At 38.9% G+C, this 58,267-nt stretch overlaps 2 protein-coding genes across 2 annotated transcripts; both read right to left on the reverse strand.

The window, feature by feature from the left end:
* Positions 1-18,205: 18,205 nt before the first annotated feature.
* LOC139725828 (uncharacterized) lies at positions 18,206-23,622 on the reverse strand. The gene is made up of 2 exons (XM_071636905.1): positions 23,022-23,622; positions 18,206-21,868 (listed from the first exon to the last, which is right to left on the reverse strand). Exons 1-2 carry the CDS (start codon positions 23,566-23,568, stop codon positions 21,498-21,500), a joined length of 918 nt encoding a protein of 305 aa, XP_071493006.1. The 5' UTR covers positions 23,569-23,622; the 3' UTR covers positions 18,206-21,497.
* Positions 23,623-32,624: 9,002 nt separating this feature from the next.
* On the reverse strand, positions 32,625-36,606 carry LOC139725829 (uncharacterized). The gene is made up of 2 exons (XM_071636906.1): positions 35,953-36,606; positions 32,625-34,802 (listed from the first exon to the last, which is right to left on the reverse strand). Exons 1-2 carry the CDS (start codon positions 36,497-36,499, stop codon positions 34,432-34,434), a joined length of 918 nt encoding a protein of 305 aa, XP_071493007.1. The 5' UTR covers positions 36,500-36,606; the 3' UTR covers positions 32,625-34,431.
* Between the last annotated feature and the right edge of the window lie 21,661 nt (positions 36,607-58,267).

Consider the following 58,267-nt stretch of genomic DNA (forward strand, 5'->3'; position numbering starts at 1 on the left):
AGGTGGGTTTCGCCTTTTATTAGGACCTCTTTGCTCTTGGATATCTCAGCTTATTCAAAACCGATTTTCATCAAATGATTTTTTTTTATTACTTTTAGAATTGTATTCTCATTGATATTTCATAAAAGATTATATTATCATTTCAAGTGGTTTCTATTATCTCGGAAAAAGTTAAAATCTGAATCCTTATCTCAACCAAAACTATACCATCCCTTTAATGTACTGCAGTTTGAGGTGTCGAAGTGCATGAATGTCGGACAAAAATCAAGTAACAAGTTGATAATAACCCAGCTGATTAAGATCAAAGTTCCTCGTTTGAAAGCTCCCTGAAATGGATCTATTTAAGATTCACACCGACACTCAACGTAAATCAATGTACCATCAGAGCTGAGAATGATTTTATTCATGCTTTATGCAGTTTGCCTTATTCCTGATTCGCAGTCACTTATAGAATTTAGTTTGACAAAAAAAGGAAATAATTATACTTCGCGCAATGTTCGATAGTAATTATACTAAGGCATTTGATACATGTTTACTGCATGTATGTGACGGTAATTTATTACATTTCTTCTCTCCTCATAACTGTAATATCAAAAAGTAAGATCAGGGGCTTTTTCCCATACACCCTTTGGATGGGCGCAAATTGAAAAAGGGCCATATGACTGATGGAAACGCGCACCATCGTACTTTGAACAATCAGAAATCTATATCATTATTACTATATGCTGTGTGTTATTCATGGAATTTGCAATAGCAATACAAAATCAACGTTAAGATAATAATTATGTCAGTTAAATGTTCACGTAGATATAAGTCCTGTGAGATTTCACTTCATGTTTGATATTGGAGTTGGAGTTTGGATGTAATGATCTAAGAGCCTCTTGAAGGACTGTGCGGTGAGATTGAAGTTCCTACGCTTAGGGCAGACCGTTGCTGAACGGGGCACTCCAAGATCCAAACTGTTTTCTCCTCTGACCTCTTTGGTTTGAACAGTTCGGTCTACGTGCTTACTTACACCCGTCCATTCATTCCATTTTCTATTTTTCAAAATAAGGATATTTACACCCTTATGGCGGTAACAACATGAAATGTTGAACTTTGAACGTTGATCAGTAAAATGTCATTTCATCATTTTTTTTCCCTGATAAAAAGTGTTTCTTTTACGAGTTTGCCAGCTCTGAGCTTGAGCACATGACACAAACTGACGTTAATGTAGATTTGTAACCGGAAAGAACAAATAATTATAGAGACGTTACGCATTGCCGTTTAGCTCATATACGTATTGAAAATTAATTAGGAACGTGGTAGCTTCATGTAAGAGGATAATTTCCAGTTGCTTATCATAATCACTTCCTTCAAAGTTCTATGAAAACTTACCATGATTGGAAGCGTTGCCGGACGGCTTCAACGCAAGCTTGTTATGAAGCTACGAGAGAGAAGAAAACGCTGATTCAGTATATTGACCGAATTCCTCTAAAAGACTGCGATTCTGTCGAGTATGTTTTTTTTTCCCCCGATGTACACCAACCAGTCTCCCTCTCTATTCTGTCTCTGATGTACTCCTGATGATCCTCGCCTATGATCGAAAGGTTTGATATAACGCGGAGTCACTCCACAGCTCTGACACGAGCTTAACTATTCATATCTATAGTTTTCTCCCCAAATTTGTTCATACTTGCGAGAGATCTCGTATATACGCAAACGAATTCCCACAGGTGCAGTTTGACATGGGAAGCGAAACATATTCGACGGGGTGGGTTTAAAGATGCACAAAACCGGCAATACTCGGTAGAAAACTGGAAGATTCCTCGTCCCATTCGATCACATGAAAAGCGTGGACGTTGGTCTGAAGCCGTTTACAACTCGGTTTCTTAGCAACATACACCCAAATGACGCTATCAGTTCTCTCCCACACTACTCAGTACAAAAGAACGAGGCAAGGTGCTCACAATGAACACTGCACATCCTCTTTAGGTCTAGTGAGCACTGCGCATGGGCGTGAAATGGAAATTTCCGTGGCCGTTGTCAGCCTGCATGACTACTAGTATACTCTTGAAATTTATCACACAAAATATATCATTGATGTTTACTATTTGATTTCTTTCCTCTCCCCACCCCCCCCCCCCCCTTCCTGATGTCATTCAATAGTGAAATAAAGCATTGCAGTTTATGATGTTACACGACTAAAAATACACCAACTCACAATAGCATGACAGATTTTATAGAATAACACCTCAGAACCTATCCTAATGATGGTCATTATTAGTGGAAAATTTTCCAGAATTGAGTGTATATAGGAGGTAAGAGAGTGTGCTGAATTGTATGTATGTAAGAAACCTGCCTTGGTTTTGAGGCCTATAGCAACTAGTTATGGCAAGGTGCCTAATCTTTGTAAACAAATGAAATTTTGCGCTTATTTCAACTTTTACCCTTGTGCCATTGTCACATTGAAAATGCATTTCCACGCTGTTTCACGTATATTACCCATCGATCATTCAACTAGGTAATCATGTTTATGTGTAGGGATAACGAGACAAAGAGTGAGAGTGAGTGAGCGAGAGAGAAGAGAGAGAGAGGGGGAGGGATGGAGAGGGAGAGAGGGAGAGTGCGAAGACAGGTGTTAATGTTTTGCGAGCCGCGCCATCGATGACCGAGACGAGTTTACTTTTTTTGCATGTCAATTAATGCCTAGGTGTATAAAGAAAAGACAGGGAATAGCTCCAGTTCCTGGAGTGTGTTGTATAGGTGTTTCGTTCAAATCTCTTTAGTTGTACCAAATATTCAAAAAGCCTCGAAAAGGATTGCCGTAGCCGGGTAGGAAATTCAACTGTAGAGTTGGATCCTTTCGTGGCAGATGCCATTTTGATTTCATCGAGAACACACTGAAACCTACCTGCCACCAGGGAGGTGTTACAGAAATGGAGTAGCAACTTTTCGTAATTCATGCGAACACATGTTTGGGTTCAAGGCGTTACAATGGGATGTCTAGCATTCCACTTCGCTTTGAAGTCATGCTCGGCACCGCTCTAGTTGCAAGACGAAGTTTGGAGACGAAGAATGCATTTCACCTTTTGTTGAATTATAAGCTTTATTTCACCGCAAAATTTTGAATCAAACACTCGAATTGATTTAGAATAGTTTAGGAAAGAATTCATTATTATAAACATGTATTTCTAGTTTCTTCATAATTCGCGAATCGAAATGAAATGAAAATTAGGCCCTTTTAAAAACTTAATATTTTTCTATAATGCGCACATTTCCGCATGTTAATTTTATATCTTTTTAACAAGGGATATTTTGATCTTTGAAATAAAGTACTCCGTGTTCCAGCGTTTTTTTAAACTACTTGCTGTTAAAATTGTGAGTTTTACACTGCATTTTGATTCGCTGCTCCAATTCTAGGTACACAAATTCATTGTTGCCATCACATTGAAAGAGAGAGCGAATTGCAGTAGGAGCAAGTATTTCTAGATGTGAGAGCGCTAGTCCCGATTATTGATGCTCTCTTTTGTCAAAGCCTTAGCCCCACCGTTGGTACGGGACTATCCTTAGCCCAGTTTCTGTTTACACTCGTTTTTGCCAAAGTGGGCTAGCCCCACCGATAGTACGGTACTATCTGGCCCTGCAAAATAGCAGGGGTTAGCACCGCAATTGCGGTGCCAAGCAAGTGAGTGTAAACAGAACGAAAAAATAATCCTGGGCTAAGCGACGGAGACGAAGTCCGACCCTCACTGACCAATCAGAAACGAGGTAATCAAGTGCTGCCGGTGCGTGCGTGTACGTGTACAGTACACAGCGTAATTATGAATATTCATGTGGTTTGGAAAGTCCGGGGCTAAGAAATACGAGTGTAAAAAGGTCAGTTTTCTCCTTCGCCCCGGACAAGAGATAGTACGGGACTGATTGGCGAGTGTAAAAAGCTGAAAAAAATTGGTACGGGACTAACGATAGTCGTGGGTCAGAGAAAGTCCGGGGTTAAGAAACACAAGTGTAAAAAGCCCTTTACTTGTTAGTAGAATGTTATAACCGCGGTAAACCGTCGTGCGTGCAGGCTGGTCAACTCAGGATCAGCACTACACGGTGATGTGAATGTAATTGTGTTGTGTTTGATAACGATAGTGATGGCGATAGTGATATTGATAGTGATGGTAATTTGATAGTGAAGTCGTTATAATTATTCGGGATACTGTGATAAGTTGATATCAAAGGTCAAACCGGACCAAGCCAGGGTCCCATTCACACAGGTGTGGAACATAGGTGATGTTATAATTTAATTTATCTCACTCAGAATTTTGGCTTTGTACTTTATGTTGGTCACAACCCCTTGATTTCAGTTTTGTAAATACTTCACAAATTGTTTTAATAAAGTGTACATAAATGAGAATGGCACGAGTGTGATCGAGTTATTACTTACGTCCGCCCGTGTTAAAGAAGGAATTTATAGTGGTGGAGCTTAGTGGGTGCAGAAACGAAAATTCAGTAATATCAAACATTTTTATGCATATTTCAATCAAACAATTTTTGAATGTGAGATTTGAAAACCTATCCACTTCAGAAGAAGTCATCATAGACACACGAGGACCCGTTTTGGATGTCGAAGTCCTTTAAAGGGGATGGCCGGCTAGTAACTGATCAGTGGGGATCAGTAAGAATGCTGGGGGATGATTGTTCTAATCCTTGTGGGATTCATTTAAGAGTACATTATTACATTATAGATCTATTGTTGTGTGAAAATAATTTGCTTCAGAATGGTCTCATATTCAAGTAATGTGCAGTTTAATGTTTCCATGTTAGCATGCCTGTACAGTGACGGGGCATTAATTACTGCACATTATTTGAATATGAGATCGTTCTGAAGCGAATAATTTTCACACAACAATATATATATATAATGTACTCTCAAATAAATCCCTCAAGAATTTGAACAATCATCCCCAAGCATTCTCGCTGATTCCCACTGATCAGTTACTAGTCATCCCCTTTAAAAGCCACCAAGCTAGTCATCATAAACACTTTAATCGTTCATGGATGCAATCGAAAGAAAATGAATGAATAAAACTTACTGTGGGTATATTCACTATTCATTTATGCACAAAGTCTTTTTTCCCCTTTCAGACTCAATTGTGTGGGCATATCGCATTTTTAATAAATATCATATTGAGATGTCATAAGCAACGGTAATCATATGATGCATGTTATACATTTTAAAGACCATTTTTTTCAAGTTATGTCACACTATTTCTCTATATAAATGATGAGTATGATTAAAAGTTCTTGCACTACATTTTACCCGCGAGTGAAAATGTCAGAGCGCTCAGCACGCTATAAAACTCGTAAAAGCCAGCGCATGCACAATGTTGTCGACCAATGAATGCCGTATCGTAGATATCCATTCTTTGGAATGGACTGTGTCCAACCATTTCCTTTTACCTAGCTTTCATGTACTTAGTATCCAATATCCTGTTACTAAAAATAGATTGACGGCTCTATGTGTTATGAGTCTACATGGATGTGTACACAGGAGCGTGGAAGTTACGCTTGAATGTCAAAGACATAATGTATCCCCCACGATGTTCACATGCCTTCCTGTGTGTGCAAAGATCCTGCGAGGGATCTTTGGTACTAGGTGTTACAAAAAACATTTCCCACTTTTAACTATACGTCAGATAACACTGTCATTGATATGAGTAATAGCTGAATAGTGTACAATTTCGTTGGAGGTGATTTGAATATGAGAGCATATGAATCAGTTTCATGAAATTCATGATTATTTTTAAAATCAAGTTCCAGATTTTTGTCAAATTTGGACCCTCTGTACAAAATTGAAATGCACACAGGAACCAGTGATGTGTATGTGAGTGTGTGCTTACAATAACCCTGAAGAATAGACATGGATACCACGAATATCACCTTTTCAGAGCTCTGCAGAGTAGGGCCTACGCTTCTGTTCTCTTGCTCCAAGGCACACGAATGCTTTTATTCACAATGGATTGCACTTGGCACTGCTACTCTGAATCATGGTTAAGGGTAAATGCATGCATATGAAAAAACTAAGCAAATATTTATGTGCTTGCATACACTACATTTCAGGATGAATAAAGACTAGTTGTGATAGTGGCATTTTTCATGAATGTGTAATAGAGTATTCCAATCCTGGCCATTGTTCAGGACCATGTATTGTCTGGTGTCAACCTTATGCACACTCCCACACACACCATTTTATTGACCCTTGTGCAAATTGAAAGTTTTGTACAGAGGGTTGGAAATAGAGAAAAATCTGAAACCTAACTTAAAAGTAAATCTTGAATTTAATGAAACTGATTAATGCTTTCATCTTTAAATTACTCCCAACAAAATCGTGCCCTATTCAGTTATTGCTCATATCAATGCCAGTGTCATCTGATATGTGGGAAATGTTTCTTGTTGCACCTAGTACAAGTACAACTGTATAATATCCATTCTCTGTCGGTGTTGTGCATCTTTTGTTTCCCATGAATGCTCATCACCGGTGGAAATTAGGTTAATGGGTGGGACTGATAAAAACTACTGATGGAAAAAAATATGTAGACATATAAATAGCAATGATGATAACAATAATAAGAATGTCTAACAAAAATGATTGTTTATTGCACCATAAACCATATCGGCCTACAGTTTTTGAGTTTCTATGTTTTTTTTTGTATTCTTTCTGACGAAGGCTATTTATCAGTTCTACTGCAACGTCATTAGTATAATAGTCATTGTCATGTATGCTATATTGAGATTGATTATGTATTTTTACGCAGATGTTTCAAGTAAAGTAAGTTTGTAGGTTTAAGTGTAATCTTCACCTTGTTTAAGTTGACTGTTGGAATGGAGAATTAAATCGAACAAAAAGACAAGTTTTGTAAGATATATAGTGTTGTCGAAATTCAGAAGTTTATAAACTTGTGAATAGTTTGACATGTTTTCATGAAACAGTTCTACAAGGAGTAATCACAATATAACGATATACAAATTATATGAGGTGATAATGTCTTGACCTCATAAATCACCCGCCACACGCAAGCCTTCTTTGCACAAAATTTCCGGTGTATTATAGTGCACATATTCTATAAGAAAGATAACTTTGGATAGATTTTTGCGACATCTTTGTGCATTAATCAAGGAGAAAGTTGTGAATAGCTGACGTCATCAAAATTTAAAGATTTCCAAACTTTTATATCTCAAGTCCAATTTCGCTGTAGCATCTACCGTTTTGTTGGACTTATTTTATTTTGCACGATACTCAACTTGATCATGAAATCGAAATGGCATGTAATAATTGATAACATTCACTGAATGGCTTCTCTCCACCGTGTATAGAATCCGAAGTTGCCAATTGAGAATAAAGTCTGTAAGTCAAGTTGTACACGTACATGCTAACACAGCGGATCACATACTCACACAAACACACACACATACTCACACACACATAACTGTAACAAAAAGAGAAATGCAATTGTAACTTAAGTGGTTTGCCCAAAAGAAAATATGAAACGATGTTACATTATACACGTTGTTCTTTTATTTGGAACATACAGAGAAGTAAAGACAATGTTTTGAATAGTGTATAGAAACAATTCTTACTAAGTTTGAAAGTACAAGAAAGGTTAATGGGATTTTTTTCCTTTTATCCTAATCTTCAAAACATAAACTCAAAAGTAGTAAAGTGATAAAAGCAAAGAGTAGTAAAGATGCCAACATCTGTGCAGAAACATGCAAAAAAAAAACCACATGTACATTAATATATCAAACCAAGTACATGAATATATATAGAACCAATTATATCAAACCAAACATCTTTGTGTTAACAAGCACCAATATTTCAACGATTATCATACTTATTCATCATAACTATTTATAAGGGATTTTTTAGGGGTATGGCTAAGGATGTTATGATATGATTATCCATGATACATAAATCTGCAACACTGGGTGCAAGTGACCGTGGTATGGGTTAAGGCGGTCCGTAGACTTTAGTTATTCAGATAACTTTGCCAAACGCCTGGCAGCCCTGCCAGGTGCATCCAGCGTGTAAATATTTTTGTTTTATTGCAATGATTAATCATGTTCAGCTCTGTATTTGATTTTATATTGTATGTCCTCTTCCAGATAGAGTAATGATAATAATAATAATAATAATAATGATAATAATAATAATAATAATGATAATGATAATAATAATCATTATCATAATGATAAAAAAGAATGATAATAATAATATTGGTACACTCCATAAAATCAAAATAACAGAGAAGAGACTTGAATGAAAAACATATGAGTCACGGATTTGTACTATAGTATATGTCAACAGACAACATAAAAAAACTCGCTATTTCCATCAAAACACATAAGGAATGTACATAGCATATACAAACACATGAAATATCATTTTACACATTTAATCGGTACATGCAGATACATGGCTTTTTTTTTTACAGATTAGTGATATTTACATATTTCAAAGATACAAGATAAATGATGAGCTAGTCGTTATATTATCATACATCAAAATAATCTGTATCTTTATACATTAAATCATAACACCCCCAAAAAACAAACTAATAATAATAATAATAATACAAGTGTATATAAAACGGCAATCTTTACCAATGATGTGATACAAACTTCTTTCGAACTTAACTCATACTCGGAATCAATGCATACACCTCTCTGTACCAATTTCCTGCTTTTAGGATCTCTCTTTTTTGTAAGTCTGCCTCATGACGACTTCATCATGGAACACATTCCAGAATATCATCATTGTGGGTTTTTCCCCCTCAAATATCTTTCTAGACACCGTAAGATGATAACTGATAAAATATGCATAGGAATAAGATGCAATTACTTAATTTAGATTTAAGATTTAATGCACTTATTTATTTATCTAGATAATTATATTCATCAAGCATTCATTGGTGCAGGATTTGCTCTTCTTTTTTTGTGTGTGTATAGGGAGACTATTTATGTATTCATTTATATATTCGTTCATGTGATTTTGGTTATGAGAGAACCATCATTCTTCTTAATACGGAATACATGACTAACTCTGACGAGAGTGAAACCCTGGTTACAAAGTCCTTCTGACATTCGAGTTTTTTGGCTGAAGAAATATCGGGAGTGTGTGTGTAGTTTGAGAGTAAGCTAGGAAGTGCAACCGCCTCGGAGGCGGCCACCCATGTCTATGTTGGCGTGCCGTCCGATGTTGTAGTATTGCAAAGTTTTCTGTTCCTCGTTCAGGGATCTTCCGGAGAAGGTCAAGACTTGCTGGGAAGGCACAATGTTAGTTTTGGCTTGAATTTTCGTCTTCAGCTCACGGATAGTATCGTCACGGCAGGTGTCAATGGTGATCTTCTTTCCGTCGGGCTTCTGCACAAATACCTGAAATGTCCGTCGTGCCGCGGCTTGCGCCAGGGCCTTCTCTCGTGCGACGTCATCAACAAGTCTCCCTGAAGAGCGCCGCTGTGTGGTCGGCAGACGTCCGTTAGCTGTGCCCTGGGAGCTGCAGCTGCTTCCTTGGAAACAAAATAATGAGATAACATAGTTATGAGTATTGTGAGCTGCATGGACCACATAGCTTTGATCTAAAACAATAGTTTACCCATGGAGACTGACGGACCCCTCTCCCATTAAGCCCCTTTAACACTTTCACGGATTGCTACACGGATGACCACGGATCGTCATCCGTGGTGTTCCAGCATGCAAAATATCGATTTTCCTCTCAATGCCGGTGTGAATACGATCCCAACTGGGTGTCTACACGGACAAGTACGGTGCCTACACGGACAGACAAGGAATGAACGCGGACCACTGCGGACAAGATACGGAGCTTACACGGATATGAAGGAAGATCATGGATGCAACTGGGTCCCTTCGCGGTCCTTACACGGATATCCCCAAAATGTTGACAGATGACTATTTTGCTTTTGCTTTTGATACTTTATCATTCTCGGGCGGCATGCCTCCAGAGCTAAGTATAACAAGTACACCAGAAAATCTGCAGCAGCCTACACTCTTTTCTACTTGTCGACACATAAAGGCAAATTTCTTTGTTTCAAACTCTCATTTCCTGGAAAATCATGACATAAACAAAGCAAAACAAAGCAAAACTAATCAAAACACAAAAACAGCAAGGAGGTGTATGTGGGTCATTTAAGCTTCTCAGACGACCACTATACGAACAGTATGAGGGGTTGATGGCTGTACTGATGGGGAAAGATGTGAGCAAATTTCATTGACTTTATGAGCTTGTATTGGCAAAATACACGAATTTTTCATACCGGATGGAGCCAACGCTAATACGGACGTCCCGATGTCTATACGGATTGTCCCGGAATAAGTACGGAGGCAACACGGAGTAGCCGGTGCCTACAAGGAAGGAATACGGAGGCAACACGGAGTAGACGGTGCCAACAAGGAAGAGTTCGTATTGATTTTCATCCGTGATGTCCGGGATGAAAAATTAAGCAAGCTTAATTTTTTTTTCCGCGGACATGACAGATGATCAAGGATGATGCCGGATGACTTCACGGAGTCAACACGGTCATGCCGGAAACAGTACGGATGATTCCGGATCGACGATCCGTGGTCATCCGTGATGCGATCCGGGAAAGTGTGAAAGGGGCTTTAGTCAGTTATCGTTAGTATTATCGGTTTCCATTACTTTGTATTTGCCAAGTTGTTGCCATAAACTATTCATAAAATGTTGCTTCGACTGGTTTGACAGCAGGCAATGTTACCAGGCCGTTGCATATCAATATATCTAAAATGTAATATCCAAATAGATTTCTTTATATCGTTTTCCTACTGTGACACTACAAATTGCTGTAGCATTCTTCATCGCGGATGACGGTACCGAACTTGAACGTGATAACGTGTGAACAAATTGTCTGATTTTCGTCAAACTTGACTGATGTGTTCTACTGATATTTCTGTATTCACTCGATCCACATAACATGTTTATGATTCATTCACCTTTAATGACTGAATGAACGTTTTCTCAGTGCACTCAAGGGACATTAACAAAAATGATCAGACTGAAGTGAAAACTGTACTAAACTGCCAAGAGTTCAGTTCACAATATATTTAGAATCTGTAAGATAAATCAATTATTATTTTGTATATAGTGGTAAGTATCAGCGGAACGCGAAGATTCCTATTTAGAATGACGGCTGCGAAGTTGTTAAAGAAGAATAAATTTCAAATATATTACTATGTGGATTGAGTGAGTGCAGGAGAACAAAGAAGGACACATCGATGAAGTTTGACGAAAATAAGAAAATCTGTTAAAAATAAAGAGTTTTTAAAATTTCGGTGATGCCATTGCTGGATGAGAAGAATGCAACATATTAATTGTCACGTCACGCATGGACAATGATATCAAGAAATTGATAATAGAGAGAATTCAACATCCTTATTTTTCTAGCATAATAAGAAAACAACACTTGACTGACCCCTCTGAAAACATGTGAACTAGAATTATAGCATAAATATTATTTCAGTATCAAGAGGAGGAAATGAGCATTTTTCATGATAAATATATATATATTTTTTTGGCGGAATCTTGTTTAGGTTTTCTTTATAATATCGTCGTCAATGAGTGAAGTCACAACTTTTTATAGTCTTCTCATCCAGCGATGGAGGTCCCGAAATTTTAATATTTCATAATTTTGAACAGATTGCTCGATTTTCCTCAAATTTCACCGATGTCTTCTCCTACTATATTGCTGTATATCCTCAATTCACACACATCATTTTGGTCTCTCTGTTCTCCTCTAACTTCACAAAACGAATTATCAGGATATGTCGATTATTTCAGCGGTATAGGCCTGTCTATGGGAGGTATCAACGTAAAGTGGAGAGCCACTATACACATATGAAAATGATGATAATGAAGTTACTATCGCGTGTTTCTATAACTAAAAACCACGAAGGAATACAAATACAGTACATAACGGGCACTACTCTACCTGCTGAACCGTCCTCCCCACTGTCACTGTGACTGAACTCGGCTGTAATGCTGTTAATTCGGTAGGCCACAGGCAGGCTGTCTAACCCTCCGCTGGGAAGGTTGTGGAACTTCTGGCACTTGCAGCACGTAATGTGACCGGAAATATTCTGTCTCGCTAGGCAACTCTTGCAGAAGCAGTGACCGCACGGCAAGTAGCGAACATCCCTCAACGGCCCAATGCAGATGGCGCAGGCAAACATCTCCCTGGCCTCAAACCCATGAGGAGGGATGTCCACTTTCTGACCGCTTGGGCCGAATGTCCGGTGAATCTCGTCCAGCAAGAAGTTTAGGGTATAACAGCGGGGTATGCTGTCGACGCCTCCCGCAGGAAGCCTCGTACTTTTCTGGCACTCACAACACTTGACGATTCCCCTGTCGTAACTTGCTTGGACACTTCCAGTGATGCATTCTTTGCAGTAGGTGTGGCCGCAAGGAAGAATTCGAGCGTCCTTCAGTCTGTCTTGACAAACGCTGCATTTCAGCTTGTTATCAAATGGGATTACGATTCCGTTCGACATCTTTGCGTTTTTCCAGCACGATATAATCGACCAACCAATGTAGCAATTTAGTCAAGTTCGAAAATGCGTTATTTCGGCGATGTGATGACTGTGCTATCTTCTCAGATACTGACGAGATGACGATGGGTAGCGCGCTTATATCTGATCTGCGATGTCTCCTGTTTGCTGATACGAGACACGATGGGGGAATTCCCGGTTAAAGTTGTTCTACGGCCACATGCTGCCCTGCGCGGTACTACACTACTGAATTGCCTCTCATCAGACGTTCATAATTACGAGCCTTCGATGTGTGTGTGTGTGTGTGTGTGTGTGTGTGTGTGTGTATGTGTGGGATGAATTAGTGTTTATATACGTGTGTGTTTTGTGTGTTGGCCTGCGCCTGTCTTTGTATCTATAATGTAAAATTTGTCAATTGATATGTCTTTTGTGATATAGCGTGTGTATAAAATGGATAAGAGTTATCGTAAAACGCATAAGGAACATGGATTTGTTAATATGCGCTATGGAAGCTCAACTATCATCATTATTATCATTATCATTATCATGATTATTGTTATTGTTGTTATTATCATCATCTTAATTATCATCCTCATCATCATGTCATCATTAGATAGGCCACAGAAGAAAAATCTGACCGTTTGTGCAAATCTTGGCATTTTCACTGTTTAAATTGATTGTCCCTTAATGCTAGGCCTATATGCTATGCCTGCAGATTAATTGCTGATAAAAATTGAACCAGTAGGCCTTCTTCGAATTCAGATTCAGTACGCGCCCTTGGGCTTTATGTTACAGTAAAAGCCCTTAAAATGCATTGATTGTTCAATTCAAGATACATTTGGGACAAGACAACAAGACTTAAACTTTTTCACATTCATGAAAGCCCATCCTGCATTAACAAACAAACCCCAAAACCAACCCGTAATCATGAAAACTTTGTCACAAACTGGATGAGATTAAAATGAGTCTAAGATAGAGACGACACAAACATTATAAGACAAAGCGGATAACCACTTTAACATGACGTCATATAATTACGCTCGCTCAGTCTGCAGACACACGACTCTCACTCGGATTGCGCAAACTCCCCACCAGGTCCCAACAACATTGGGAAATCGCTTCTGCGAGCTGCTCGAGGTGCTGCAATCAGGAATAGTCTCTGTTCAGACCGTACCCTACTAACATCTCCAGTGAGTCAAAAAATTCACGTTTCTGTTACGGTATGAACAATCATTTAAAATGGACATTTCGAGCCATTGGTATCAGAGCGTTGAGTTACAAGTCTCAGTTAGTAAGAATGAAGGTGATATTTTGATGCAGAGCACTCGTACATGTATTTTGATTTCATGTTCTTTTATTTCATCACTAAATAATTTAACTCCAAACGAAATTGTCATGAAGTTGTGCTGAATGACACTTTAATTGATGTGCAAAGATTTTTTTTTTCACCCGAGAATGCATATTCTAAAATCTAGGAAAGGTTGTGTTAGACTACGTTTAACAGGAGAATAATCTTATCTAAAAAAAAAAAAGAAACAAAAAACCCAAACAAACATATTTGATGGTATTTGCGTAAGCAATAACATTTTTCGAGAAGCAGCTTCAAGTTTAGCCTATATATGTATGTGGAGTTGTTTCGAACCTTGGTACAAAAAAAAAAAAGATTGATGTTGTTATTTTGATTTTGCAAGTACCAATATCATAGACGTGGAAATGGCCAAAACAAGGGGGAGTGTGACGAAGCATATTAAAGGAATATAGGGTCTATAATGAATATGACTAATAACATATTCATTGCACATTATTGTGCTTGGACATAGAGCTGTAGATCGGCCCAGGCAGACCATCCAAAGTAGAAGAGAAGCCAAACTGCTGATGAGTGTCTTTCTCGAAAATGAGAAATGCTGAAATTGCTGAGAAGCTTCATTTTGGGAGACAATGTATATAATAACAAATTGTTCCTGGTAGACAATGTACAGAATAAGAAAGTGTCTCAAAGTGCTGATATGACCCTTCTTTGTACGTTACATAAGGTATCCTGAATTCGATGAGAGGGATCACACTTGTTTTAATGGTCAGCTGTAGGCACCTGGAATCGAGACAAGGGAATACCAGTTGTAAAGAAAAGGTATAACTGGTGGAAGTCTGACACTGGTCAAAACAAGATGAGGAGTGACAGTTTTATCTGCCCCATGAGTACTAGCTTTAAGTTGACAAGGGGGTAATGTGCTGACATTAGTCCCTAGGTGCTGACACTAGTCTTTATTGTGCTGACACTAGTCTTTATTGTGCTGACACTAGTCCTTATTTTGCTGACAGTGCCTTGTGGAGTGTCCACTTCATAATTATTCATCAGATGACCAATGGTCATCTATATGATTGGTTAATTGTGTCGGCAAGGGGAGGGACATCTATGTGCCATATTTAATGTTACATCTTAATTTGGTTTCCAAGAGGGGCGGACTCAGTAAAATAATCATATGCATGAAGCTTGAGAGCCTGAACAAAACCAGGGTGCAAGACCCCAAAATAGTTAGTTACAACTCGACATCTTCAAGTAGCTCATTGAGTGAAGAATCATTTCACTCCAACTGTACACATCATTTTCGGCTGAATAAAAGTCCAGCGGACACCAAGGTTCACATACGACTTGTGTGGAATGGGACTTTGATTTTCAACGACTGCCGGTGTGTGTGTGCAGGTGAATGATGCGTGAAAGGTACGCCAACATCCATGAATGTTGAAAACCTCGTTACAGGGAGGAGTCGTATAAATTCAGACATTCTACTGCGTGCTTGCCTGACGATTACGTCTGCATTAATAAGACTTTAGTAGAGCCGATCAAGCGCCCAGCGCGCACTGAATTTCCTGCCTAGAGCTGTTCTGGCATCTCGTTACAGCAAGGAGCTCCTTGTACCCGATTCTCGATAAAATACTGGTATGTTATGCCCGTTTGCACTAGCGCCGCGTTAGCTTTTTGTATTGTTTTGTTTTTCTTTTAATCATACACAAAATACATTTATGTTATTAGCTTCTTTTCCGGTTTTGAGGGCAAGAATGAAGCAATAATATGTCGCTTCTCTTTCATCTTGTGGGTGACTGACGGTTTGCATCTGTATGTATGTATATGTTGAACGTGAAACATTATTGTATAAAACTGTTCTGTACATACCTCCATAGAGCGGGCACTTAGTGGAAACATGAAGTATCTCTCCCATGTAACACACAGGTATGTCTGGTTCATTCCAGTCATGTTGTAAGCCACACATAATTTCCCGTACGCTAATCAATGCAAAAGGCCATATTAAAGGAAATGTCCCATCTCGGTTAAAAAAACAAAACAAAACAATAATCAAAGGTATTTTCTCCTTAAAATAATTTTGTTGGCTCTATAGATTAAGACTCTCAGCAATAACGTTATACAAATGTGTAAGAAAGCAAAATAATGTAGTGGGACGCCACAGACAGGACTCAACTTGGAGTCTGCCGATATTGCCCACAGAAGACAATCAGGCGTCTACTTATATATTGTTCGCAGACAGAATATCCGCTGTATAGCAAGGTCTTCATCTAATCTCTCTCTCTCTGTCTCGCTCTCTGTGTGTATACGGATTCAAAATCTATAGTGAATTCATTGTCAAAGGAGCTCCTCAATCCTATTTTCTAGTGATATCCAACCATTCACATTACCACACACAAACACACAGAGCATCTCCGGACCGTGACTGGCAAAATGTGATTTAAGAAAGATGCTTGGGAAGAAATTGATTAGAAATTGCATTCAGAGTAACAATAATAAAAGATCAATCAGTTAGCATGACGGAACGCCGATCAGGAGCATAATATTCACAAACAACAAACATGAAAGCCACGGACAACACGTACAGCGGGGAATCCCCGTCTGCCGTATCATAATCGCCGATGTGTAAAGCCATCTATTGCGGGCCATTTACTGTTCATTCGTTGTTTTTGTTGTTGCTGCTGCTGCTGGTTTTTTTTTTTTTTTTGATGTTGTTGTCGTTGTTGTTGTTGTTGCTGCTGTTGGACCGTAATTTGATTTATCTCAAATACAATCTATGCACGTGACAAAAGAGCAGCATGAAAATGGTTATGAAGTATTAATCATATAAAATCTTCTTGCGATGCGGCTTGACTTGCAGAGATGGAAGCCGTTGGATTCATTGTTACGATGACGTGATCATTCTTTTTGACGTCATTACCTAACCCCCTCCCCCCCCCCCCCCCCCGGTGTTGTCACCCATGTCTACCACAATGGGATTCCCAGGGTAGCCTATTTCGTGCTATGGGTGCAGGGACGACACGGTTGCATGCATAGACATGAAAATCACATATTCCATGCACTAGCAGGTATAATGAAACCGGGGAATTCCAGCTTATTGTTTATCATGTTCATAAATAAAATTTGCTCTGCTTAAAATAGCATTGCATGCAACGTTCATGTACCCGTAGCTACCAATCCCCCCCCCCCCCCCCCCCGCCATCCCGATCACACTGCAAGATGAAATACAGTACACCATATTGATAGGTGGAAGGACACCGTGTGACTGCATTGAAAAAAAATGGAATTTTAAGCGTTGTAAAACAATCAGCAAACTTGAATAGAAATGAACAGCTAATGTTGGTTCACAATTATTTTATCTCTAATAAACAATTGTTATTATTACATACTCTTAGCCATGTTTGTATGTATAAGTCTTACCATGTGCATCTTACCTGCACATAGCTCATAATCTATAATGTACATCAAATTTCATTTTCAGTTTCAGTTTGATTTTATTTCTGCATTTTTTTCAGAGATATCATTAACTAAAATAACAACACGTGTATCTGACAACATGATAGGAAAAAATAGTGTTACATTCATAGTATAATAATAACAACTATCTTTACGGTTTAAACGTAACGACAATGAGGTCAAAGGAATTGACGATACACTTGTTTCCAGGTATAAAGAGGAAGAAAAAAATAGTGCTGCTTTCTGTATTCATAGACTAGGACTCTGCTAACACACTTTTTTTGAACTCCAGACGTGATAATGTTTGCATTAATATTGCACGTCTGTTAATCGTATACACTCACTCCGTATACCATGCCAGCAACCAGCAACTTGCAGCCTGGCTGACAACGCATCCAGATAACCTATATGACTTCTTGTGTGCTGATATCACATACAAATACAGGCCAATACGTATATACGCGGGAGCTCGCTATCATGTTCCGATACTCTCTTTTTTTCAGAAACGAGTTGTTTATAAAATAATGAAGTATAGAATAGACCTTTTTTCACATGCAAGTACTCACGCCAACTTCACTAGAATTAAACTCTCGGTTTTGTATTTAGAAGTACTATTGCTTTTTATGGAGACTAATCATGGCGTGGTTATACAGGCATAAATGAAAAATATATTCACCTATATAACGGCCATGAACATTGTTTGCCAGACTTGGCATAATCTATGTGGTTTTCGTCTTGCAACTCTACTCTGTATTTCAACTGCCTCTGGCCATCCTTCCATCTCCAGTGCACTGATCACCACAAAACAACCATACACGTGTAGATATTCATATTCATTTGAGTTGAATTGAATTTATTGGAATATAGATTTTAAAAAAAAATCATATTAAAAGAAAAGCACTCTTGAAGTTTGCCAGTACTGTGTCAATTTGTCATTAGTATCAGAGTCAGAATCTCTTCTCAGTGACCATGTACAACTTAATTTTATTTTGTTAACGTCTTCGTCAAGTAAATCACTGTCACGTGCTTTGCTATGGGTATTTCAAAATTCAAAGAATTTTGTGTCACGTCTATCGCTACACTGTCTTAGTATATAGATCAGATCGAGTGATAAAAATCGTGATAACGTGAGTGAATGTTACAGTTAAGCCCCTTCTGCATGAGAAATTTAACCAAATCAGTTTGATTCATTGCATTTCAAAACATATCACAGTACTTCAAGTCATCCAGGGCAATCAATCATTCCTCATTCTACATTGTAAATTGTTCCATTTACATCCTTGTAATTCCGTTGTATTGATGGCGGCATCACGAAATAACTCAAGACAATCACATAGGCTTATACATAATATGTGCTATAGCAATATTCGTTTCCGCTTTCAAATTATTCCACTTCTCTGACACAGAATCCAACTGTTTCCCTACTTAATCATGACAAGCAATCTTGGGTGCTGTCAGTTACCTTTGCAACCATCTGACACTCGAAACAGGACTGTGCTAGCCCAGCAGACATTATTTTATTTACGCAGTCTAGCATTCTGGAACTCTGTTTCGACATAAAAAATGCACCGTCATTGAATTCGTTAAAAAAAGATTCCAACTATTCCTGCTGAAGTCTCATAATGCAACAGAAAGACACTAATTATTTATGTTGTAATCACAACGTTATGATTCTGTTTAGTGTGCGTCTGCTTAAGGCATTCCATATCACATCCCATGTTCGTTTCATTGCGAACTATAGTTTACTATTGTACGTGTCTTTACAGAGTAGATACAGTAGTCAGTTTCGCTGCTAACAATTCCCTGTGCCACCTTCTCGGTGGCTTTAATACGCCATACTGTCCTGCTATGTATGCCTAATCGTCTCTGTGTGCTTTCACCGTTAATGTATATGCATTGATCTAGGCTTCTTCTTTTTTAACTGACTCATTTCTTTCCCCCTATTTCTATTTGATCTTTTTCCCACTTTTCTTTTTTTTTTTGTTCCCTCTTTCCTCATTTCCCGCACTCTTTGTAGTCTATAGTCTGTGTTAGGTCCTTCACCCTCTCTTTCCTCTTCACTTTGAAGTACCCACAAAACACACCAATCACAGTCTTATGAGTGGGTATTCCCACCTCCACTTTTTTTAAGAGAATGTACAAATAAGTTTGTATAAATTATGCCTCATTTCGTAATTACCACATACATGGACATGTTATTCTTTGCTATACCTGTGTACCATTCCATGAAATGCATGTCAAATTTACGTGATTTTTGTATTTTCTGTTGAAAGAAGTGAAAATAAAGTTTGAATTGAATTGAATTGAAACAATCTCTTTCTCAAAATCAAATCTTTTCTAAATGATGCGTTGGCATTTACCATAGCAATCACGCAGTGTTCTCCCAAGTCTAGTCGTCCTCTGTGCACCGATCAAACAAACAAGCACGTACTATGACATGCATATCATAAATTCCAAAAGTCATTAAAAAAACAACAAAACAACAACAAAAAAAAAACACGCTCTTGGAGGTATGCCAGTACTATATCAATTCGTCATACGTATGTCAGATCAGAGTCGGAAACGTGCGTGGCGGTGCATGTACACTGTATATACTAGGTCAATCATCATCTATACTAACATCTTTATTTTCGAGCTTATGTATACGAATAGAATTATAATGAATCAATTTGATTTGTCGTTTTATCATCGCAAAGCACTCATTTGATGACATAGAAGGGGAATTTTGCACATGCTAATATACAACTAACTGCACTGTTAAAATAGTCATCCACTCATACGACTCTGATGATATCCACTGACCATTATAATCATAGATTACACTTACAAGACAAAACAAAAACCAAAAACCTCAGCAAGACGAGGTCAGTTAAAAGCAAAACAATACAGTGAGGCACAGTATTATCAAAGTAAACAAGCTAGAGCGTCAAATGTATTTTTGAGGGATATAGCTATTAAGAATGCTATGTTATGATTATCCATGACACATAAATCTGCAACACTGGGTGCAAGCGACTGGGAAATAGGTTAGGGCGGTCTGTGTACTATATAGTTATTCAGATAACTTTGCCCAAACGCCTGCATCCAGTGTCTAAGTGTTTTTGTGTTATTGTAATGATTAATCACGCTCAGCTCTGTATCTGATTTCATATTGTAATATGTCCTCATCCAGATAGAATAATGATAGTGATAATAATAATAATAATGATGATAATAATTGATAATAATATTGATAATAGCTGAGTGGTTGAAAGTTTATAAAACCAAAATAACAGAGAAGAGACCTTTGAATGAAAAACATAAGAATCGCTGATTTGTACTATAGTATATACCAACAGACAACATAAAAAATTAGAAACCTCTCTATTTCCATCAAAATACCTAAGAAATGTACGTTGCATATACAAACACATGAAATCTCATTTTACTCACTTGATCAGTACAGATACACGACTCTTTTTTTTAACAGATTAATATATTTACATATTTCAAAATTCAAGATGAATGATGAGCCAGTCATATTATCATACATTAAATCTGTATCATTCATACATTAAATCTGATACAAAAAATAATAGAGGAAACGGCAATCTATACCAATGTTGTGATACAAACTCTTTACAACTTAACCCATACTCCCGATTTCTAGCTACTTAGCATTAGGATCTCTCCTTTATCCTTATAGGTCTGCCTTATGACGACCTCATCATTGAACAGAGTTCAGAATAATTTATCATCGTTTGTTTGGTTTTTTTTAAACCTCAGATGTTCACCCAGACAACGTAAAGTAATAACTGATAAAATCCGCAAAGGGATAAGATGAAGTCGTTGAATTTAAATTTTGAATTTACTGTACTTGTTTATTTATTCATCTATAACATTCTATTTATCGAGCATTCATTGGTGTAGGGTTTGTCCTGTGTTTGTTTTGTCGTGTTTATATATATAGATAGACAGATAGATAGGGGGACTGTTTAGACCATATACTATTTATCTATTCATTTATCTATTCGTTCGTGTGATTTTAGTTATGAGAGAACCATCATTCTTCTTAATACGGAATACATGACTAACTCTGACGAGAGTGAAGCCCAATTTACAAAGATTACTATAATGTTCGAGGTTGTTGTTGTTTTTTCTTTTTTGGTTGAATAAATGTCTGGAGTAATAGTATCATGGGCTGTTCGCAAGTAAGTTAGGAAGTGCGACCTCCTCGGAGGCGGGCACTCAGGTTTATAGTATCGTGCTGTCCGATATTGTAGTCTTGCAGAGTTTTCGCTTCCTCGTTCAGGGTTGTTCTGCCGTACGTCAAGACTTGCTGTGAAGGCGCAATATTAGTTTTGGCTTGAATTTTCCTTCTCAGCTCACGGATAGTATCCTGACTGCACGTGTCAATGGTGACCGTCTTTCCATCAAGCTTTTGCACAAATACCTGAAATGGCCGTCGCGCCGCGGCTTGCGCCCGTGCCTTCTCTCGTGCGACGTCATCAACAAGTCTCCCTGAAGAGCGCCGCTGTGTGGACGGTAGACGTCCGTTAGCTGTGCCCCGGGAGCTGCAGTTGCTTCCTTGGAAACAGAATAATGAGATAACATACATGTATTATGAGTATTGTGAGCTGCATGGACCACATATGATCACTGATCTAGAACATTACCCTTGGGGTCTGACGGACCCCCCCCCCCCCCCCATAAGTCGGTTATCGTATTATCGGTTTCAATTATTTTGTATTTGCCAAGATGTTGCCATAAACTATTCATATTGCTTCGACTGGTTTGACAGCAGGCAATATTACCAGGCCTTTCTATATCAACATATACATTATAACATTATACATTATAAGATATAATGTCAAAATAGATTTCTTTATATCGTTGTCATATACTGTGACATTACAAATTGTTGTAGCCTTCTTCATCAGCGATGACGGTACCGAACTTAAACATCATCCGTTTGAACATATTGTCTGATTTTCTTCAAACTTGACTGATGTGTACTGATATTTCTGTATTCACTCAATTCACATACATGTTTAGGCCTATGATTCATTCACCTTTAATGACTGAATAAAAGTTTAAGTTTCGGTGCTGCTATTGCTGGATGAGAAGAATGCAACATTAATTTTCATGTCACGCATGGACAACAATATAAAGAAAAATAATATTAAGAGAATTCCACGTTTTCATTTTTCCAGCATAGTGAAAAGACTGACCTCTCTCTGAAAACAGGGAAATTAGCATCAACATAATTAATATCAGTATCAAAAGGAGGAAATGAAAATGAAATGAATGAATGGAATGAAAAAAAAAATGATTTTTTTTTTTACGGAATTCTCTTTACATTTTCTTTACACCGCCGTTGATGAGTGAAGTCACGAATGGTTGTAGTCTTCGCATGCAGATGGCGGTACCGAAACTTTAAAAATTTATAACTTTTGAACGGATTTCCCGATTTTCCTCAAACTTCACCGACGTGTTCTACTATGTACTAATATTGCTGCATTTCCTCTATTCACATATATTTGGGTCTCATTCTCCTTCAACTTCACAGACATGAATATTCAGGCTATGGCGATTATTTTTGTAGCGGTATAGGAGGTATCAATGTAAAGTGAAGAGCCACTATGAAACCGTGATTAGGAAGTTGCTATCATTGAATGTCTCGATAACTAGAAACCTCTAAGGAATACAAATACCGTGTACAACGGACACTAAGACTTACCTGCTGCCTCCTCTTCCCCACTGAACTCGGCTGTAATGCTGTTAATTCTGTAGGCCACAGGCAGGCTGTCTAACCCTCCGCTGGGAAGGTTGTGCAACTTCTGGCACTTGCAGCACTTAATGTGACCGGAAGTATACTGCCTCGCTAGGCAACTCTTGCAGAAGCAGTGACCACACGACAAGTAGCGAGCATCCCTCATCGGCCCAATGCAGATGGCGCAGGCAAACATCTCCCTGGCCTGAAACCCATGGGCAGGGATGTCCACTCTCTGACCGCTGGGGCCGAATGTCCGTTGAATCTCTTCCAGCAAGAAGTTTAATGTAAAACAGCGGGGAATGTTGTCGACGCCTCCCGCAGGAAGCCTCGTACTTCTCTGGCACTCGGAACATTTGACGATTCCCCGGTCGTAACTTGCTTGGACACTTCTAGTGATGCATTCTTTGCAGTAGGTGTGGCCGCAAGGAAGACTTCGAGCGTCCTTCAGTCTGTCTTGACATATGCTGCATTTCAGCTTGTTATCAAATGGGATCACAATGCCGTTCGACATCTTTGCAATTTAATCAAGTTCGAAAATGCGTTACATCAGCGATGTGATGACTGCGGTGTCTTCTCAAACACTGACGATATGACGATGGGTAGCGCGCTTATATCTGATCTGCGCGATGTTAGCTGTTTGCTGATACGAGACACGACGGGGAATTCCCAGGTTAAAGTTGTTCTACGGCCACAATCTGCCCTGCGCGGTATTGCACTACTGAATTGCCTCTCATCATGTGTATAGACGTTCATAATTATGAGCCTTCGATGTGTGTGTGTGTGTGTGGGGGGGGGGGGGTTGAATTAGTGTTAATGTACGTGTGTGTTTTGAGTGTGGGCCTGCGCCTGTGTTTGTATCTATAATGTAAAATTTGTCAATATGTCTTTGTGATAGTGTAAGTGTAAAATGGATAAGAGTTATCATAAGCGCAATAAGGAACATTGATTTGTTAATAATGTATGCGCTGGGGAAGCTCAACTAGTATCAATATTATTATTATCATTATTGTCATTGTTATTATCATCATCATCATCATCATATTATCATTACATATAGGCCACAGAAGAAAAATCTGACCGTTTGTGCAAATCTTGGCATTTTCACTGTTTGTGGTTGATTGTCTATCATATATGCTATGCCTGCAGATTAATTACTGATAAAAATTGAACAAGTAGGCCCACCTCGAATTTAGATTCAGTACGTGCCCATGGGCTTTATGTTATTTACAGTAAAAACCCTTGAGATGCATCGAATGTTCAATTCAACTGCAGATACATTTGGGACAAGACAACAACTTCAACTTTTTCACATTCATGAAGGCCCATCCTGCATTAATAAACAAACCCAAAACCCCACCCGTAATCATGAAAACTTTGTCACAAACTTGACGAGATTAAAATGAGTCTAAGATAGAGACGACACAAACATTATAAGACAAAGCGGATAACCACTTTAACAGGACGTCACATAATTACGCTCACTCAGTCTGCAGACACACGACTCTCATTCGGATTGCGCAAACTCCCCACCAGCTCCTACCAACATTGGGAAATCGCTTCTGCGAGCTGCTCGAGGTGCTGCAATCAGGAATAGTCTCTATTCAGACCGTACCCTACTAAAACCTCCAGTGAGTCAAAAAAAAATTGCGTTTTTGTTTACGCGGTATGAACAATCATTTTAAATGGGCATTTAGAGCCATTGGGTGTGTACCATTAGAGCGTTGAGTTACACATTTTAGCAAGTAAAAATGAAGATGTTATTTTGATGCAGAATACTCGTATTCTAATTTCATGTTCTTGTATTTCATCACTAATTACTCCAGACGAAATTCTCATGAAGTTGCGCTGAATGACAGTTCAATAGAAAAGCAAAGATTTTTTTTTTTCAGTCGAGAATGCATATTCTAAAATTTAGGAAAGGTTGTGTGAGACTATCTCCTTAACATGAGAATAATCTTAATATCTACGCAAAAACATATTTGCTGGTATTTGCGTGAGCAAAAACAATTTTCGAGAACCAGCTCGAATTTTAGTCTATTTCATTAATGACTTTGAAGGCCCTTGGTACAATTGGTGTTGTTGCTATTTGATTTTGTATAGTCAATTTACACATTCTATTGCGTGCCTGACTGACAATTACTGGTACGTCTCCATTAATAAGACTATCATACATGTAATAGTAACGGCGTATCAAGTGCTCAGCGCATGGTGAATTTCCTGCCTGTTTGGCTCACGTCGTTCCAGCAAGGAGCTCCTTGGTTGCAGCGACTGTAATATTATACGTGTTCTACTCAGTACTAGTATTATATATGCCCGTTGGCACTGGTGTCGTGTAAGATTTTTGTTTTGTTTTGCTTTGTTTTTCTTGTAATCATACACGAAATACATTGATGTTATATCAACTTATTTTCCGGTCGGGAGGGCAAGAATGAAGCAATAATCTGTCGTTCTCTCTCATCTTGCGGGTGACCGACAGTTTGCGTATGTTGAAAGTAAAGCACATTGTAGGGCCTAAATATGTTTTGTATACCTCCATAGAGCGGGAACTCAGTCGAAACATAGAGTATCTCTCCCATGTAAACACACAGGTATGTCTGATTCATTCCAGTCATGTTATAATTAAGCCACACTATCTCCAGTACACATGTATATCAATGCAAAAGGCCATATCAAAGGGAATGTCCCCATCTCGGTAAAAAGAAAAAAAAAAAGAGAAGAATACAAAACAGGTAATTTTTTTTCTCCTATATAACAATTTTTTTTTTGCTCTACAGATTAAGATTCTCAGCAATAACGTATACAAATGTATAAGAAAGCAGCATAATATATAAGGACGCGACAGACAGGACTCAACTTGGAGTCTGCCTGTATTGCCCACAAAAGACAATCAGGCGTCTACTTATATATTTTCGCAGACAGATATCGGCTGTAGCAAGGTCTTCATCAAATCTCTCTCTCTCTCTCTCTCTCTCTCTCTCTCTCTCTCTATGTGATTATATGTATATATATATCTATATCTATATATATATATATATATATATATATATACATGTATATCAACACTCATGTGTATCAACACTTGAGAAAGGGCGGCGAGACGCTCGAAAATTTGTGTGCAGAAATAAACCGTTGGTGAATACAGCATGAACTTTGTTCCAGTTTTGTTATTTATCTTTTTATATACATGTAAATAATTATAGATATCTATGTCATTATTATTATTATTATTATTATTATTATTATAAGTTGAAGAAGGAGTCTCGAGCACGCCATTTGTAGAAATTGACTACTCGAGACTCCTACTTATAATATTCGAAGTCCAACAGGTGGAAAATGGCAGATGTACATATTATGTAATATGTGTAAAATATAGTATACATTCTACATGTCAGGGTAAAGAGGGGCGACTATATCTAGATCTAAGTGTATATATATATATATTTGTTTCTATGCGTACCGCTTATAGACAGAAGTGTTGCATAATGACGGCATATCATGGATATAGTGCATCATGGAGATAGTTTTGTACACGTGCTTCTGAATTTGATGTGAAAACATGTTTCTAAAACGTCTTTCTGAATGTGATTCGAGTTTACACTACAACGAGTCTCTAAACCCATTATCCCTACCCCGATAACCGAGATTTCCATATACAACATCGGTGTCACAAACACCATGGGGTCTGGTAAACGTGTAACTCTTATAAGACTTATATATATATATATATATATATATATATATATATATATATATATATATGTATGTATGTATACGGAGTCAGAATCATAGTTAATTCATTGTCAAAAGAGCTCCTCAATCCTATTTTCTATAGTGATATCCAACCATTCGCATTACCACACACGACACACACACACACACACACACACACACACACACACACACATACACAAGCATCTCCGGACCACGACTGGCAAAACGTGATTTGAGAAGGTTAATTGGGAGAAAACTGGTTAGAAAATGTATTCAGAGTAACAAATGATCAATCAGCGTGGAACGTGATCAGGAACATAATATTCACCAACGACAAACATGAAAGCCACGGACAAGACAGTGGGGAATCCCCGTCTGCGGTAATCGCCAATGTGTAGAGCCATGATCTATTGCGAGCCATTTATTTGTTTTTGTTAATGTTGTTGTTGTTGTTGTTGTTGTTGTTGTTGTTGTTGGACCATGATTTGATTTATTTCAAATACAATCTATGTACGTGACAGAGGAGCAGCATGAAAATGGTTATGAAGTATTGATCATAATTCTTCTTGCGATGCGGCTTGACTTGCAAAGATGGAAGCCTTTGGATTCATTATTACTATGACGTGATCACTCTCTTTGACGTCATTATCTAACCCCCCCCCCGTGATTCCCAGGGTATATATCGTGCTACCTTGAGTCATAAGCGTACCCAGGATTTTTTAGAGGGGGGTGTTCAGTGGCGTACCGTGGGTCAAGACATTGGGGGGGGGGGGCACCTCATGGAAGCAACATCAGAATTGCATTACTGTACAATTCAATGCGAGCGAGCGGAGCGAGCGAGCTTGAAAATTTTGACATTTGACAGTCCCCAAACTGCCGTTTGTAGCTATATAATATATATATATATATATATATATATATATATATATATATTTGCTTTGGAAATTAAGGGGGTTGCACCGGGTGCAACTGCTGGCAGTTGCTGGCAGTAACATCAGGAGAATGGCATAACGATTAAATGCGAGCGAGCGAAGTGAGCGAGCTTGAAAATTTTGACATTTTACAGTCCCCAAACTGCCGTTTGTAGCTATATTTTTTCGCTTTAGAAATTAAGGGGAGGGGGCGCACCGGGCGCAACTGCTGGCAATTACTGACAGCAACATCAGGAGAATTGCATAACGATTAAATGCGAGCGAGCGAAGCGAGCGAGCTTGAAAATTTTGACATTTTACAGTCCCAAAACTGCCGTTTGTAGCTATATTTTTTCGCTTTGGAAATTCGGGGAGGGGGGCGCATTGGGCGCAACTGCTGCTGGCAATTACTGGCAGTGACATCAGGAGAATGGCATATAACGGTTAAATGCGAGCGAGCGAAGCGAGCGAGCTTGAAAATGTTGACATTTTACCGTCCAAAAACTGTCGTTTGTAGCAACATGTTTTTTTTTTTTCGCATTGGAGGGAGGGGGCGCCCGGTGCGCCCCCTGGATCCGCCACTGGTAGTCAAGGGTGTCGGTTTATGTTCATGATTGGGGGAGGTATGACCAGCGAGGGGGCGTCGAAGTGACCAAGCGGGAGAAGGATGTCCAAAATCTGCACTTTATATAGAGCATCCCCTAATTTGTTTGTGTTTGTGAGTGTGTATGTTTCAAATAGATGGAAAAAGTTAGGAAATAGCCAAGGTCAAGTCTTATTATGGGCAATGCAAGGCATTTTATAAAGACTAGTATGTAAAGCAACACTGCAAAATCAATGATCAAGCTTTGATAGCAAATGTGTACAACAAACCTATCAAACATCACATTGCGCAACATTGCAGCGACTCTTTTTGCCATTCCGATATTCTGAGTACACTGCGCACATCCTGCTTGTATTCAAAATGCCAACCAGGAATCACGCTGAATCACAATATTTTGTCGTCTCCGGGCTTTTTGAACAATGTTATACCTCTTTAATTATATGGTTAAAAGAAGTCTTAGAAAAATATCTTTTTTTTCTTGATCATCCTTTCATGTCGATTTCAAAAGCAGCTTACTAACCCTTGAATTAGGTTTTTTTTTTCACCAGCGGATGGGGGGGGGGGCACGTGCCCCCCATGCCCCCCCCCCCCCCCCGTAGTTACGCCACTGTCAGTGGCGTATCTAGGGAAAACGGCGCAGCGAAAATTGCGCCCCTAATTTCTGAAAAAGTGTTCAACCCCAACCCCATCCCGGCAGGGACTTTAAAGAAGTCCTCATGATATGATTTTTGAAGCACTTAAGAGAGGTCTTTTGAGCGTGATTTAAAATGTAATAGGCAACCCCAAATTTTGATATATTTTTGGAGAGCGAGCGCAGCGAGCGAGCCGAAAATTTTTATATTTCAGCTTTATACATAACATGGAATTCTTGTCATTTTTGGTTATTAAATCTTCGAATTACAATTCTAATCAATATATAGTGACGGCCTTTGAGATAACGATTTGTACCAACAGTGTCCAACCCCATCCCGGTAGGGACTTAAAAAAAGTCCACATGATATGCTTTTTCAAGCACTTAGAAGGGGTCTTTTGAGGGTGATTTAAATGTAATAGATATTGAAGAATTTTGGCGAGCGAGTGCAGCGAGCGAGCCGAAAATTTTTGTATTTCAGCTTACAAAACATGGAATTCTTGTCATTTTTGGTTATTAAATCTTCGAATGACAATTCTAATCAAGATATAGTGACGGTCTTATAGATAACGATTTATACCAACAGTGTTCAACCCCAATCCCATCCCGGTAAGGACTTTAAAAAAGTCCACTTGATATGCTTTTTCGAGCACTTAAAAGTTTTTTTTTTTTTTAGGGTGATATAAAATCTGATAAATTTTGATAAATTTTGGCGAGCGAGCGCAGCGAGCGAGCCGACAATTTTTGTATTTCACCTTACAAAACATGGAATTCTTGTCATTTTTTGGTTATTAAATCTTTCAATTCTAATCACGATATAGTGACGGCTTCATAGATAACGATTTATGCCAACAAACTAAGGACTTGGAAAAATACTCTAAATTACTACGAGTGAGTGAGCCGAAATTTTCATATTTCCACGTCATCATTACGTTTTGTTCTTCTTATTCTTTTTTTTTTGGATAAATCTTGGCGAGCGGGCGCAGCGAGCGAGCCGAAAATTTTTTATATTTCAGCGTTACAAAACATGGAATTCATGTTTTGTTTTTATCTTGTTTGATTTGGTTTTCTGCTCCCCCCCCCCCCCCCCCCCCCCACATTCTCCTTCCCCCCGTCCGGGCGAGGGTTTTTTTTTTTTCTTTTCTTCTTCTTCTTCTTCTTTTTCTTCTTTTTCTTCGTCGGTTTTTTTTTCTTCTTCTTTTTCTCGTTTTTTTCACGTTTTCCTCTTGCCCCCCCCCCCCCCCCCCCCCCCCTAGATACGCCACTCAAACTGGTTGGTAGTTGATACTATTAACTTAGCATGCAATGTGCCTATAATAGGCTGCAGCGCAGCATGCATTGTACACACATAATATTATGCATTATAAAATGGGTTCAAGAATGTAGCCAATTGGAAGCGCTGAAATGAGTCACGTGTGCGTGCATTAATTTCTCACTAACATGCACGGCCTGACTCACAATGTTTTACACTAGCAGTGCGCACTCAATCAGCTGTTACAAATGCGTCGCGCGCTACTATACGCGCTGTCAATCCTGTAAACAACTTCTAGTTCAGGCTGCCAGCCGGCCTTTCTTGTGGATACAATATCATGTGGCATACGTATACTCTTATACGTACATGCTCACAGTACTTTTATGTGCGGGATTTCCGAGTGCGATGTGCGGAATATGTTTGGGACGAACATCTTTGGACATCATCTTTGACTTTTTGACTTGAGCTAGTGCTACATGTAGCTGACTGGTATTGACCCACAAAGGTACGTGAAAAAATGCTGTTAGTTTTTCGACCCATTTTATAAAACAAATGATGCACAGGATTATTTCGTGGCGTTAGTGGAGATGCAGCTCACTCTCGGGTATTTACAATGTAGTGCATGTTTCACAATTGTAAAATACCCTCGAGTTGGCTACATCTCCACTAACGCACTCTATCCTGTGCATCATTTGTATATCATACACCGCGTACGGTATAATACCGGTAAACGGTGAACATTATGCGCAATGTATCTTCGCGATTCGGCCAGAAAGCAAAAGCAGGGATCGGGAATGTCTACTGTTTGCGCGTCAGCTTCGCGCGCGGGTGCAGTAACGTAGTATTAACACGTACTGTACACGAGTTCTTTAGTGCGTATAATATTATGTAACTCCATAATGTTCATCATCCACACAACACATTAAGATAAAACAAGGAAGAGAGAGAGAGAGAGAGAAAATGAACGCAAAAGAAAGGAAAGGCGGAATTCAAAACGGAAATAAAAGCGGGCTTATTGTTTATCATGTTCATATACGATTCACTCGCTGTTTAAAATAGCCTTGCATGCAAAGTTCATGTACCCCGTATAGCTATACCAATCCCCCCCCCCCCCGCCATCCCATAGTTCGAAGAATTTGAAGTGTTGTAAATCAACCAGCAAACTAAAATTGAAATGAACAGCTCATGTTGGTTCACAATTTGTCTCAAATAAATTCTCATTATACATATTCTCAGCCATGTTTGTGTTGATAAGCCTTACCATGTGCATCTTACCTACACATAGCTCATAAGCTATAATGTACATTTAAAATGACAACACGTGTATCTGACAACATGATAGAGAAAATCAGTATTACATTCATAGTATAATAATAACAATCTGTAAAGTTTAAACTTAACGACAATGAGGTCAAATGAATTGACGATACACTTGTTTCCAGGTAAAAAGGAAAAAAAAAGATAGTGCTGCTTTCTGTATTCATAAACTAGGACTCTGCTACCACACTTTTTTTTTCAACTCCAGACATGATAATGTTTGCATTAATATTATTGCACGTCTGTTACTCGTACACACTAACTCCGTATACCGTGCCTACAGCAACTTGCTGTCTGGCTGACAACGCATCCAGATAACCTATGACTTCTAGTTTGCTGATATCACATATATAGGCCAATACGTATTTACGCTGAAACTCGCTATCATGTTCCGAATATCTACTCTTTTTTTTTCAGAAACGGGATGTTTATAAATGAAGTATAGGGTATATACATGCAAGTACTCACGCCAACTCCACTAGAATTAAACTCTCAGTTTTTGCATTTAGAAGTACTATTGCTTTTTATGGAGACTAATCACGGCGTGGTTATACAGGCATAGATACTAGATGAAAAATATATTCACCTACATAATGGCTATGAACATTGTTTGCCAGACTTGGCATAATCATATGTGATTTTCGTCTTGCAACTCCACTCTGTATTTCAACTGCCTCTGGCCATCCTTCTATCTCCATTGCACTGATCACCACAAAACGACCATACACGTGTAGATATTCATATTCATTTGAGTTGAATTGAATTTATTTGAATATAGATTTAAAAAAAAAAACACATTAAAAGAAAAGCACTCTTGAAGTTTGCCAGTACTGCGTCAATTTGTCATTAATATCAGAGTCAGAATCTCTTCTCAGTGACCATGTACAACTTAATTTTATTTTGTTAACGTCTTCGTCAAGTAAATCACTGTCACGTGCTTTGCTATGGGTATTTCAAAATTCAAAGAATTTTGTGTCACGTCTATCGCTACACTGTCTTAGTATATAGATCAGATCGAGTGATAAAAATCGTGATAACGTGAGTGAATGTTACAGTTAAGCCCCTTGTGCATATGAAATTTAACCAAATCAGTTTGATTCATTGCATTTCAAAACATATCACAGTACTGCAAATCATCCAGGGCAATCAATCATTCACCTTTCTACATTGTAAAATGTTCTATATACATCCTTGGAATTTCGTTGTATTGATAGCGGCATCACGAAATAACTCAAGACAAATAGGCCTACTGTAGCAATATTCGTTTCTGCTTTCAAATATTTTTATTCCACTTCTCTGACGCAGAGTCCTACTGTTTCCCTGCTTACTTATGACTAGAAGCAATCTTGAGTGCTGTCACAGTTACTTTTACTACCATCTCACACTCGAAACAGAACTATGCTAGCCCAGCAGACATTATTTTATTTACACAGTGTAGCATTCTGGAACTCTGTTTCGACATAAAAAATGCACCGTCATTGAATTCGTTTAAAAAAGATTCAAACTATTTCTGCTGAAGTCTCATGATGCAACAGAAAGAAACTAATTATCTATGTTGTAAGCACAAAGTTATTGATTCTTCTTACGCTGCATGCGTCTGCTTAAGACATTCCATATAACATTCCATGTTCATTTTATTGCGAACTAAATCTAGGTAACTATTATACGTGCCTTCACAGAATAGATACTGTAGTCAGTTCCGCTGCCAACAATTCCCTGTGCCACCACACTTTCTCGGTGGCTTTATATGCTATACCAGAGCACACCTCCCTGACCATAGTGTCCTGCTATGCATGCCCATAAATCGTCTCTGTGGGCTTTGTGTATATGCATTGATCTAGGCTTCTTCTTTTTTAACCGTCTCATCTCTCTCCCCCTATTTCTATTTCATCTTTTTCCCACTTTCCTTTTTTTTTTGTTCCCTCTTTTCTCATTTCCCGCACTCTTTGTAGTCTGTTTTAAGTGCTTCACCAACATAATATAGCTGAGTGGGTGAAAGTTTGTAAAATCAAATAACAGAGAAGAGACTTTTGAATGAAATACATAAGAATCGCGGATTTGTACTATAGTATATATCAACAGACAGCATAAAAAAAAAATAAAAACCTCACTATTTCCATCAAAATACGTAAGGAATGTACGTTGCATAATACAAACACATGAAATCTCATTTCACTCACTTGATCGGTACAGATACATGACTTTTTTTTTCTTACAAATTAATGATATTTACATATTTCAAAATACAAGATGAATGATGAGCCAGTCATATTATCATACATCAAATCTGTATTATTAATACATTAAATCTGATACAAAAAATAATAGAGGAAACTGCAATCTTTACCAATGTTGTGATACAAACTCTTTACAACTTAACCCATACTCGCAATTTCCATGCAGCTATTAGGATCTCTCCTTTATAGGTCAGCCCTATGACGACCTCATCATTGAACCCAGTCCAGAATAATTTATCATCATTGTTTTGTTTTGTTTTTTACCTCAGATATTCATCCAGACAATGTAACGTAATAACTGACAAAATCCGCATAGAAATAAGATGAAGTCGTTGAACTAAAATTTTGAATTTACTGTACTTGTTTATTTATTCATCTATATAATTCTATTTATCAACCATGCATTGGTGTAGGGTTTGTTTGTTTTTGTGTTTGTTTTGTCGTGCTTTGTTTTTTTTGTTTTTTTAGATAGAGAGACTGTTTAGGCCGTGCTATTTATCTATTCATTTATCTATTCGTTCATGTGATTTTGATTATGAGAGAACTATTATTCTTCTTAATACGGAATACATGACTAACTCTGACGAGAGTGAAGCCCAATTCACAAAGGTTATTACAACGTTCGAGGTTGTTGTTGTTGGGTTTTTTTTTTTTTCTTTTTTTTGCTTGTTATGTCTGGAGTACTAGTATAATGAGCTGTTCGCAAGTAAGTTAGGAAGTGCGCCCTCCTCGGAGGCGGGCACTCAGGTTTATGGTAGCGTGCTGTCCGATATTGTAGTCTTGCAGAGTTTTCGCTTCCTCATTCAGGGTTGTTCTGCCGTACGTCAAGACTTGCTGTGAAGGCGCAATATTAGTTTTGGCTTGAATTTTCCTTCTCAGCTCACGGATAGTATCCTGACTGCACGTGTCAATGGTGACCGTCTTTCCATCAAGCTTTTGCACAAATACCTGAAATGGCCGTCGCGCCGCGGCTTGCGCCTGTGCCTTCTCTCGTGCGACGTCATCAACAAGTCTCCCGGAAGAGCGCCGCTGTGTGGACGGTAGACGTCCGTTAGCTGTGCCCTGGGAGCGGCAGCTGCTTCCTTGGAAACAGAATAATGAGATAACATACATGTATTATGAGTATTGTGAGCTGCATGGACCACATATCACTAATCTAGAACATTACCCTTGGGGTCTGACGGACCCTCCCCCCCCCCCCCATAAGTCGGTTATCGTATTATCGGTTTCAATTATTTTGTATTTGCCAAGATGTTGCCATAAACTATTCATATTGCTTCGACTGGTTTGACAGCAGGCAATGTTACCAGGCCTTTCTATATCAACATATACATTATAACATTATACAATAAGATATAATGTCAAAATAGATTTCTTTATATCGTTGTCATATACTGTGACATTACAAATTGTTGTAGCCTTCTTCATCAGCGATGACGGTACCGAACTTAAACATCATAACGTTTGAACATATTGTCTGATTTTCTTCAAACTTGACTGATGTGTACTGATATTTCTGTATTCACTCAATTCACATACATGTTTAGGCCTATGATTCATTCACCTTTAATGACTGAATAAAAGTTTAAGTTTCGGTGCTGCTATTGCTGGATGAGAAGAATGCACGATTAATTTTCATGTCACACGCATGGACAACAATATAAAGAAAAATAATATTAAGAGAATTCAACATTTTTATTTTTCCAACATAATGAAAAGACTGACCTCTCTCTGAAAAAAGGGAAATTAGCATCAACATAATTAATGTCAGTATCAAGAGGAGGAAATGAAAATGAAATGAATGAATGGAATGAAAAAAAAAAGAATTTTTGCGGAATTCTCTTTACATTTTCTTTACACCGTCGTTGATGAGTGAAGTCACGAATGGTTGTAGTCTTCGCATGCAGATGGCGGTACCGAAACTTTAAAAATTCATAACTTTTGAACGGATTTCCCGATTTTCCTCAAACTTCACCGACGTGTTCTACTATATGTACTAATATTGCTGCATTTCCTCTATTCACATATATTTGGGTCTCATTCTCCTTCAACTTCACAGACATGAATATTCAGGCTATGCCGATTATTTTTGTATCGGTATATAGGAGGTATCAATGTAAAGTGAAGAGCCACTATGAAACCATGATTAGGAAGTTGCTATCATTGCATGTCTCGATAACTAGAAACCTCTAAGGAATACAAATACCGTATACAACGGACACTAAGACTTACCTGCTGCCTCCTCTTCCCCACTGAACTCGGCTGTAATGCTGTTAATTCTGTAGGCCACAGGCAGGCTGTCTAACCCTCCGCTGGGAAGGTTGTGGAACTTCTGGCACTTGCAGCACTTAATGTGACCGGAAGTATTCTGCCTCGCTAGGCAACTCTTGCAGAAGCAGTGACCGCACGGCAAGTAGCGAGCATCCCTCAACGGCCCAATGCAGATGGCGCAGGCAAACATCTCCCTGGCCTGAAACCCATGGGCAGGGATGTCCACTTTCTGACCGCTGGGGCCGAATGTCCGGTGAATCTCGTCCAGCAAGAAGTTTAGGGTATAACAGCGGGGTATGTTGTCAACGCCTCCCGCAGGAAGCCTCGTACTTTTCTGGCACTCGGAACATTTGACGATTCCCCGCTCGTAACTTGCTTGGACACTTCTAGTGATGCATTCTTTGCAGTAGGTGTGGCCGCAAGGAAGACTTCGAGCGTCCTTCAGTCTGTCTTGACAAATGCTGCATTTCAGCTTGTTATCAAATGGGATCACAATGCCGTTCGACATCTTTGCGTTTAACAGCACAATAATTATAGTAATCGACTAACCAATGTTACAATTTAATCAAGTTCGAAAATGCGTTATATCAGCGATGTGATGACTGTATGCGGTGTCTTCTCAAACACTGACGATCTGACGATGGGTATAGCGCGCTTATATCTGATCTGCGCGATGTCTCCTGTTTGCTGATACGAGACACGACGGGGAATTCCCAGGTTAAAGTTGTTCTACGGCACAATCTGCCCTGCGCGGTATTGCACTACTGAATTGCCTCTCATCACGTGTATTGACGTTCATAATTATGAGCCTTCGATGTGTGTGTGTGTGTGGGGGGGGGGGGGGGGGTGTGATTAGCGTTAATGTACGTGTGTATGTGTATGTGTATGTGTATGTGTGTTCTGAGTGTGGGTCTGCGCCTGTGTTTGTATCAATAATGTAAAATTTGTCAATATGTCTTTGTGATAGTGTAAGTGTAAAATGGATAAGGGTTATCATAAAACGCACTGAGGAACATTGATTTGTTAATAATGTATGCGCTGTGGAAGCTCAACTAGTAACATTATTATTATTATAATTGTTATCATTATTGTTATTGTTATTATCATCATCATCATCATAATATATTATCATCATTACGTATAGGCCACGGAAGAAAAATCTGACCGTCTGTGCAAATCTTGGCATTTTCACTGTTTGTGGTTGATTGTCTATCATATATGCTATGCCTGCAGATTAATTACTGATAAAAATTGAACAAGTAGGCCCACCTCGAATTTAGATTCATGACGTGCCCATGGGCTTTATGTTATTTACAGTAAAAACCCTTGAGATGCATCGAATGTTCAGTTCAACTGCAGATACATTTGGGACAAGACAACAACTTCATTAATGAAACCATCCTGCATTAACAAACAAACCCCAAACCCCACCCGTTATCGTGAAACCTTTGTCGCAAACTTGACGAGATTAAAATGAGTCTAAACTAGATAGAGACGACACAAACGTTATAAGACAAAGCGGATAACCACTTTAACATGACGTCACATAATTACGCTCGCTCAGTCTGCAGACACACGACTGTCATTCGGATTGCGCAAACTCCCCACCAGCTCCTACCAACATTGGGAAATCGCTTCTGCGAGCTGCTCGAGGTGCTGCAATCAGGAATAGTTTCTATTCAGACCGTACTGTAACACCTCCAGTGAGTCAAAATATTCACGTTTCGGTTTACGCGGTATCAACAATCATTTGAAATGGGGATTTAACTCAACGCTCTGATACTAATGGCTCGAAATTGGTATCAATGCGTTGAGTTACAATTCCAGGTCTCAGTTAGTAAAAATGAAGGTGTTGTTTTGGTGCAGAATACTCGTATATGTGTTTTAATTAAATTAAAACACAATGTCATGTTCTTGCATTTCATCACTAATTACTCCAAACGAGTGTCATGAAGTTGCGCTGAATGACACTTCAATAGAAATGCAAAGATTTTTTTCTTTTCACCCGAGAATGCATATTCTAAAATGTAGGAAAGGTTGTGTGAGACTCCTTTTTTAACATGAGAATAATCTTATCTAATAAGAAAAAAAAAAACATATTTGATGGTATTAGCCCAAGCAATAACATTTTTCGAGAAGCAGCTCCAAGTTTAGCCTATGGATATGGAGTTGTTTCGAACCTTCACGGGTTACATTAACGACATACTGTATTCTTCAAAGCCCTTGGTACAAAAAAAAAAAGATTGGTGTTGTTATTTTGGTTTTGCAAGTACCATTACCATAGACGTGGAAATGGCCAAAACAAGGGGGAGGAGTCATAATTCAGACATTGTACTGCGTGCTTGCCTGACGATCACGTCTGCATTAATAAGACTATAGTAGAGCGTATCAAGCGCTCAGAGCACACTGAATTTCCTCCCTTTTTTGGCTCACGTCATTACAGCAAGGAGCTCCTTGTAATACGTGTCTCATACATCCTCTCGATACGTACAGTAACTCACAATAATAAAATACTATGCCCGTTGGCACTAGCGTCTGGTTAGCTTTTTGTTTTTGTTTTTGTTTTTTTCCTTTAATCATACACAAAATGCATTGATGTTATATCAGCTTCTTTTCCGGTCTGGAGGGCAAGAATGAAGCAATAATCTGTCGTCCCTCTCTCATCTTTCGGGTGACGGACGGTTTGTACTTTACATACGTTTGTTGAAAGTAAGGCATATTGTAGGGCCTATATGTTTGTATACCTCCATAGAGCGGGCACTCAGTGGAAACATGGGGTATCTCTCCTATGTACTAGTAACGCACAGGTATGTCTGATCCAATCCATTCATGTTATAAGCCACACATATCTCCCGTACACATATCAATGCAAAAGGCCATATTAAATATACATTTTCGAAGACATATCGCCGCTATAGCAAGGTCTTCATCAAATCTCTCTCTCTTTCTCTCTGTGTATCATAATTATATATATAATATATATATATATATATATATATATACATATATATTCATACAATATTATGTATCTATATGATATGAAGGATATGTATAGATACATAATAATGATATCGGCCTAATGTGTAATATGTATAAGATTATATACAAATGCACATATAGCCATGTATACATATATATATATCATATATATATGTATATATATATATATATCAATTATACATATAAACCATTCTCCTATAGTGACAAACGAGATTCCATATACAACATCTGTGTCACTAGCACCATGGCATGTTAACAAACGTATATATATATACACACCCGTATGCCGATTCAAAATCTACAGTGAAGTCTTTGTCAAAGGGCCTCCTCAATTTAAGAAAGATATTTTGGAAGGAAAGTGATTGGAAATTGTATTCATAGTAAAAAAAAAAAATCAATCAGTTAGCATGGAACGTGATTAGGAACATGTTTCCAAACGGCAAGCATGAAAGCCACGGACATGTACAGCGGGGAATCCCCGTCTGCGGTAATCGCCAATGTGAAGAGCCATCTATTGCGGGCCATTTACTGTTCATTGCATCGTTGTTGTTGTTGTTGCTGCTGCTCTTGTTTTTGTTGATTTTGTTATTGTTGTTGGACAATAATCTGATTTATTTCAAATACAATCAATGATAAAGGAGCAGCATTAAAATGATCATGAAGTATCAGTCATTAAATTCTTCTTGCGATACGGCTTGACTTCAGAGCTGGAAGCCTTCGGATTCATTATTACGATGACGTGATCATTCTTTTTGACGTCATTACTTTAAATCTCAGTGATATCACCCCTATCTACCACCATGGGATTCCCAGGGTATATCGTGCTACCTTGGGCACAGTGACGACACGGTTACATGCATAGACATGAAAATCACATATTCCATGCACTAGCAGGTATTATGAAATCGGGGAATTCCCGCTTATTGTTTATCATGTTAATAAGTATAATTTCTCTGCTTAAAATACCCTTGCATGCACAAAGTTCATGTACCCCGTAGCTACCAATCCCCCCCCCATACACACACACTTTTTTTTAAACTCCAGACGTGATAATGTTGCATTAATATTGCACATCTGTTAATCGTATACACTAACTCCGTAATGCCTACAACAACTGGCAGCTTCGAATATCTATACTTTTTTCCCCCGAAACGGGTTGTTTATAAATGAAGTATAGGGTAGACCTCTTTTCATGTGCAAGACAGTACTCACGCCAACTCCACTAGAATTAAACTCTCAGTTTTTACATTTATAAGTGCTATTGCTTTTTATGGAGTTTAAACATGGTGTGGTTTTACAGTGAGTATGAAAAAAAAAGGTAATCCAAATTTCGAGGGCTACTAATTTAAAAATTGTCACCTATAGAGAGCGCAATGTTAGTTGTGAGGAAAGGAGAACTCTTCCTCTTTCCATTGATGCCTAATTATGTTGATGAATGTCATGCAAGACTGAGCACATGAACTTTAAAGACAACAATGACAAATTGCACTTTTCCAAGTTTGCGTGTTATTGCGAAGGAACAATGTATGTCTCACTGCATGGATGAGAGCTGTCAATGAAAATGGTCAAGTCATCAGGCCAGCCAGAGAAATTCTAGACAAATTCGGTTTTTCATACTGGAGTATTTTCATGCATTTATGCATACATAGATTCTTTATGCATACACACATACATACATCATGTATGCGTGTCCAATATTTCTCACAAGGTGACCTAGATTCACCAGGCTGGGAGTGCATGGTCACAACTCTCATGCACTCAAAAGACAAATACGGACAATCATTCCTACCTTGCTCTCCCCTGGTAATCTGCAGAATATCTTTTTCTTTATTCAGTTTTTTTCGCCTGCAAGGCCAGGGTCCATTCAATTATCCCTCAAAGTGATAAATTCTCGACCTCATGACCATCACATGAGATATATTCTTGTCCCCCACGCACCCTTTAGCGGAAAAGAGGAAACATTCCAAAAAGTTTAACTGAATGTTAATGGTTCAGTAATCAAGGCCGATGACGTCATAAGTGTTTTTGCGCAATATCGTCGTTGTTTATATCAATCTGTAGAAACATACAGCTTTGGCATGTTTGAGTGTCGCAATGGATTCATTCTTTTTCGGTAAACAATCACAACACCCAGATAGACTTTGCCTTCGTCGCTTGATACTGTGACAATGTTTATATAGGCACAGCATGGTGTGTTTGTGTTCGAGAGAGATTCCTCTACTTTTCAAGTTGACTTCAATAGATATATCAAAATCAAAAGTTTCACGACAATTACACAAAGCAATCACAATCACACATACAATCTTGCTGAGATGATGATGATTGTCGATCATTACCTCACCAAAGTCTTCATAAATCTTCCCTAAATTTTCAAGTTTAAAATAACCCAGCAAGGAGATATTACATCCTTTCCATCAGATCACTATAGAGCTGTAAATACTGTACTTACACTAGTAGTTGATGGATTAGTGATTAGAAACCTGGGGTGGAGTTCTATCACATATGGCAATCTTAGGGGAATGGTGCTGCTGTGACGTCATCGCCTTATATGATACGATTCTCATTCCTATGGGAATCTTTCGTGACACCATGTATAAAACTTCAAAATGTTTCAAAAGAAATTCAACATGTATTGTTTTCCTTGTTTGAGTAAAGTTTTTCGTTTTTGCTCATTAATATGATTATTGAGTGAACTTCCCTTTAAACCTTGGTATTCCCCGCTGGTCGGCTTTGTTGTTTGACGCTGTCTATATGCATGGAGTGTCGTGTAAAGCGTCACAACGACGTTATAACGGTACTTGATGACACATTCGGCCATGGTATTAAAAGGGCGTTTTCAATCTATATTATGGGTTATTAAGCCAGTTCAAGGAACACTGATAGATAGCTCCATTCACTTTTTTTTTTCATTTTATGTGATCATTGAATGGCTAATGATGCAAACATGTCATGATGATAACAATTTTGTCCTGACTTACATGATATGTTATATATTTCTTTTTCTCGTTGCCCCGTCTATTCACTTAGCTGCAATATCTCCTGATTTCCACATATTATCCGTCAGCCATCCAGACACTAGATATATACATCACCATCATCTTATACGGCTTGACGTATAAAGAATATGAGAATGAAGACCTTAACTGTTTTCATGCCAATGAGTCAAATGTGCACAAAATCTGCACACAAACTTATGAACAGGCAATTATATTTGGCACGCAGGGGGTTAAACCCAGGGCTGGTAACCTCTTCCCCACTGAAAAAAAACACACAGGCTATTGCTAAAGCATTAAAAAACCTGTTGAATTATTCCTGTTCCTCCTTCATAAGATTACGGGATGTTCCAGACGATTTATATAATTTCACATCATGTAGTACATAAATCGATAGTGCCATGTATAGATTTATGGAATTTATTGTGGTCCTTGAGTAGATAAACAAATAAAAAAAAACCAAAAACATTATACACTGAAAAAGGATGATGACATAGGAGGCCCACGTAATTATTCCAGTAATGTAGCAATGTATTCCATTACAATACCACTTGCTTAACAATTTCACCCGTGTAGAATTATGCATTCTCATTGTGATTTGTTAGGAATTTTGAAAACATTTGTATCCCTCATTCCAATCACTACAAATTTTGAAACTCTGAATCCAGTATATATATCATAGGTGTTCAAATGCAGAAGCCTGGAAAGCGCCTTTTAATGATTAAACATTCCCTTAATCTACGTGTTCATTCCTTTACAGTAAAATTATGTATATAGTTTATGCTTTTGGTGTGTTTTGTATAACCTATTACTAGTGAAGTTCTTTCCCTAGATTTTTCAGTGTATGATTTTGCATGCTATTAGTTAGTACAAAAACTCGATCAGATAATAAGACCATATTAGTATCGATATCATCAAGATTGATTATTATGTAATGTGTGTGATATTAAATTTGAAAATTGAGAAAGTGTTTTTTTCTCTGATCAATAAAATCTTAAATTACAATACAAATGGAGTCCTATAACAGGAACAATACTGCAATTTTTTCCGTGCTTGATTTCTCTTTTTCTCTCCTCTTTTTATTTCTCTCTCTATAGTTAACGCCCCTTCTCTCCCTTTTCCTGTTCTATTCATTATTCTATTGTATCTGCGTGTGCGTGTGTGTGTGCTTGTTTATTTGTACGTGTGTGGTTTAAAAGCTCCACCTTTTATCTGTTAAATTCGGCAGTAATGCAACAAAATTATGACAGTGGTGTGTTTGCCTTGCCTGTTTTTCATCCTCTAATCACGCAGTCTATTGTTTAAACTTGTACTCCGTTATCAAACACAATCTGACACGGGTGTGGAATTCCCCACTGAGAAACAATTTGACGACCTTTACTTTTCTTTAAAGGAGAAGACGTGAAGCCGTTGAGTGAATATGACTACCTCCCGGTTAATCTCGAGACATTATTGAAATGTACGATATAAAATGTTAGCGTCTGAATATGTCTCATGTTGAAGGTCTACAACGAGAGTCATGTGTCTATACAGTATACGATTACACTACGTATCATGTAAATGCCGTAGTTTATCCTTGCGATTAGAGTTTTTATGGGATAGAATTAATTGTAATTGCTTTATAACTTAACCACCAAAACATGAATTTGTATAGGATATTCTACGGCGCAGACCAATGAAACAGTTAAATTGTAGATCCATAACATAATTACTTCAACTTCTTAGTAGTATTGTGATTAGAACCATGGCTATTATTCTGTGAAAACAGAACAAATTTTCTCACATCTTTCTCATCTTAAGTCCGATTTTGATGAAGCTTCTACGAAGTCGTATACAGCTCTTCAGTATCACTTCTTGCCCTAAAAGAGCTAAACTGGGAATCACAAATATTCAGTGCATTCGAAAGCGAGATGTGAATAAGTCAAACAGTCATCATTCAGGCATGCAAAAACGCATGCAAACGGTCACATACCTTCACATTTTATCACACATACAAACCATTACCTCGCATTAGTACATGTACTCTACACAAAGGAGTTACGTCGTATAAAACGATCCAATTAATGTTATATTACACTGTTTTTATTTTATCTTTATCTGAGATTTGATACTTGATTTCACGTTGATTATCAACACAAAGTAAAGTTATTGAGTAATATTTGAACGGAGGAAATACATGGAAACAGGCAAATGATTGACTTAAATGTACAGAATTGTCTTTCTTGATAATGCAAAATGAAGACGAGCGTGTGTCACTTTACGCACGATGAAAAAAAGATTTTACGTATATACCTGCTGTTCAAGACGAAATTTAGCAAATCTCTAATATAGGAAAGCACGAGACCATTATCATAAGCAGAGCCGAGCAGATGTAAAAGGAAACTCATAAAGGAAAGATGATTTGCCTTTTCACTTTTAGAACAAAATGGTTACAATTTTCTTTCATCACTAGTTATTCGACAGGAGGAAAGCTGATATGTACATTGTCCTTTCTTTTCCAAACTTTTCATCCTCGACATTAACCATGATCTAGCAAGGTTATTACAATATATTGCCCGATGGGCACGATAGTCGAGGCGCTTGAGTGATTCTATTTAGCAACATTAAAATATGAAAAGACAAAAAGACGAAAAGACAAAACCACAGCTTTTGAACACTCATTAAACTGTCGTATATTCATGAAAGCTGAATGGTTTCTTATGGTATTATAGGTGGTTTCACGAACGACCTTAATAATAATAATAATAATAGCTGGTTTTTATATAGCGCATTTCACACACTTCAGGGTTTCAATGCGCTTTACAGACTATTATTACCCCGGTCACTGGATACATTATTTCCAACCAGCACTAACAGTGCTCATTCTCCACTCCCTGGGGAGCATTCCAGCCAGTCGCAGCCATTTTCCAGGTGCGGACATGCTGATCAACCAACATAAGCTTTCTCATCCTACCGGGTACCCATTTATACTCCTGGGTGGAGAGCAGCAATGTGGATAAAGTGCCTTGCTGAAGGGCAAACGTGTCGGGCTTGGCATGGGCTCGAACCCACGAACCATACCACGCTCATGTTGTTCACAGACGAGCGCTCTTATCCACTCAGCCACGACACCTCCACCTATATATGACAATAACAATGACAGTGACAACCTAGATCAGGGATGTGTTACATAGATGGAGTGGCAACACTTCATAATTCATACAAACACATGCTTGGGTTCAATGGGATGTCTAACATTCCACTACGCTTTTAAGTCATGCTCGGCACCTCTCTAGTTGCAAGACGAAGTTTGGAGACAACGAATGCATTTCACTTTTCATCGAATTACGAGCTATTTTCACCGTAAAATCTGAAGTGAAATGCTCGAATTGATTGAGAAGAGTTAAGGAAAGAATTCAATATCATAAACATATATTTCTAAGTTTCTTCGTAATGCGCAAATCGACATGAAATGAAAACTAGGTCCTCTTTAAAACCTAATATGCTTCTATGATGTGCACATTTGCGCATGTTATTTTTTTAATCTTTCATTCTGGGATAATTGATCTTCCAAATAAAGTCCTCTGCTAAAGCGTGTTCCAGCGTGCCTTTAAACTTTTTACTGTTAAAATTGTCGATTTTACACTGCATTTGATTCGCTGCTCCAATCATCCAGGGCACACAAAATAATCTAAATTCATTGTTGCCATCACATTCAAAGAGAGAGCGAACTGCAGTAGGGGGGAGTCTTTCTTGGTGTGAGAGCCCTAGTCCCGATTATTGATGCTCTCTTTTGTCAAAGCGCCTGGTTCCCACCTGCAGTTATGTGCATAACTTCTCGGCGGTTCCGCGCATGACTTCAAAGGAGAGCAGTAGTTGTATCTCCATCTCTCACACGTCCCTGCCTAACGTTAGATATATTAAGTGTGGTCTTGAAAAGGACCTACTCAAGCTCGACGTTTCCGTGTGAACATGCTTACCTGCTTACTAGAACGTCGCGATTGAGTAGGTCTCTTTAGGTCTTTTTCAAGACCATTCTCACCTCCAAGAGGGAATACATGGTATATACCATGAAACCACCTGTACGACCAAAGAGTTCTACTATAACAAGGAAAACCTGCCAAAAAAAAAAATACCTCAATGGTTTCTAGAACGTAAAAGAAAAAATAACAGTATGAAAGACTCTTTCGAATGGAATAGACCACGGTTGATATTAGAATCGCGGGCACAAGGCCGTAACAACATTTAATGTATGAATTAAAGTCAACATTTTCTATATCAAGAATCATGCCTTGCTTGTGCATTCTTAATTGAACACTGTAACGCCTGATGTACCATACACAATCAATACATGACACACAGAAAAATTACCTACCCGAGTCTCCGAGAAAGTCGCATAGTATAGTATTTATATACTGTATCTTAACAGTTGCTAAATGGATAATAATTATGATCAAGATTTCATTTCAATTACGTCTATTTACAGAATTATTTAGTATATAGAATCTTAACCATATTAAAAAAAATCAAACATAGATCATTGATTTAAAATCAGTTTTAGTTTTCACACAACTATATACCAAATTCACCATTTATTACCTTTTGCATTACGTGTTACTAAATTTGCAGCTATATTTTGGTTACTTTTCAAAAACTTTACTGGCGAATAAGGATAAACCATGGGTACTATTGTCTTCAAAGTTAAGAACATTTTGTTTAGGACAGTATGACGAGTTTATCAGCGCACATAATTATTTCTGCATAAACACATTCAAGAACATGGACCTCAGTAAGAGTATCAACATATATTATGATAGTGACTGCAATGTCGAACAAGGGAGGGGTAGGCTCTATGGTTAGTGGTTGTCTGAAATAACTTAATAATTTGTACCACAGTCCACAGGAATGACTTAAATTTGATTCGTTTCGAAAACACATCGCTTGAAATTAATCCAGAAGAAAAGGTATATTGTATGATTACTTCATTAATCATCCTATCTACCAATTTATTTGTGCTTGATTGGTATAGCAACTATGCGCAGAATGGGTGGATGGTGATATTGATATTGATCTAGATATTAATAATATTCTGTTATTAGTATATCATTCAGTTCATTCTTTTTCCCTCGTAGACCTGTGACTCTATTTCCAAGTACAATTCGACATGAAGTTAACGTTCATTATCAGATGCATTGTTACTCAAAACACCCAGCGTAAAACATGGATAGGGTATCGTGCTTTGTCCGTTATGGGACCAAAATTGTGGAATCATTCAGTTAAGGCAACTGTCATCTACAGAAACATCCAAATCCAAACTTAAAACGTTCTGTTCCTCTCACACTGAGTACTATAATTGCAGTCTATAATGTTTGGAACAAATGTATTCTTTATCGGTTATGTGTTTGTTGTTTGCCATTATTGTTCTTCTCTGCTTTCATGTTTGAACATGCATATATATGTATTAACCTTTACATGTTGAGCAACTAAAATCATTAGTATTATTATGATCGTTATTATTATTATCTAGCGATTTGACTTGAATTCGTGTGACGATTATTGTGCAGATTGGGCGGATCTCGTCACCGTGACAGAAAACACACCGTTCTCCTGAACGTGGCAGACGTGACCAACTCTGACGAGCTGATTGGAGCCCTATATACAAATATATGCTTCGGTTGATAGCGTTCAAAGTTTGGCAAAAAGAATGTCTATGATAATGTGAGCTTTTCGTAAGAAAGTTTAGAGGTGCATGCATCCTAAGTCTACATAACTATGAGCTATTCGCAAGTACGTTCAGAGGTTCAACCTGATACGAGGCGGATATTCATGGCTATGAAGGACTGCTTTCCAATTTTGTTGTGTTGCAGAGTTGCCGAGTCCTTGGCCAGTGGTTTTCCGGCGTGTGTCAAGGTCTGCTGTCTGGGCGCGTCACAGGTTTTCGCTTGAATCTTTCTCTTGAGCACACCGATTGTGTCCTCACTACACGTGTCAATGGTAATGATCTTCCCTCCAGGTGTTTGTACGAACACCTGGAACGTGTTCCGTACCAGCTCTGCGGTCTTTGGGCGCCCATTTGCTCTGCCTGAGGTGTTTCCCAAGGTTCCTTAGAAAAGATATGAGATCACCCCTTCAGTATTTTGTTTCATTTTACTTCCTTCAACATCATTTCATACATAAATCAAATTTCTTTTCAGTAATGTCACAGAAAACATCGATACACGAATTACAATGTAAATCGTTCGAAGAAAGAAAGTAAATGTGTACATTAATTTCATGAATAAGATTTGTATTGTTATTTTTGTATTGCCAAATTTACAAATAATCAACCAAGAAATTATGCAGGACTGTCACTATGAGCGGTTGCTTGTGCACGTTACAGCCAAGAAAACTACGGCGAAGGAGGCTATAGAGTTGGGCAGAACTTATATTTTTGCGGGCAGCATTAGAGTAGGATATACTTAGTACAGTAGGGTACACTATAGAACAATAATCATTCCTTCAATGACGGACTTTTCAAATGAGCACCTGAGATTTAGATGCACGTTAAAATGTGCCAAAACAGCAAAATGTAATTATTCTCAAAACAAATCGATCGACTCTAAAATGTTGAAGAGTACAGCATTTCTTGAAAACAGAACGTGATTGTGATAATTAATATAATACAGGTGCATATAAATATATATATATACATTTACATTATGAATAAATGAATGAATATATAAATATATCATATATATATATATATATAAGATGAAAGAAAAGATAGTAATTCATTATCAAATATATTGTCCAACAAATTTTCAACGTGTCACCCGTCTTTTTTACGGCTTTGGACACTTACAGCCTATATATATATATATATATATATATATATATATACAGTGGCTTATCCAGAGGGGGCGCAACCGGCGCACGCCTCCCTTTATTTTAAGTTCAAAACAAAAACAAAAGAAAAAAAAAGAAAAAATGAAATGAAACCCGGAAGTGGCACCAGAAATATTAGTCACGCCCTCCCCCCCCCCCCACTTTACAGAATGCCTGGATCCGCCCCTGATATATATATATATATATATATATATATATATATATATATATATATACATATATATATATGTATATATATGTATATATGTATATATATATATATATATATATATATATATACATATACATAATATGGAGGTTTCATGAAACTCAGAGTTGCAATAAATACTGATGAACCTGCAGTCAATGAACTTGTTTCATTACTTCTGCTGTCAAAAGCTCTATACCATGAGGACATCGAGCACTCTCCATTGTGGGATAGAATCACCATGTGTATAATGTGAGATATGAGAAAGAAAGGAGAAATCGGTGCGTAACTTTGACATCATTATTCCTGTTACTGGTCCTCCATTCGGAAAGCGCAAGAGTTGAAAACTTGGTCTCCATCGGGAATCGAACCATGGTCTTTGGCATGGAACCCCAACGCCTTAACCGCTCAGCCACGGAGACGTCATTATGCGCATATTCCTTTTTTTTGGGGGGGGGGGGGGTGGGAGCAGAGAGTTATGAATAACTACCAGCTGCGTGCCTCAGCTGGATCTTCTAAGATTCACGTACCGGTGAATGAATTGGGATAAAATATTTTGCGTAAGAAGTCACCGCTACAACAGCTTTTTGGGTTCTCCTGAATAATTTTGCATATGTGAGATATGAAAAAGGAAGGAGAAATCGGTGTGTAACTTTCACATCATAATTCCTCTTTCCTCCTTTTCGGAAAAGCGCAAGAGTTGAAAAATATATATAGGGACCTATGCATATATATATATATATATATATATATATATAGAGAGAGAGAGAGAGAGAGAGAGAGAGAGAGAGAGATATGTAAACGTAATCATTATCATATACCCTTGCATCCATGTACACTTACCACTTGCGGGTTTGTCATGATATGGATAAATACACACCAGAAGTCCAGTTGCAATAGGACTTGGAATTTGCAACTCTAAACGTTCTTCGCTATAAAAATACTTTCCTCGCCGGTTTTTTTGTTTGTTTGTTTGTTTGTTTGTTTGTTTGTTTTTTTTTTTGTTTTTTGGGGGGGATTAAAAACATGGAACATTTTCTAGGCACTGGTATGTTTGTTTGTTTGTTTGTTTGTTTGGTTTTTTGGTGGGGGTTGTTTTTGTTTTTGTTTTTGTTTATAGCACAACATAACATACCAGCGGTCCCGCTGTTAGCTACTCTCATGTTGATCCGTGAGCGGTGTACGATCCTACAGTCCTGCAGAGAGCTAGTGTCGTCACACGCTTCCAGGACTCGTGTGCGAACACGATTGGGCCCTTCAATGACGTCGACACTCAGGTGCTGTTCATTTGGACGAACACTGGTTCTCTCCTGTACACAGGTTCGCAATTCGCGTACCGTCCTTTCTCGGTCAATGGAAATCTTGTGGTCAGTCGTCCCATCATTCAAGAAAACGTTAATCATGCTGATGCCTGGTAAATCTGGTAGTGGAACTGAGCAGGCTCCTGTCGGTAAGAGAAAAAGAGAGAAACTGAGCTCATCACAACCGTTTGATCATGACAGAACAAAGCTAAAGCAGTATACATTTAATATACTATAATCAGAAAAAGCAAATCTATACAGTGTTGCTTTAAATTGTTTTTGGTACACAGACTATGCGCTTTGCGTAAATATCCGAATATCGAATATCAAATCTAGAATGTGAAATATCAAACTCGCTGCCACCTGAGTTTAAAAGTGCTGAAACAGTTGTTCGATCGCTCTCCAAGTAAGCAAGAAACTTGCTGCAAATGATCCTCTTTTCGTTATCTTGTGCTACCTTGCAAAAGAGGTCAAATATAATATACACGTAGTTCTCTCTTTCGCGTGATTTTTAGAGTTGAAACCATTTGATGTTTCCAATTTTGTAAACGTGCATCAAGATACGTATTCCATTACTGTCTAGGGAGTGATTTCAATGCAATACTCAAACAGTTAAAAGAACCAATGAGCGCGTATCCGTAAGAGCTTATACCACCAAGTAACGGTTTAGAAGTCACTCCTTTCATGCGGGAGAAAGGTTTGCGGTAGCACCATGTGAAGGCCACTCAGTCGTAGTCCATGCATGTAAGGATCGTTCAAGAGCCTAGAAAGGGGAGAGTTGAGTGCTCCCCATACACTTGTCACTATTTGCCTTCCTTTAATACACTCTCCCTATGTCGCTTCCCTCCTCAACTCTCCCCTTTCTAGACTCTTCTCTTGCCCAGCAATGATCCCTGTGAGGACTACGTGAACATAGTGTTATAGTAAACATTTCTCCCTCTTTTACTTCACCATGCAATCGTTCATGCAACACACTTCTTTATTTATTAGTTAAGAAGGAGATGAGTTTCAGTCAGACTTACCTTGGCCTTTGCCAGGTGTAAACGTCGAATTCGAAGCATAAGAGAAGACCCCCGATGTCGAAGATCTGGCTTCATTATGTCGTCCCGTTCTGTGGTCATGTGATAACGATGACGATGCAGATGAACAGATGCCAACTGTCTGATTTGCTGCAAATTGGGATTCCCAATATCGACTTCCGAAACAGCCATTTGGCACATTACCAGTCCGTCTATAATTCCCTATATGAGACCAGGAGAGGAATCCGTAATATCCTTACAGGCCTGCCGCTATAAAACATCCATACACGTATTTATAAAACTATATCATATACTAGTAGTAGTATCCGCGTGTTGGTAAAATTATATCATCTATAATAGGAGAACAGAATTCAAGAAATGTATCATGCTGTCAATACCAACAGTTTATTTACAGAACACGGAATTTTCGGGTATCCTGCCTTTGTTTCTTTCTTGCATTTATTTCTTCTTCTTCTTTTTTATTTTGCTCTACTAATGTTTGATGTTTTATTCTACAAACAACTGAAATAAATTTCGTCTTAATCTTAATCGTTTCCGATAGAAAAAGGGGTACTAATAGGGTGCCTGAAAATTTCTGTCCACTGTAAATTATAAACTGTTGGGCCTTAAGGCCGTGTCACACCTTTCCGGGCAAGCCTTGCGTTCGACTTGCAAAGAACAGTTTTTACTACCCGGAGGTCCCCAGAATGAGCCGCACATGACAGTACCAAGCACGTATCTCACCCGTAGTCATCCGGAGGTGTGCACGCAAATATTTTTACCCGCAACCATGTTTAGGCCCCGTCACACCTTTCCAGGCAAGCTACGCAGGCTTGTTGCGTGAAGGGATTTTCCAGCATACCGGACAATTTCTGAGGGCGAACAAGGATTTGGGCGAGTCAGTGCATGTGTGTTACTTGCTGGACGCGTTCTTCTTAAATTCTACTTGCGGGTATACTGTGTGACCTTTGTACCAGTCGCGTGGGGGCTGACAACTCAGTGAAGGAATTCCTCTGAAGGAATGGCAAAAGTCCCACGGAATGTCATTATCTTGGCTGCATACGGGGGCTGCGAAGTACCTGCGTGGGAGTTGCCTGCGAAGCGCTGCCGCTAAGGGCCTCCTGCTGGCGCTCTGCGTGGACCTCTCCGGGCACCCCCGCGACTTACCCGGAAAAGGTTTTGGTCATGCTTAAAATTCTGCGGTTAAATCGGACTTGCGTGAGCGCCTCCGGGCAACTACAGGCGAGATACGCACTAGGTACTGTCAGGAGCGGACCAACTGGGGAGAGCTCCGGGTAGCAAATTTGTTTGCCCGCAAGTCAAGCGGCAAAACTTCCCCAGATACAGTATGACAAGGCCTTGAGCATAATCAAAACTTGTTCCGAGTGACTCGTGGGGGTTAGCTCGCAGAGGTGTACGCAGAACACCAGTAGGAGACTCTTACCGGCAGCACCTCGCAGGCAACTCCAACGCAGGTACTTCTCAGTACCCATAAGTCGCTCGTAACAGAAAACGGATCGATTTCAAAGCTCTCACGCAGGTCACACGGAACGCACGCAAGTAGAAGCTAAGTAGCACGCGTCTAGTAGGTAAGAAACAAGTGCGAACATGGCAAACATTCTTCTTCGCCCGCGGAAAATCTACGTGCTGGAAACTACCTCCTCGCCACAAGCCCGCGTAGCTTGCCCGGAAAGGTGTGACACGCTGCATTGCATAATGATCCTCTTTTCGGTATCTTGTGCTCCCTCGCAAAAGAGGTCAAATACAATATACATGTATTTCTCTCTTTCGCGTGATTTTTAGAGTTGAAACCATTCGATGTTTCCGATTTTGTAAACGTGCATCAAGATACGTATTCCATTACTGTCTAGGGATTAATTTCAATGCAATACTCAAACAGTTAAAAGAACCAATGAACGCGTATCCGTCAGAGCTTATACCACCAAGTAACGGTTTAGAAGTCAACCCCTTTCGTGAGGGAGAAAGGTTTGCGATATCATCATGTGTAGGGTCCTAGTCGTAGTCCATGTAAGGATCGTTCAAGAGCCTATAGAAAGGGAAGAGTTTCAGTCGAGTGCTCTCCATTCAGTAAGACTTACCTTGGCCTTTGCCAGGTGTAAACGTCGAATTCGAAGCATAAGAGGAGACCCCCGATGTCGAAGATCTGGCTTCATTATGTCGTCCCGTTCTGTGGTCATGTGATAACGATGACGATGCAGATGGACCGATGCCAACTGTCTGGTTTGCTGCAAATTGGGATTCCCAATATCGACTTCCGAAACAGCCATTTGGCACATTACCAGTCCGTCTATAATTCCCTATATGAGACCAGGAGAGGAATCCGTAATATCCTTACAGGCCCGCCGCTATAAAACATCCATACACGTATCTATAAAACTATATCATATAGTAGTATCCGCGTGTTGGTAAAATCATATCATCTATAATAGGAGAACTGAATTCAAGAAATGTATCATGCTGTCAATACCAACAGTTTATTCACAGAGCACAGAAATTTTCGGGTATCCTGTCTTCGTTTCTTTTCTTGCATTTATTTCTTCTTTTCTTGTTTTTTTTTTCTCTACTAATGTATGATGTTTTATTCTACAAACAACTGAAATCAACTCCATCTTAATTCTTGATCTTTTTCGATAAAAAAAGGAGGAAAGTGTGCCTGAAAATTTCTGTCCTCTGTAAATTATAAACTGTTTGGCATGAACAGCATGGTATATGATCTGGAGTTCTGTTTGATTATTTATGGTTAAGTTTACACATTGCCGACAAGAATACACTGGAAAAATAAAAACCAACTTGATTTTAGACGATTAATGCATGCTGTTTTTATTCTACAAGCAACTGAAATAGTCTTCATCTATATTCCCTATATTCATCCATTATAAAGCTTATCCTATTAAAATCTGATACATTCAGTGTGAATCGGTCCAAAACACTTTGCGATCAAACGTAACTATAAGTTTCACTTTCTATTTAGAAGAATACGGACATATTTTTCCTTCTTTTCGTATTTTCAAACTTAATTGCTTAGGTATCGAAGTATTTGATGCACTGTTTAAGCACTTGTTCGTCATAGCTTACGACCAAGCGATCCATGGATGGTTCCTCAATCCTTCTTTTTGTGTACTATCGTAGGAGTTGAGGTCCCCTTACCTTGATGGCCGGTGCCAGATGTCAACGTCGAGTTGTAGTGATGGGAAGAGACACCCGATGTCGAGGATCTGGAGCCATTATAATATCCCGTTCCGTGGGCATGTGATGACGATGACGATGACGATGACGATAGCGATGGAGCGACGCTCTCTCCGATGCCACTATCAGAATCACCACAACACCCTTTAGCGGTGGTTTCATCCATCTGTGAATCAGAGGGGTAAAATGCTGCTTATTTTTAGTGCTGTCCAGTGAGGATATATCAATTGCAGTTGCCGGATACTTAGTAGTTGTTCCACATCAGCATTTGATAGTAGCACAAAACATCGAATTTTGTTTTACTGTATAATTGAAACCGTCGTACAATAGCATTAAAATGTTGTGAACAACGATTAATTCAAGCGAACGGGATAGAAGGCAGTTTGGTGACCAAATGCGGTTAAAGGGGAGTGAAATCTCTTAATATACTTTGTATCAGCATGATATTCTGTCGCAATCGCTGGATTTGGGATTCTCCACTTACGCAATACACGCGTATTGGTAAAGGCTGTCGACGTCACAGAACATTCTAGAATCCAGGTGCACGACACGCCATTAACAGGGCATGGCAGGCGAGGATTGCGATACGTCGAGAACGGCGATACGCGAGATTTGGGCGCTGTCTCATGATTATCGCAGTCAGACAGTCAGATAATTTCTCTCTTCGTTTGAAAATATCACATAAAGGAAAAGGGGACAGAACCCAGACTATCCCGGGCCTAGACCAATCATAGTTCAGGCAATCTTTGGCCGTCGAAAGTCACCCGCAAATCAAGACAAAGCTGGAAGCTTCACATGCAGACTCATACCCCGTTTATACTGAGGGAAAAAAGGGTTCTGAAGCCTCCTATAGCAGCCTCGAGCAGCCTTTAAGCTCAGTATAAACAAATAGAATTCAGAAAAGGAGATCCGATCAAGTGCAATATCTTAATGATTAGAATACGTGTATTTGATGTACTTTGTTTAGTGTTATGCTTCTTGCCTTTCATTTATGTATACATATATATATATATATATATATATATATATATATATATATATATCTCCAATGTCACAATTAAAAATCCGAATTTTCGGGGTCCTCCCCCTTCGTCACGGATGACAGTGCGAATGAATTTTCACTGTGAAGATTTTTAATTAAAATCAAGACTATTGGCATTTAATACATTCCTCTACTGTGACATTATCATTGCTATTTCTAGAACTGCCAATACGCGGAGCAACTACAATATATATATATATATATATATATATATATATATATATATATATATATGTGTGTGTGTGTGTATGTGTGTGTGTGTGTATGTATATATATATAATATATATCTATTTTCCTTTATGTGGAATTTTGAAATGGAGACTGTTGAGCATTTTTTTTTTTGCCTTACTGCATTATAATAAATGACATGAATCTTGAATCTTGATCAGGTCATGTTCTGAAACCAGTGGCTTACCTACAGGGGGCACGAGGGGGGGGGGGGCAATCCGCTGGTAAAAAAAAAATATATAAAAGATAAACAAAAAATACTTACCAAAATGGTAATTCAAGGGTTAGTAAACTGCTTTTGAATTCGACATGAAAGGGTAATCAAGAAATAAGATATTTTTCTAAGATTTCTTTTAACCATAATTAAAGAGGTATATATGTATAGGTAGGTATAGGTATATAGTGTGGAACATTGTTCAAAAAGCCCGGAGCCGACAAAAGATTGTGATTCAGCGTGATTTCTGGTTGGCATTCTGAATTTAAGCAGAATGTGCGCAGTGTACTCAGAACATCCGAACGGCAAAAAGAGTCGCTGCAATATATTGCGCAATGTAGAATGTACACCTTTGTAGCTTATATACGCTTCGTTATATCAAAGCTAGACCATTGATTTTGCAGTATTGCTTTACATACTAGTCCATATAAAATGTCTTGCATTGCCAATAAAAAGACTTGACCTGAGCTATTTCCTAACTTTTCGATGTATAATACACACACACACACACACACACACCCAAACACGCACAATAGGGGGATGCTCTAAAGTGCAGTTTTTGGACATCCTTCCCCCGCTTGGTCACTTCGACGCCACCTCGCTGGTCATACCTCCCCCAATCATGAACATAAACCGACACCCTTGACTACCAGTGGCGGATCCAGGGGGGGGGGGGGGGGCGCACCGGCGTCCCCCCCCCCCAAAAAAAAAAAAAAAAAAAAAATCCAAAGCGAAAAAAGTATACCTACAAACGGCAGTTTATGGACTGCAAAATGTCAAAATTTTCAAGCTCGCTCGCTCCACTCGTTATGCCATTCTCCTGATGTTACTGCCAGTAATTGCCAGCAGTTGCGCCCGGTGGCCCCCCCCCCCCTTAATTTCCAAAGCGAAAAAATACGGCTACAAACAGCAGTTTTGGGACTGTAAAATGTTAAAATTTTCAAGCTCGATCGCTCCGCTCGCTCGCATCATGGACCTACAGTTGTAGGTCCATGCTGCCAGTAATTGCCAGTAGTTGCGCTCGGTGCCCCCCCCCCCCCCCATGTCTTGACCCACGGTACGCCACTGTCTGAAACCACCTACAGGGGGAAGTTTCATTTCTATAAACAACCCAGCGGTTTCGACCAATCCCCGCTGAAGAAAGCCTTTCAACTTGCACACTTTCACTCAAGATCAAAATTTTCAAGCTCGATCGCTCCACTCGCTCGCATCATGGACCTACAGTTGTAGGTCCATGCTGCCAGTAATTGCCAGTAGTTGCGCTCGGTGCCCCCCCCCCCCATGTCTTGACCCACGGTACGCCACTGTCTGAAACCACCTACAGGGGGAAGTTTCATTTCTATAAACAACCCAGCGGTTTCGACCAATCCCCGCTGAAGAAAGCCTTTCAACTTGCACACTTTCACTCAAAAGTCCGCGCCATAATATATCAGAGGGAAAGAGCCCGGTGAGTCTGCTAGGGCCTGCTAGGGTCTGCTTTGGGCAAGCAGTATGAACAGACGAGAGGGCTGCTTTTTCGAGAGTGCCAGGGATATATACATGCCCCTGACGTAAAATGGAGGAGGGGGGGATGGCCTGTACAATCATCCCCCCCCCCCCGAATTTTGGGGGAAAAAATGGAGGAAGCAGAAATGTGATTGTATCAATTTTGGCATATTGCATGACGTTTGTACGCCGGCCTTCAGGCAGGTAACAGAGCTGAACAGTATTCTATCTTGTAGGAAAATGTATACATAATTTTCTCAAGCGCTCGCTCGCTTCGCTCGCTCGCGAAGAAAGTAACATCATGGACATACAAGGTATGGCTCAGACGTTGACAACGTCAGTATAGGCCTATATGTAAACATGCTATGACGCGAGTAACTTGGGACCATCTGCAAAATATGTACGAAAACAAACAAACAATAACAAAAACTATATTGTCATAACCCCCTCCATTTCCTGAATAATTCATGAGAAACGACAGTGACTGATGACTCAGTCAGAATACTAAGTACATTTATGGCCATACCCAGGGAAGATCAGGGGCGTCGAATCCATCGGGGGGGGGGGGGGGGGGAGGAGGAGGGGGGGGGGGGGGGGGGGCAAAGGGGCATTTGTGTTTAGGCAGACAAATCATTTATAGCTCCCTCATATGCAGAGGCGTCGATGGGGGGGGGGGGGGATGGGATGGTTCCCCCATAAAAGTGGCTCGCTCTCATTTAATCGCTATGCCATTCTC

Source organism: Diadema antillarum, unplaced genomic scaffold (assembly GCF_040938485.1).
Source record: "Diadema antillarum isolate AM-2024a unplaced genomic scaffold, OU_Dant_1.0 seq00000061_RagTag, whole genome shotgun sequence".
Taxonomy (NCBI): domain Eukaryota; kingdom Metazoa; phylum Echinodermata; class Echinoidea; order Diadematoida; family Diadematidae; genus Diadema; species Diadema antillarum.

Coding starts and splice junctions, on each gene's coding strand:
- LOC139725828 (XM_071636905.1), bottom strand. CDS start 23,568: ATGTCGAACGGCATTGTGATCCCATTTGATAACAAGCTGAAATGCAGC. Junction 21,869..23,021: donor TGGGGAAGAGGAGGCAGCAG/GTAAGTCTTAGT, acceptor TCTGTTTCCAAG/GAAGCAACTGCAGCTCCCGG.
- LOC139725829 (XM_071636906.1), bottom strand. CDS start 36,499: ATGTCGAACGGCATTGTGATCCCATTTGATAACAAGCTGAAATGCAGC. Junction 34,803..35,952: donor TGGGGAAGAGGAGGCAGCAG/GTAAGTCTTAGT, acceptor TCTGTTTCCAAG/GAAGCAGCTGCCGCTCCCAG.